Source organism: Dermacentor silvarum, chromosome 11 (assembly GCF_013339745.2).
Source record: "Dermacentor silvarum isolate Dsil-2018 chromosome 11, BIME_Dsil_1.4, whole genome shotgun sequence".
Taxonomy (NCBI): Eukaryota; Metazoa; Arthropoda; class Arachnida; order Ixodida; family Ixodidae; genus Dermacentor; species Dermacentor silvarum.
The window spans coordinates 26,139,089-26,211,177 of NC_051164.1; the positions used below are offsets into that span (position 1 = coordinate 26,139,089).

Below are 72,089 nucleotides of genomic sequence, written 5' to 3' on the forward strand. Positions count from 1 at the left end.
GTTGAACAACTTCGAAGCATTCGAATTGATGATATATTTAGCGTACGCTATCGCCCGCTCAATTTGTGTTTAGTTTGACGTGTCCTCAACAGCAAACCTGATTCGGACCAAAATGAGTCGGAGGTAGCAATCACCTGGATAAAATAGTGCGCTGTATATAAATGATGGACTGCACAAGGAGCCCTCCCAGAAAATTACGAAAAGCAGTTGGCCTCTCCAAAATGTATGTGAGTGTTCAGTGGTATTTTTTGAAACTTGGTACTGAAACAGTTCTATCAATCAATCAATCAATGAACCAATCGGTCAAATAATCAACTACTGAGTCAATAAATTATTCAACCAATAAATGAAATACGTAATCTACAACAAAGCGGTTGTGCTTTTAACTTCTTACGAAATAATTAAACTAAAACACTCATTGTCTCCTTTACTCGAAAAATGACCCCTATGCAGTATGCATACGCAGTTGATAAAATTTTATGAAAAGAGCAGGTTGTACGCACCACTTTAGGAACATTGTTTGACTCCCGACTAACTTTCCAAGACGATGTTTTAGCCATTGTTAATTCTTCGTACAGAAAGTTAGGCCTCATTTCAAGAGTGACCAAAAAATTACGAATGCTAATTGCGTTGCTATCTAATACTTTCTCCCGTCCGTTCTAAGTTGTAGTTTAGTTATGTTGTATGGAACTGTATTAATTTGACTAGCGCGGCAAAGACTGAATGTGTGCAGCGACGTTTCGTTCTAATCTGGTATGATCGATTTCTCGTAAGAGATGTTTACTATGACTATCAGCGTGTATCGACGTATATGTTTAAGATTACACGGCTAGAATTAAGCGAAGATATCGTGATTACGTATTTTTGTATAACTCAGTCCACAATGACTCTTCCTGTCCGTGGTTATTATCGGCTGTACCACTCTCGGTAGCACGCCGAAACTTGCCTAAGCCCCCTCAATGTTTTCTAGGTTAGATAAACTACTGCCTAGCAAGTCTATAACGCGTGTTTTAACCCAACAAAATGCGTTGCGAGATGATGTTGACATTTCTAACCCCTAGGTGTGCTCCTTGAATGATTTATGTTTTTGTTCTTATTCGAAATTTTTTCTTTGTTATTTTTTTACGCTGTACTGAACCGCTGTTTGTTCAGGTTTCTTGCTTCCTTTTATTTTCTCCTTCTTTTTAAATCCACAAGTGTACTTTTGCCAAGGCTTATAGCTGTTCGTGTGCACTTAAAAAATGAATAGAATTAGTTGAATTCAATCGGAAACGGTTCCTTTACACACAGTAATCTAAACTCATTTTCTGTTTACAACAGAGATGTTCTCGGTTGATTTCCCGTGGAAGAAATAAATCAGGACTCCCTCACTACGGCGTGCGTGCCTCCTAATCAGATCGTCGCTCTGGCCCGCACAAGCCCAGAATTTGGATAATTTGACACCGGCTATGAAGTAAAACAGAAATTGACACGAAGATCAAGCTAAGAGGCCTGTGGAGGAAAGTAAATTCTGATGATGAAAAACAAGGGACAGGTGGTATAAAGCACGTGCAAACGTTTACAGATTGCGTATGCAGCGATATCTACAAGGTTCGACTTACATGCAGCAAGGTATACGTGGGTCAGACGGGACTCAATTATAGCCTTAGAGAACACCTACGCATGTGCCAGCAAATCACCGTGTCTCTAAATCTGACCATGCATTGTAGAATGTGCACTTCGACGCCAAACTTTGACAAGAGAGCAGGCGTCACGAAAAAAAAAAAGAAGATTGACAAGAGAAATACGAGAGGCCTTAGACAGAAAAATAAAGGTGAGTCAACAGCGGTTGACATATAAGAAAGAGAAGGCCTTCTTGGGTGCATTATTATATAACGTGGTTTGTTTAGTAGGCACCACCTTCGATATCAGCCTGAACTTTTAGAATTCAATATCTCCAGGATCGGCCTATATTTTTCTTTAAGTAAAACCACATATTGGGTTCTTGATTTAGGTGCGCGCAGTTCGAACGAGTGCGCCTGGAATTCAGTTCGACCTTTTTGCGCTAGTTACACATTATTAATGCTCCGTAAATAGCTCTACGTTAACTTGGTGCTCGTTGCAATATTGATTTTGACGTTTTTTCGTTGTCCTACGGGCATTAAAAGGCTGTTTTTTTTGCTTGTTCGCCGTCATTCTACCTGCACAAAGCAGATATCTACAAGACGTTGATGCAGTGTGGGAAGCGTCACCAATTTCACGAGACAAAAGTGGCTATGATACCCAGATCCCGCGAGCCTCAGAGCAATCTGAAATCTTCAAAGATATAGTCATTGTATTCAAAAGGACAAGTCCGTGAGCTCGCCTTCAGCCATGCTCACTGACGTAGAAATTACACACTCACTTCCAGCACCAGCAGGTACTAACGGAAATAGAGGGAGCAGGAATATGAGGACGCGATCTGAGAGGGGTTTGTTGATTTGATTTGCCACTTGTCCACATAGTTGAAATGCTTCGTCCTATTTACTTAAATATGTAGTTTGATGTAATAACAAAGGAGTCAGTAGTTTTTGCTTCTTCGTGTTAGTTTGTGTTTTCTTCCTAGTCGGTGATACTCTTGCTCCAGTTAGTCTGCACAGTACATGGCCTGAGCACAATGAATGAACGTTCATGAAATGTAGCCCAATTAGTGGATGTCTTAAACATGACGGCTTGACTTGCTTAACAAAAGTCTCGCGGAATTTACATTGCAATGATCGACTGAATTCCAGTTATCCTGTGGCGCAAACGTGCCACCAGCGACATGTTCATCTTGACGGTATACTGGCAGAAATGTTTTTAAGGGAGAAGAGTAGAACATAAAATGATGTTTCTAGCATATTATGGCTGTTTAAAGCACCTCAAAGGGTCACCAATAGCGCTGTTGTGTTTTATGATGTCTCTTGGTACTCTGGCACACCTCAATACCTGCACTTTTCTGCTATGCTAAAGACAATTTATCTGACACCGTGTCGCCTGAGAAATTCTACAGGAAAATTCTATCAAGGCGAAGGGACGATAACTGAACTTATGAGTATGATTTGACGCTGATTTGACGGATAAGTGAATATAGAATAATAGGACAATGCTACGACTAATGGCACATATTGAAGTTTCGCCTTGATAGTCATCAGCAAGGAATGCTATACGCCCATAAGTGCTTTGTACTATTTTATTACTGCGGTGATACCTTTATAACTATGTATGCAATATAACGCGCAGAAGTGGTGCATACCGCGCTATGTATAATGCCAATTACAAGCAAATTTAACCAAATAAACTCTATAATTTCTAATAAAAATGCAAAACTCCGAAGCAAATTTATAGCGTTTCGATATCAGAAAGGTCCATCGGTATAGCTTCAAGAGTGACTACAGCTTAAGAACAAAATGAGCCGAACACACTGCAACACATTGACGATTGACTACGGATTAAGGAACTCTAAAATGGATAAAAATGTTTTTTTCGGAACGACCGAAAATGCCAAAGATATTACGAGGTCATATTTTACAGCTTCAGAATCGGATGCAGCAGACTCACTGATGAAGCTTTAGCTCGAGCCGAAGGCCAATGTGACCTTTTGAAACACATGTAAAACGATGAAATGCTTTTATGAGGCCACCACTGGGCTGATTTGAATGACATTTGTTGAGAAAGTGTGAGAAAGCATTTCAAAAAGTCATTTAGGACTTGCAAGAAATTTGAAGGAAAATAGAAGCACTAAGTTACAAATACGTAACTTTGCGTCAAAAATAGACATCGCAGTTTTTTAAATCACATCCGTCGCAGGGGTCTCCAAACGTTTTGCTCAGAGGATCTGATTGACGACCCGTGGTGGTGTTCAGGGCCGGATGATAAATGCTGAATTAAATATTAACGCTAATAAACTTGTAAAATTTAGCAACGGTACTGGGCGTAGATTAAAAATTATATTAGAATAATTCAGCGTGCTTTCATTAAATAGCTTTTATTTTATTAGTTGTGTTAACCTTGTGAAATAACACCCGGAATAGGAGTAAAATAACGATGTTATAATTTGAATTTCGCTTTTATCTCTAAGTCTATATCGATGCGAAATATTAAACATTCGTGGGGGCATACAAGCTTGTTCTCATTTCGTATCTACAGCACGTTCATACAGTATGGGCAGCATCATCTTTTGTTTACAAAGGGAATAATTGTTTTTCTGGTGTCATTACCCCAACTCTGCTATTTCTGCGAATCTGTGCTTAGTTTTGTGCATAGCCTTTACGTTTCAGTAGTCTAGAAATGCAGGCCAGTTGGCGTAGCATTGTCGAGAATAAAAAAGCACAATGCACAGAACAGCGATTTCGTTTTCCTCTGTGACCTGTGTCTTGTGCTATTTTATTCTCGACAGCATTGAGGTATTAAGAGTTGCCACAAAGGAGGAGTAAGTGGGAGTATAGGCTTGTATTGTTAAATTAAACTTCGAAATTATAGGTGAATACGCGTTTGAAAAGCCACTCCATTTTGTTTTTCTTTTTAGTTTCTGTGACAGCAACTATGGAGCCTTAATTGCAACATTCTGCGGTATGCTATTTATGGGCAATAATTATTGCCTTACTGGATACCTCATTCCCGGAGAAGACGAGTTACTTCAAGGAATACCACTGTAGAACCATTGTGAGATGGCACGCTTAGCGCATTTTTGTGCGTGATTGAACTGATTAACTTAGTGAGAAAATATACCGCTCGTGATCCGGTAATAAAATGCTAAATAGTTGGTTTTCAAGTGTGGTTAAAAAGCAATCTGAGGCAGATGGTTACAAGCCGAATATGGGGTAACTCCGTGTTCACATATCAACCACATTCGATAATTTTGACACAGAACACGTAGAGCACATGGAAGGCTCTCTAGAGAGTGTAGTAACCCGACCGCTTTTGCACAGAACAGTAGGTCATAATATGCTACATACGGCAGTGGCAAGGTACTGCAGCAGTGAAACGAGGCACGAAGCACACTACACATATGAGGACGGAAAAAAAATTAACACAGTTGCGAAGGCTTTAAATTTTCGACTAAGAACGATGGTAGCTGGTGACTACAACGTTCATTATATAAAAGTGTACTACCAGAATGGCACTAAACGAAACAGATACAAATTGCAAGCGAAAAAGAAATAGCGGCTCAATAACAAAATATCGAAGGTAGTAATAACGCCTATAAATAAATGTGGAGTGAAGTTCTGACGAAGAAAATTTAGGAGGGAAGAAAATGTTCAGATATTTACAATAGGATATTCACATATTTGGAAAATTAACATCTGTACAAATGACGTAACATGTGATCACAACAAAATGCCGCATAGGGCATTTCGAGAACGATTCGTTCTTTTTAACACTCATTGTTCTGACAAGCTTACAGTTCATTCTGGTGTTCCTCAGGGCTCGGTTCTTGGGCCTCTATTGTTTTTAATATATATTTTAATGATACTGTGTCTAACATTCCTGTGAAAATTAGGCTTTAGGCTTATGACTGTGTAATTTATACAAAAGTAAGAAGTGTCTCAAGTACGACTGAATAGCGCGTTGCAAAAAGTTTCTGCATGGTGTGAATCATGGCAAATGTCCATTAATTTTGAAAAAAAATGTATTGCTGAGGATTACTCACAATAAGAATGCCTTACCATTTGATTACAACATTAATGATGTGACACTTGCAGAAGTAACAGAATATAAATATTTAGGGCTCTGGGCCACTAATAATCTCAGCTGGAACAAACATATCGATTTCATAACGTGTAACGCTTTTCATCAATTGTTTTTTAAGACGGGCATTGCGGTTATTGACTCCATCTGTCCGCCTCCTTGTTTACAAATCTATTGTTTTGCCTGCCTTAGATTATGCTGCTGTCATTTGGGACCCGTTCACTAAGACTAACATAAACAAAGTAGAGAGGGTTGAAAAGAGAGGGCTCGATACATATATAATAATTACCGACGTACATCGGTAACACATCCTTTAATCAAAGCTCGTCTGCCGACAATAAATGAGCAAAATCGTCTGCAAGACTTAAATTCATGTACCAATTAATTAAAGCATACTACAGAAGTGAACTCATCCACTCAATTCATTTTTCGTCTGGGTATGCGACCCGACAACGACATCAGCTAGCTTTAACTCCTTTTCGCATCCGAAATAACTGTTTTAAATAGTCATTTCTTCCACGAACTATTACTGATTGGAATTACCTCACTAACAATGAAGTGTTGCAACCGTCACTGACGTTATTCGCACAACATATCACCTAGTGTGTGTTATTGCATTTCATCACTTTACTGTACTATTGTGTATTTTATTTTTGCTGTTTGATATCTTGATCAAATGTTGTTTTCGTGATGCTGGCTGCAGAGCTTCAACCTGCAACCGTATTTATTTTGTTTACATTTTGACAGTTTTGTTAAACGGCCTAGTCCTTTTCCAACCCTGCTATAGTTCCGATACCGGGATTGCAGTATCAATAAATAAATAAAATAAATAATGAACAGAACGTGCTATATTTGAATGCATGATAACTGCGTCCGTTGCGAATACGCAGGACGGGTGCTAAGTTTAGTCGTGCACCTCATGCTTTGTCTTTATATTATCGGTGAAATGTGGCGGAAAGCCTGATCAACAAATAATGAGAGAACTCAGATGTTCGTGAGGTAAATTAGCCTCGTATCTCAACTTCCCATTTTCCCATATGGCGTTCTTTGGCCATATCTGGCCCTTGCGCTAATAAAAACCACATAATATTATTAACTTCCCATTTTATTGCGATAGCAATTATATGGACACTCAAAAGCAGATTTCTGCCGTCGGCGTCGCCGTCGCCGTCGCCGTCGCCGTGAGGTTCCGTATGACGTCATTTGGAGAAGAAATCGTCGCCGCGCGCCGAACGCTGTATGTGCGAGTGAAAGGGCGCGAGGGGCGCGTCTTTCACGGGGAGTGAACGCACGGCGGAGAACAAACGCGCGTTCTGCGCCGTGCTCGCTTAAGGGCTGCAGAAGTAGGCGTCTCTTTTCTCCTTTACAATCACCATATATGTAGAGCAAACGCGCCTTCTTCAGACGCGTGAGAGGCCGTGGGGGAGGGGGAGGGAAGGGAGGCGACGTTTAGCTGCGGCACCAAGTGCCTATTTATATCAGAGGCTCCAGCAACAGTCACCAACGCCGCACGCATTTTGAGCTAACGCGGGCAAAACGCCGATGGCGTCGACAACAGTTCTGCGTGTTGATGCTACCATAGCCGCTCACCTTACTTCGTATGACATTGCTGTGTTGCTATCGCATTCATTGCTTCGCCCTTAGGGCGAAACTGTGACATTTTTTCATTCCAGAGAAAGTTTGATTAGCAAGGTAAGTAGTGCCAAAATGGACATGTACCCGCGGGCAAACTTCGTTAGGATTGGGAAATTGAGTAGACATCCTTCTTTCTACTTGTACTTCAAGATTCCGTATGACTGCAGTTCAGCTAGTTCTTATTGGAAGAAACCTCGCAGTGCATCCACATCACATAGTTGTGCCTCGAAGTCTGCTATGCCCTTGTTCATTCTAGCAGCTTAATATTGAGCTTGTTCGTGTGGTGCGTTAACCCGACACAAAAGGCCCATTACCAGAGCGACTGACAACAGGACACCTGTGGTATGTGGTGATGATCCTTTTGCGCAAGGAACTCGTTATTTGTTCCGCAGTTAAGGCAACAAGGCAACTTTGTTCTGCAGCTAAGCCATCGAACTGCCGTGTCGTACGTAATGTTTCTAAACTCAGATTTAGTCGCCATTAGACATTTACGGAAATGGCGGCGACTGACCCCATGCGACATCATAACATGAGAAACTAAAACAAAAGGTGCTCTGAAGCACAGAACTTGTGCACGTATTTCCCGCTGAGGGCCGCTCGTGAATCGCACAGGGAAAATACATTGGCCAATTTCAGTAGCTTTTATTATCTTCCTGAAAAGTGCTTTTTTAACCCTTTCAGCCCTGATGCTTTCAATTGACGACATTACCGAAAACTTCGCACACAGTTCACGAAACGAAGTAAATAGAAGAAAGTTCAGCTTTTGACGCGAAGCCTGCGTAGGCTTGAGCCCATTATCAGCAGTTTAGGTCGAATGGGGCACGAAAAGCCTAGTAGGGCCGCAAAACCAAACTAAAATAATCAGTAGTAGCCGTTACACTCTTCCTTTCAATTTACGGACGTCGTCAATACCAAATGACTTAGACACGTGGCTCGATAACTTTATTGTACGATGAAAACATGCTAAACAGCAGCTAAAGAAAGAAAAAAAAGCAATGCACTTTTCAGAGCTTATATGATAGGCCATTCTGCGGTCTACAAATGTGACGCCACCAGTGCTAAGCGGCTGTAAAATCGAGATTAAGAAGAGTCACTTCGTAATGTTTCACATGTTTCCCGAAGCGTTTTCTATAGAGGCATCGTGCGATAGAGTAGCCATTTAATTGTTATCGGAACAAACAAGACTGTGGTGTTTCTCCTTCCAGCAAAGCAGCAGGAACACAATGCAGCCGCTGCTGCTGCTGCTGGCGGTGGCGATGACGGCTTCCCTCCCGACAAGAGACGAGCACAACAGAATTTCGCGGCAGTGGTTTTGGAGGGAGCGCCTAGACAACGTGGCCATGAAGCTGCGAAAATTTTCCGAGGTACGTCGTGAAACTTTCACAGTGACTACCCTGACACTAACTACCACATGCAGTGGCTCACCCTGATGCGTCTTGCCAAAGAGTACTTTTGGTAATTAAGTCCTGAATATTGAAACTGGTATTGCTTTGCGTCTTTTCCTTCCTGGTTGTCGCTTTTATTTTTTTTTATTTTCTATTTGTGCTTCCTTTTTGGTCATCATTATTGCATTTTGGCCGTATTATTGCAGTTTTGAGCGTTTGTGATCTGGTGCATTACTGCGTATGTACGTTTACTGCACATCATTAGCTATCTTAAGGAAACTTTACTGTGCTTTAACTATTGACCCGGCAGTTTTCTTTGCAAATCATAGCGCATTTCTACATAGAAATCAAGAAAAGAAAAGAGGATGCATGCCTGCCTGGCCTTGAGGATATCGTATAGGCATCTTGAAAAGCTTTGGTAGGGATTGCATTACTCAGCAGTGACCGAGTAGTACACGATTTGAAGATGGATACGGATGAGAGAAATAGCGGTGCTACTTTTCTTACTGACATAACTTTAAAAGAGACCTTGGCGCCTTTAGGTGGCACCGGTTATTCGTCGTCGCATAGCCAACGAAACAGAATCACAAAACGCACTCAAAAGTGCTCAATACAAATTGCACGAAAACACACAAAGGTCTGCGCATGAGTTCAGGAAGCCAGAGATGATGGTGCTTCGCATATATATGTATACATAACCACGCGCAGTTTTCATATACTGATGTAAAAACCGAGACCTGCTTGTTTTCCTGCTCATCATAAAAAAGATCTTGCGCGTACCGCAGCTCTGTTGCTCAAATTTCACTGTGAGATCTCGTTTTATGGTGCGTATCGTTCATTAAAACACTTGATATTGTTAATTTATGGTTCTTAAGAAAAACATGACAAATTCCTTTCGCCTAAGTACGTCAGCATAAGTGGTGTTCAAACATGGTGGCGATGACGTCACTTGGCCAATTCCGTCGTTTGCCGTACGGAAAAGCATGACCTTCGAGATTGGTTTCCCGTACTCGCAGGGATTGCGACGTGCGCGTTACCAGAGGCACAGACGACGGCAAATTCACCTATTTGATTTTGACGTACCAGGCAATCAACAGTGCCAAATGTTACGTTGGACAATCCAAACCATAAAATGCGATGTCGCTGCAAAATTTGGGCAAGAACAGAGCAGCGGTCAGAGTGAAATAATTTTTTTAATGATGCTGAGGAAAGAAAGAGCTCTATTAGTAGCGTCCATCGCAGGACACTAATGGAGCGCTTGAACGCGAGTGTGAAATTCGGCCGGCTTTGTTGAGCGTTTGAACAGCCGGCAAATATAACGAAGAACCTGCAGGTCGCGAAGAAAGTAACAGCGCTGTCTAACAACGAAATGTTAGTCAGGCGTCTTCAGAAATGTTGATTTAATTCTTTATGTATACAGGAAATGTCGAAAATAACCCTCCCCCCCCCCCCCCTACGACTGTTTGTGAGCAAAGCAGAAGCGAGGATGGTTTTCGTTGCTCCTAAAAAGCTATGTGGCATTTGCAAAAGGACCAGCCTCGTCGAGGTGAGAAAGCTGGCGCGAAAACACGGAAAAAGACTTTACGGTAGTCCGCTGGTTGCCCATACCACTGCTGTGCAGAAAATTCCTGATTTCTGCGGGCACCCTGTATCGAACAATTCGGGTATTGTGTAAATAACTGCACGACCTAGTAGTCGTACTAAGAGTGTAAGCAAGCAGGAGGCAATTAAACACTGCAAAGAATCGAATGCGGTCCTGAAAGAATCTTTAATTACGACATCACAAGACAAATTGCCGAGACGAGTGCACTGGAACGACTTCAAAAGCAGTCCCCATCTCTAATAATACTGGCGCACACGTAAATTCTGGCTTTCTTATGTTTCGTCCTCATGGAAATGGTGCTGCCGCAGCGGGGAATCAACCCCGTGACCTCGAGCTCAGCAGCACAGCCAATGATCTGCCACGGCGGGTATTATATTACCGAAAATTACATATTTTCTTCAGGAAATTTTAACCAGACTGGCATGCATGAACATTTTAGCATATGCGGAATGATGTGTTATGGAAATACTACAACTGAGTGGAATGGCAGCCCTGATTTTCAGCGCCTTCTGATGGTAATAACGTGGTTGCGATTAAACCAATCGTACAACTCTTCCGACAGAGTATGCATTGTAACTCATATCGTTCTTACCACACAGTATTAAATAACAACTTTGTGCCTGACATAAACAATTACTTTACACCGGCTATTCTTCCAATTGTGGCATCCCTCCAAATAATAATTGCTACTTAAAGGTCGGGAATATGCAAGTGTTTGTGCACTAAATTTGCATGTGTGTCTTAGAAATTGTTCACACAGGATGTTGAGCAGACCCCAACTATATTACTGAATCCTGGGTAACCGTAAATGTTGGTTTAGCGGATGGGTTACGCAAAAGAATATTCACACTAGAGTTAAGTTTTTTATAGCTTTCTTCGCCTTAGGGGAACATTGGAAACACTGCGTGAACAAATGACTGTTGTCCATTTTTGCATGCTTTTTCTGAGCAATCCGACCAATGTGTATGCAGAGGCTAATATTTTCCGGAAGTCAGCACAAACGTTACCAGCGCAGTCGACAGGATCGTTCGTATCGACTGCCTCAGTCAAGTTTCTCTTTATCGCGGAGGATGAGATACGTGAACAAACAGAACAGAGGCACCGTCGTCTGCACTGTTCGCTATATTGAAAGTAAATCCTAACTGCGTTATTGTTCTTTGCATCTGCAGACAGATTAGATTGTATCAAAGGAAAGGGCGAAATAAATATGTTATAGCTGGCAATCTTTTTTTCGTCTAACCAGTTTCTCAAACCTGTCTGCAGAAGCGAAAAAAAAACTGAACTAAGTTACGAAAAAATATGCAGACCCAACGCACGCCCATATTGAAATCTATGTGAAGCGAAGATTTAGTCAAACGGTTAATTAAACGATGTACAACTAACGGGGAGGCGTATAACTTTGTTTACTTTCATCCTATGCAACGTATAATCTCACGGAATACCTATGTTCATCTACCACGAAGGTTACAGCATTATTCTCAGGCAATATTTATCTTTAGCACAGCATCATTCGCTAACTATGCCAAAATACAAACTCTGAAGGCAGGTGCCCAGTGTGAGACGCTACGCAGCGGTGTCGTTAGGATGAAGGCGATCTGTGATGGTTACCGAAGGAATAATGGTGATTAAATGTGTATGGACAGAGAAGTATGCGACGTATCAAGGAACATTTAGGGATTCTTTTATAGGTCACGCCCATTCAAGAGGAATGACCACGAACTGACACACTAGCATATATGGACTGGCTCAACGAAAGAAAGCAAAGTAAATCAAACGCATGACAGGTAATTTACCGTTCTAACAACAGATGGGTGTGCTTGAGAGATGTATGTGACCTGAAATTACGCATCAGGTTTTATGTAGGAATCGTAGTGGGTCATGCAGACTGCAGAGGATTGACCAAGAACAGGTAATGAACAGGAAGTGAAATGACAGCGCATCTTTACTGCTACTTCGACGGCGCCATATCTCGAAACCGGTGCCATCCTCAAAATTCGTTCCAAGTCGATATGCTTTGCAATCTTACTAGCTACAAGTCGTAGATTGAAATATGTGACGTAAAGTATTCAGTTAAATGATAATTAGTGTAATTATGTTAATTATTCAATTAGGCATTTTGATTTCTCGTAGAGGCAATGGCTGCCTCATCGAGTAATTTAGATCAAGGGTTAGAATAGTGCTATTTGCCACAGGCAATTTTTGAAAACGTGGTGCCGCGTAAAAAACAACAACAAAACAACAAACAAAAGACCGACCCAACAGCAGCTACGCCAAACCCGGGAATGTAGGGAAAGAAAGCTTCGCTTTAGGACTTTTACGAACCAACCGTGTAGACAGACGAGCACTACCGACGGCTCGTAACAAGTGCCCCATTCGCGTATTTGGCTGCAAAATGCTAATTCAGGCCTTTGACGATGCTCGCAGGAGGTGTCCTATCTTTCTTCGGGCAAACACATGCCGAGCTGCGGCATCTGCAGCTGGGCTGCGGGCAGTGTGCTGACCGACGTCCGGCGAGGCCTGACCGAGGAGGTGATCGCCGACAACCTGAGAAACGAGTGCAAGATGTTTGGACTCGCTGGTTCAAACCGCGTCTGTGACGGGCTCGTCGACAACTTTAAGGTACACGGCGCAGCTGTCTCCTGAAACGATCGGGCTCCACCCAAGTTTAATAGATTGAGTGACGGATGGTTGTACTAGTTCGTCTCGTACTCTAAATAGGCGACGTGAAAATCGCGTGTGCTTTCCGATTTTATTGTTGTCCGCGTTCATTCGCCGTGCCTGCTACTTGATGAAAGCAATACAATGTGCCCAGTCTTTTATCAAAGGGCTACGAGTATGAGGTCTGTTAAGAAATAAGTAATACCAGGACAACATTCACCTAAGTATGTGCTATCTAAAGTGCATTTACCCGGCCTAATGCTCGCCGAGTATGACTTTATGAATTCTGTTCTTCGATGGCCCACGGTAAAAAACTATCAAGGTGAGTACGAGGACGAAGGCGAGCAACACAATAGAAGTGGCGGCGATCAACTAGAATATTGTTCCGAAAAAGGGTTTAGTACATGCATCTCATTGCACGTGCTCCTGCCAGTCACTGAAGTGAAAATCGATAGCAGAGCGTAATGAGAGCAGCATTCCGGCAAGTTGGTAATCCCTTACTAAAGTATTATTGCGAAGCCATAAGACACGGAGGTGTGTGTGTTCTCTCCCGTCCGTGTCTTTTTGTTGCGCAATAATAATTTAGGAGAGCGTAGTTAGATCAGGTATGTGAGGAAACAAGACCAAGAAAAACAAAATAAATGTAAAAAAAAACACACACAGCAAGAAGTTTTTAACACGAGCTTGTTTTCCGACTTGCATGTTCTTTTTTTTCTTGCTTTTTTAACATTACGGTTCTTAATGCACAGTGAACTCGAGCATACACCGGTTGCCTTCGGCTAATAAACAGCTTTCAGTAGCTCTGACCATTGTTTAATTTGTGCTTCTGTTTAAGTTTCTCAAGCAAGTTTCTCTTAGTTCGGATAAGGGAGGTATAGCTGTGCAGATTTAATTGCGAGGGGCGGACATAGCACGCAAAAAATATTCACACTTAGCGGAAACTTCCAAATGAATATTTGGCAAAAAAAAAAAAAATCTGGAGCGCGGGAAGAACGCCACACGAACAAGGTGACACACAAGACAAGGGCCTCTCCGGCGCTGTGGGATTTTTTTACGATCATGTAAATTGACTAGCTCACCTATCCATCCTTTCAAATAATTTACACTCCAATTTCATATGGAGAAAGTGAGGGAAAGCCTTTGTGGCTTCTGCCAGCTTTCGAACAGCTTCGGTGTTTGCCTCGGCCCCACGACGTCATAAGTGTCCAATAGCTTGCGGTAACTCGGAGTACACTGGCACGAAATCGCCATCGTTTTGGTACAGACCTGTATCATGTATGAGTTATGCATGAGGCATGGTTATAATGGGGACAATAACACTTCATTCCATGCTTGCTTACTTATACCAGGAAACGTTCTAACCTTTTTAGAAGCAATTGCTTATAGTTTTTTTTTGTTCGTCTCGTACTCGTCGCTTCGTGCGCAACCGCCTAACGTCGTATCCCCCGAGGCATTATGGTGGGTTAAGTAAATTTTATTTTATGAAGTCGGGTTTTCATTCGTTCCAAAATGAGCAACATTATCGAAAAAAAACGCATCTACTTATCATTAGTGCCACAAGGCTGCATCTTAGAGAAATGTTTTTCAACCAGCCAAGGAGGCAGGCGTACATTGTGCAGCTGCTTATGCGCACGAACGTGAGAAGTTTAGTGGTGTGACGAATAAACCTTAGGGATGAATTAATTGCTCAGTTTAGCTATCTGACAACTTTACCAACACCTCAGGACCGAATATGTAGCTCGAACGTGCCTAAATGATGCTTACAGAGATTGCGAAGAAGCATTTATTGTGAAGTTTACACATTTTCAATAGAGAGCCTGCCGAATTAAGCACTGATATACTTATTTCTAGCTGCAGAAAAAAATGTCGGCACTTGTGATTGAGTGTGTTCCTACGTTTAAAGGGTGTTTGGAGATAGTCACCAAGCGTAATAAATTTAATACTGTACAATTGTGTGACGTTTTGAAAACTATTCAATACTAAAAACTATGCGTCAAACTAAATTTTAATTATTGCCATTTCTGTCCTGGGGCGCCTCACGGTTGGCTCGAGAAATAAATCGTGGCATCTATTTCTCCTACTTGGCGCTCTTCGCACTTAAAAAAAGAAAGAAAATAAAAACCGTGAACACCGGCTTGAACATTTTCTGGGAACGCTTTACAACATTTTTCAGAAACAGTGAATACAATCATTAGAAAATTAAAAGAAATTGCATAAGTGATATTATCTCTTTCGCTATCTAAGCGTGCCTCGGAAATTGCCCGAGTAGACGCGGGCGGCTGCGAGTTATGAATTTGTCTATATATTCGTTAGGATAGTTTGGCCATGTTGGTCACAAACATGTCGTCGGCTTCTACACGGCGCTAAAATGTCGCATGAGCGAAAACATGAGAAATATGGTGTAGGTGGTGTTGAAGCAGGCGGAGTTGCGAAATTTGCCATGCACAAGCAGCCTGAACAGTTCGCGCAATCTGAGAAGAAGCATAGTGGCTCAGCCTCAATACGCGGTATAAATTTCAAATGTGCTACTTATACTAGGACCTTTAATGGCGAAGCATATATGTGCCCAGAAAACATGTTTCTTGCCAACCTCTCTACATTTTCAAATCATTAAACTACTTCTTCATGTTTCTTTTCTATCTAAATGTGAAAAAAAAAACACGAGAATAGGCACATTCAACGAAAAAAAATTTTTTGCGGCAACTTTTTGTGCAACTGAAAACACCCGGAAAAGACTGGAAGTGGGCTTCACCCCCTCCCACCACCACCACCATGTCTTTGTTTCGAATTCGTACCTACAGCTCTCGTCATATGTGATCCATGACTGTACATTTCACCTGCTTTACATCACATTTGTGACACCCCTGCATATTGAGATCTTGCATACGTCTGTCTGCGCTGACCATGGTTTCAAAAGAAAGTTAGGTACGTGCCCAACTTCTTTTTCGGCCTGATTTTCCTGCCTAAAGCAACAAGTGGCATTTGCTGCCTGTCATTCAGTGTTAGCCGAATACATTTAGCCAAAAACTTCGTACTCCATTCGTAAAATCACCAGGCAAGTTCTTTCTTTAAGGTTGGTTGCCTGTTGGCAACACTCGTCAATAAAGTGATCGCTTGCGCGACACGTGTCAGTAATGCACATCTTAATTACCTGCAATCTAAACTCGGGATGACAGGGCACGTTTTTTTCGCAGAATCAGCTTCCGTAAGCGTCTGTCCCTTCCTGTACACGCAATAGAAGGCTTTAGTACTGATTGACGTTGACTAGCGTCGACGTGTGTACGTGCAGTACGTACCTGTGTTTACTTCCTGCTACTGCCTTCGTCCGGCAGTGGACATAAATATAGGCTCATGATGATGATGACTGCCCCATTACCCAGTGCGGTGTCGCAAACCAAACTTTCAACTCTTACTTAAGTCTCTGTGTTCTACCTTTCTCTTGTTTTTGTCTCCCTATTTGAAAGTTTGGTTCGAAATGCGCAAAACAACGTGGGTTCATGTAATAGATGGAACCCGTTTATAACGAACAGGCTTAAGCGGTAAATATAGTTCGGTATATGAAGTGATTTGATACGGCGAAACTCGCCTTTTGCAAACATAAGCGATCTCTTGTTAGGAGTTCTTTATATGCACTTTTGTTATCTGCAGTGAAAAAAAAAAAGCAATAAACGAATCAGTTGTTCTTTCTTTTTTTTTCTTAGCAGAAAACTACGCCTACTTGGTGGTAATTTTTGCTTCGGCCTTAAACTGTTTCCGAGCGTCACAAGCATAGGCGAGTCGACAGGATCTCAATTCTGATACATTTCCTATAGGCTTCTGCGCAATCTCGCATGCATGTTTGAAAAAAAAAAATTGTACAATTACTGCGTTGCATGGAGGCATACAAGCAGCTTTAGGGTATCAGTCGATTAGTATCAGTCAGAAAGATTCCTGTATTAGATATAGAGAATAGTTACCTTTATCCGGGTTCATTACATTCGGCCTCTACTGTAAACATTATAGTTGGGAGTGCGAGACCGTTCGACTTTTTCTACACGTGCGCCCGTCATTAACGCGTTCGTCGGAATTACTAAGCTTTACTATCGCATGAATACAATTTTAGTTGAGCTGGCTCTGTGCTGCGGATTCTTTTGCATTGCAAAATTTCGGCGACTCGCGATCTTTCTGGGCGCAGGACGAGTTCTTCTACGTCATGAAGCGGACCACGCAGAGCGCCAACCAGGTGTGCAGCTTGGTGCTGGGTGAAGATTGCGGGGACAAGGCGCCGTTGAACTGGACCGTTGTGCTGCCCAATACCAAGAAACCCGATCCTGTGCCTCCGAGACCAAAGGTATGGTGGCCGGTCATCACGGAACTCCTCTTTACCTAGTTTCAGTGCGTGTGTGAGTGAGGGAGACTTTGATGATGGAAGAGGTCAGCCTGAAGAGCATGCTCCTAACTTGATACTCTAATTGAGGGAAGGGACATGCGGGAAAGGTAACAACATAAAAGTAAATGATGGTAAGTGGCGAGATGACACCAAAACAGATGTACGATGCCACACACACGGTCGCAATACTACTAGATAATGGAGAGCAGCCGTGTAATCATAGTTTCCGACAATCGTACCTAGAGGTAAATATGGCACTACCGTCCATGCCGTAGCTTTCCTAACGGGCGCTGTGCTACTGTGGGAATGTTGGTAAGTGGGAACGCGAGGCTTGTTTTGAACGTTGCTTTCCGAACAAATTTGGTTTCTCAGGTTGAAATCATCATATAAAGTATTCGTGATACGTTTTTGGTCATCGTCATTTGGTCATGAATAAATTCAACCAATAAGTGAGGAAAACAAACACGGACGATTGAAACTGACGAATAGTCAGTGCGGACTTCGTACTTTTTATTTCAAGTTTAGCAGCCGGCGGTTCTGTTTACGTTTGATACAATTGGACAACTGAGAACGAGATCTCCTGTTTTATCAAAATATTATTGCTTTACCTAATTGTATGGAAAAAGTTCGCATTTTACACGCTGTCTTACTACTCCCTTACTAAAGTGTCTTGGATCTACGAGAATAATGCCAATTTCAATTCCCCCTCCCCCTTCAAGCACTCTCATGCATACAACATGACAGCGCCAAGTTTAGGTAAATGTAAGAAACTCTATTCATGCAATGCCAAAGTGTTTAGTATATATAGCGTGCGATGAAGTTTACGTACGTTGTCAATTCCACATCTGGATTATTTGGTGCGCCACCGTAGGTCTGTCTGCAGTGTTCTGAATCGACTTGAGCACATTATGAAAAGCAATAGCAACCGTATGCCAGCACACGCACTGTATATCAATAGGTGGCATTCCAGAGAGCATGTGTTCTCGCGTCCTGATGAATGAGTCTATATGCATGATGAGTTCTAAGCGTCACGTCCAAATATTACGCGATGCCACCTCCACGCTCCGCGCACATGGAAAAAAATTGTAATGGCAAATAATAAGAGCTAACACTAATGCTTCATTTTTAAAGTTCATCGCGCAGAAATGTGCGCCTGCCAAAGCCACGGGTTTGGCATGACTGGCAGTGCCCCGGCGTTGAGGCGTTCCAAAGCACGCATGTCATATGCACGTAATTGTGCATAACACTACAATAACAATGCAGAACTATTTACAAGGCGTTGATAAAGGCACACTAGTTTAATACAATAGATGACTAGTTTGACGTACTTTCTTAAAGAAGCTGATCGAAGTTTTTTTAACGTGTTCTAATGCCTATTGATGATCAGAACCGTACAACTGCGGACAAAATACAGAGGGGAACAACAGTCTAACAGTCCTCGTTTTTGCGCTCTGTTTTATTTCAAGATGGAAAAAAGAACTTCTCTCTGTCGTCGTTCCTTTTCGTCCTTTGTCCGCAGTGGTTGCAGTAGTTGCGCTGTGCCCATGCTCATGGATTACCAACTAGCTCGGCCTCACACTTTAATTGCTTCTTTAGCCTAAAGCCTGTTTCATGTGAGAGCCATTTTGGCTCGAAAGAGGATCAGCGGCCGTCGCGAGATCTCCCGAATCGGTATTTCGGACGGTGCGTGCTGCTGCGATCATCGCAACATTTAGAAAAAAAAATTGCTAGCGTCGACAGCGTCTGACCAATGGTAACGTGTCCGCGAGCAGTGACGCCAGGAGCACTTGACAGCGGCGGTGTCGATGCGTGGAGGATCTCGCGTGCTTAGGCTGGCAACGCTTTTCTAGCAGACGACAAACCGTGTCGAAAGAACTGGTGCCCTAACTTCAAAGAACTGATGGAAGCTCCCACTGGCATGGCTCGAACTGCGTGGTACAGAGTGCCTTATATTAACGCGAGAGCTTTAAGGGCCCCGTGTCGCAGAAAATTTGGTGTCGGCGTCGTCACCGGTGACGGCGGGGTTATCCGTGAGCGAAAATTTGTGTACACATTTAGGTATACAGTATGCATATGCCACGCCTTGCTATGCGACATGTGGTATATGCGGGTTATATTGCCACATCATTCCATCACTAAAGTTGCTCATAACTTTTCTTGCCTTCTTGACAAAGTTATTCCTCGGAACTTTGAGAATGACAGCTCACAAACTGATGTCATGAAACAAAGCACCGACAACGCATGCCTTCTATGTTAAATCTTCTCAGACTGAAATAATAAAAGTGTGAAACAATAGCAGAAACCTGGAAAATTATGCATTTTTTTGCGCGTCTGCGCACAACCTCCGGGACTGGCCCATGCCAGAGGCCGCGTTTCAACCAGAAAGGTCGCCTTCTTGCATAGCGTTTACCGCAAGCGTTTCCCGGTAAACATTACGATTACATAAGCTCCAGTTGCCGGGAAGCGTAAGAAGGAGTCAGGGATTTTTTAATGCTATCGCGTTCCACGCTTAAAGGCGAAGCTTAACAGCTTATAACAGATGCAACCAGAGTATGCGTTAACGGTGCAAATACCTTTGATTTACTATTCACAACTAATCTAGAATTCGTATCCGACACTGTTCATTTACCAGGAATCAGTGATCACGTTCTTATTAATTTCCACTTAAAGACACCACATCCTAAAACTGAGAAGGTAAGCAAAATTATACTAGACTACAACAGAGCTAACTTTCAGGCTATCAATAGTGATCTAGCCACGTTTCTCGACTTCTTCTTAGAAGGTTTCGATGACCGGTCTGTTGAAGCTAACTGGGATCTTTTTAAAAACAAAGTGCGCCAACTTACAGATAAATACATCCCAAAGCGGAGCATCGCCACTAACCCGCGTGCCCCTTGGTACAATCCTAACCTTAAGCGTTTATCGAACAGGAAGAAACGCTTTTATCGCTTAGCTTAACTCTCAAACATTAACTCCAGGTGGGCAGCCTATCAGTTAGCCTCTGAGTCTTATGTACAAGCGCTCAAATCCGCTAAGATTACCTTCATGACAACAACTCTGCCATCTCTGCTGAAGGATAATGTTGGAAAGTTTTGGTGTCTGATAAATCCAGCACACGACTCATTCATAGCGCTTGAAAACCTTAACGGTGATAACGTTCCTAGCAACCTATGTGCTACAAAATTAAACGACGTGTTTGTTCAAAACTTTTGCCCTGTTTCAAACGTGCAGCTACCAAATCTGTATCACGTTGATTTTTCATTTATGTATCCCGTTTTTGTTGATGTATCAGGTGTTGCTAAACTAATTGATTCACTCAAAAAAAGTGCATCTCCTGGTTATGATTGTATATGTACTAAATTTTTGAAAAGTACTTCAGCCTATAGTTCTATTATACTAACCAAGATTTTCCAGCAATCTCTTGACACATCTAGCCTTCCTACAGATTGGAAGATTGGGAAGGTGGTTCCACTTCACAAGTCCGGCAGTAAAACTTCACCACTTAATTACCGCCCCATTTCACTTACTAGCACATGCTGCAAACTACTTGAGCATTTAATATTTAAGTCATTAGTTAGTTTTCTCGAAGATAATGCATTTTTCTCGTCTTCACAACATGGTTTTCGTAAAACATACTCATGTGAAACTCAGCTCTTGTCTTTCACTCATAAATTGCACCATATTCTTCATGAATCATCCTTCGCTGACTGCATATTCATGGACTTCTCGAAGGCATTCGACAAAGTGTGTCATCCGCTACTACTTCACAAGCTAAGTTTTCTTAACCTTGATCCTAACCTTTTTAAGTGGATTGAATCCTTTCTTCTTAACCGATTACAATTTGTTAGTGCTAATGGTCACAACTCATCGTTTACTGACGTACACTCTGGCGTTCCTCAGGGGTCCGTCCTTGGACCCCTTCTGTTCTTAATTTACATTAATGATCTGCCTTCCGTTGTTTCCTCTGACATCTTTCTTTTCGCTGATGATTGTGTAATCTTGCGCAATATAATACTGATAGGGATATTAACATTCTTCAATCAGACATCGTGGCTATATCCAATTGGTGTAAAACATGGCGAATGGAACTAAATATAAAAAAAATGCAAGGTTATGCGTGTCGCCCGAAACACTAACACTCCTCCTATTTATCTTTTGAACAGTGTTCCATTAGAATCCGTATCATCTTACAAATACCTAGGTGTTCATATATCATGTAATTTAAATTGGACAGTGCACACAGAATACATTATTAACAACGCTAACCGTATGCTAGGATACTTACGTCGCAACTTTTCCACTGTTACTTCTTCAGTTAAACTAATACTTTACAAAACTTTAATACGACCAAAGCTTGAATATGCTGCTTCTGTATGGGATCCTATGCATGTAAAATTAATCACTGCCCTGGAACTTGTTCAGAATAACTCGACTCGTTTCATTCTCTCCAACTACAATCGCACTGCTAGCATAACAGCCATGAAAGCCAGCCTCTCGCTTCCGTCTCTAGCAGCCCGTCGTAGGTTTAGCCGCTTGAATTTATTCCATAACATATACTACCATACCTTTCTTCACGACATACTTATTCTATCACCGCAATATATGTCCCATCGCATAGATCATCGCTACAAGGTAGGTATTCCATTTTGTAAAACGAAAACATTTTCTGAGTCCTTCCTTCCGCACACAGCAATCGAGTGGAACCACCTTCCTGCTGACATTGTATCAATAATTGATAACCAACGTTTTCGCGAAGCAATAACAACCATTACTTAAGTACATGCCTGTTCGAAATTGTTATTATTACTCACTATACCTTGCTGTTGTATTTGTTTGTATTTTCCCCACTCCCCTCTGTAATGCCTTTGGCCTTGAGGGTAAATAAATAAATAAATAAATAAATAAATAAATAAATAAATAAATAAATAAATAAATAAATAAATAAATAAATAAATAAATAAATAAATAAATAAATAAATAAATAAATAAATAAATAAATAAATAAATAAATAAATAAATAAAGTTATTTTTGCCTTTTATGGGTGGTGGCGCCTATAGGTAATAAAAGGGCACTCCGTGTTTCTCGTGGACTACGCACGCAGCTGTTATTTCTTATTTTTTGTTTTGCTTTGTTACTCGGTCAAAAGTCTCCCCAGCTCAACTAGAACGGAGAGGTCTCTGCCCTTCTGCTTGAAGTCTTGAAAGAAAAAGGGGACAAAAGATTATAGTTAAATGCCGACCATGCCTGGTGCCCAGGCCGTTGGCATCTGTGTGTCCAAGGCAGCGCACGAACGCCTGTCAGCTTTCGGGAACCAGAGCCGGTGACAGACCAGATCACGCCAAATTTCACTAATGCGATCCTCTTCGGCCACAGTTCCAGATACCTGCTGTTGGAAGAGGCTTTAAAACAGGAAGTGAAACAGAAGTGAACACGAATCATCATAGCATACTTTTCATTTAACAAGTAAACGACTAACGTCACTCTTACCGAACGACGAAATCTGCAATTCGTACACGCTAAAACATGGATAAGTCAAGCTGTAGCAATGGCAAACAAGGCTTCCAGAATGGTTAACGTGGGTATAAAATATATGTGTGCTCGCTTCCTTTCTGCTCCTGAATAGCCGGGCGCCCCAAGGTTGCGCTTCCTGCACATCACTGACACGCACGTAGACCTGCGCTACTCGGAAGGCAGCCGTGCCGATTGCCCCGAGCCTCTCTGCTGCCGTGAGGAGAACGGCAAGGCTCACTGGCTCGCTAACATCCCCGCTGGACACTGGGGCGCCTTGCGCAAGTGCGACCTGCCTGCCAAAACGTTCGAAAACATGCTGCAGACGGTTCGCGATTACCACAAGGTGAGTTCTCATCGAAGTCTACACCCGATTCCCCGTTCTTTTGTGATTATGTTGTTTGACCTTGACTTTGACTTTTTTTGCAGACAGACATGTATACGCGTACAATGTAGCATACCAACGAGACGAGACAAAGGCAAAGAGTGTTTCCTGACGAGGCCTACACCCAGGGTAATGAAATGAGACAGTAGTGGGGTCGGTGAACACAAACAGGAGCGATTTAGAAAATTACAAGTTGTCTTATTGATAAGGAGAATACGCCAATATGCAAGTGAGCACATGAATTACACAAAAGAAATCTGTAACTTTTCTTGCATCCTAGAACAAGGGCTGTGTAACCAGTATATAGCAAATACATCAAGGAAAAAAAAACGCCTTGAACAATGTAGGTTGTACGGACATAAAAAGGAATGTGCTTTATGGGAGGAATGTTCTTTATTATCCCAGAAACGCAACTACGCATGCTTGGTGTGGCCTTGTGCATTGACCAACTTCAATTTTCCAAATGCAATGTTTTCGTTCAAAGAAATACTGTCAAAATACGTTATCAGCATCTTCACCATAAGCTTATTTTATGCCCAAAGGGGGGGGGGGGGGGGCAGCTAGCGGTGAAGCGGGCTAGAGTTCTCGAACTTAACCGTTGGCGTTGTTCAAATGAAAATGAAAGGAGACACAGCTTATGCTACTGACTGACTTCATCACAACTCCAAAGTCAGTGTCACTGGTGGCAACATTAAGACAGCCGCTGCAAGATGAATCTGTTAAAGAGTTCTGTGTGAAACACTTTGGAAGGGAAAAAGAAATTTCTGTCACTAAGCATCCTTCAGCCCTTAAATTTAGCAGAGCTCGTTTGATTGAAGCGTTATTTTATGCTTTCCAAACACCGAGCTGTCGATTAATATGGTGCCGGGCTATCACTCTGACCTCTATGTTAGGTCGTTGGTCGAGTGACTGCACCGGCCTCGCTACGACTCTGCGCTGCGATTTTCAGATGAAGATAAACGTTTTCCCTGCTACGACGCTTGCTTTTCAAAAGGTCGAGTTGGTTTAACCTAAGGCTCCTTACAGTTACGTGCAAGGGTACGCTTTGTGTGAGGTTCAAACTATGCTGATGGCTCGCGCTCGTCGTTAGCTGTGTAGTAACTGACTGAATTCGAGACTGAGCGATCACAGCAACGCTCGGCAGGTTGAATTAGAGGCTCATTGCACTGGCCAACAGGCCCTGAAGAAAGCAGGTTCTATTGTCGAAACGTCGGTTACGAGCTAAATGCTCCAGACTGACGTTTTGCTTGTTTGTCCACTAATCATCAAATCAAGCTTCCATGTGCGCGACATCTTTGTCCTGTCCTAGTTATTGCACGGATACTTCGCAAAATTACAGGATGACGAAAACGTTAGAGGAGACAAGCGTACTATGCTATTGACTACTGATTAATACCCCATGGTACAAGACACATGCTCGCGCCGTACTGATGTGGATGCCGCGTCACAGGTGGATTACGTCATATGGACAGGCGACATGGTCCCCCACGACGTGTGGAACACGTCACGGGAAGGTAACATCGCTGTGACAAAATACACGGCGGACGCGATCGCGAAGTTCCTTCCTGGAGTGCCAGTCTTCCCGGCGGTCGGAAACCACGAGGGACATCCTGCCAACTGGTGAGCATCTTGGTCAAAACAATATGGTCTATAATTAACGACTATAACATTTTACTGTTTAACCCTCCTTGCGACGTGACAGAAATGCCGTAAATGATGGCTAAATAATTACTTTTTCCACCTGGGACTCCTTAACCTGACCGGCAATTTTTGACCCCCATACCAGAATATGCCGGCTTCAGTGGTAAATGAACCCACGATTTCGTACTCTTCTACTGTACGCCATGACCACCGACTCTCGACAGCTTGTTTTTAGTTTGGGTGAAGGGAAGAGAGGCTACAATTGTTCTGTCATTGTAGGAATCCCTGTTCGGCTACTTTGGAACCGAAACAAAATAGAAAGGCAAATATGCAATATGTCTTGCGGCAAGTTTGGGTTGCTTAAACAGTCATGGACTTGTAATTGCCATGGAATCCACAAGTCTTGAACTATGTGAACAATATATGCAGATCGGAGCCCTTGAACACCTGTAGATTTATTTATTTAGTGATACGGAATTAGAAATTTCGGTGACGAATATTGTACTGCCTACTTCTACAAAGACAACAAGTTGTTCAATGATAAAATGATGACAGAACAATGCGATATAAAAAAGACTGCTGGAATAAATCACATCTTTCCTGGCGCGCCTAGGCAGTCAATATAGAAAAAGGAGATACAAAATGGCAGGTCTTGCTGCTGCTTCAATCGGACACAGGTTAATCAATAAAAAGCATGCTATGTGTAATGCATATATGCAAGATCACTTTCAGCAAACAAGGTTATTGAGGCTTTTCGAGCGGATCATTGCAATGACGCCTTACTCCGTGGCCCGTGCAACTTTTCTATGCTAAAATTACGATGAAGGCGATTGAGTGCCGACTTCAATGCATATATTTTCTGCTCAAACTTGGAACACCTTATGAGAGAGTGTTCTACTACAATCACGGAAAATTGAAAACTGAACAAGCGGATACAAATTGAAATAGCAAGCACCAGACTATTGCTACCCCAGAGAAGTCCCAAAGGCCTCTTCCCTGAGCTATGCCACTGCGTTTGGTAATGTACATACCTGACGCACAACATGGAGACCCACCTGTCCGATTTATGGCGTTCATGACGAAGGTGATAAAAACTGAAGAATCATTGCGGCGGGCCGAATAGTTAACATCTGAATCAAGTCGAATACGAATATTCGACGAAAACCACGTTCGAACACTGAATAGATTAATTTATTCCCAAAACGACGTAAAATGTAAGGGTTACGTCAGGATAATTTGATAAAGAGTAGGCCCATTTGCATTGTGTGATACATGTAATGCCATTGGCAAGCCGACGTCCCGCGCCCGAGGAGCTTGTAAAGAAGGAAACATCAGAAAGGTGATCGTATTCAATGCACCATGACAGTGACATTAATAAAACCACGGAACAGGTCGTCTCTAGACACACAAAGAGCGTTGTGTTTCTTAAGGAATCTACGTTTTTACCTATAGTAGTGCACATCGTCGAAAAGAATACAAACATAACGACCCTGGATAAATAATTACCTTGCGTCTATCAAAACTACAAATTCTTAGGCAATCTAAAGGCGAGAAATCTGTACTGAATGTCTGGAAATGTTTGAGCAGGAGTTGTTTGCTCGATGCATTTGGCCAAGAAATAGTTCCCTGTCACAATTGCTGCTCTCTAACAGCAGAATCATTGAGTACAGTCACAGCTTGCATTGATCTTTTCTGATGTACAGTTCGATAATTATTATCTCCTCCATTAGGACTTAAATGAATATTCGAAACTTTTAAACTTTGAATTCGCGAATCAAATACGTACGATTACTGGGTTTGAATGCCAAACATTGATATTCACATATGTATACACTTTTATTATTTGCTATCAGTTTCACATATGGTCCGCATTTTTGGCGGCCGGCAGAAGATTTTTGTAGTACAATGCAGGGTAACTGAAAGCAGAATAGGAAGATCTGAGTGGGATTAGTAAAACCAGCAGTATTTCACAATGACATATTGTACGGAAACGTGTGTGAACGTGGGTTTGTCTTTATGAGGAACTTTTTTAATGCTGTTTAATGTCCAGTGAGAAAAAAGTACAAGACAGCACTGGCAATGAACACAATCTTAGTGAAGGCGACCGACTAATGAGAAGCTTGCAAACGAGAAGCTTTGTTTATTGGGCCGCTTTCATTTGCGGAAAAATCACTGTATATGGGCGTATTTGCACTCCTTTTTTACTAGAGTGCAGTCGTTGCTGCCTCATTCAACACTGCTATCACCGCGACGCCTATGGTTTGCCGTTCTCAGGATTGTAGCATGGTCCGCAGCTTCCTTTCGAGTTTCTGTCGTATCTCCCGAGTTGCCATGTGTCGAGTGATGTCGGCAGGATGCCATTCATGACGTCTAAACTGTCGTAGTGGCCCAGTTACCATGGCGTTATGCTGCCAAGCACGATGTCGCGGACTCGATCCCTAACCCTGCTGGCCGCATTTCTATAGGAGTGGAATGTAAAAAAAATGGTCAGTTAGCAAGACCTGGTTACATGTCAAAGAACTCCAGGCGGTCCAAGTCAAACCGGAATCCCCTCCCCCTTTGCAGCGTTTTAGTGCATGAACGACATTTAGGTTTGCATTGAGGTGCCAACATTCCACTGTCAGTAAGCACAATAGGGAGGCCATCGTAAACATCTTTGTATGCGAAACCCGCAGCTTTCCGCCCCCTGAGGAGAAAGGAAATATGTCAGCCTCCTGGATCTTCGACGCCCTAGCTGATCAGTGGTCTCGCTGGTTGCCTCCATCTGCCACCGACACCATACGAAGGTGAGCTGTCCTCAAAGGGATTCTCGACGCTTGCCTCTAGAGGGAAGGGATTACCCACTCTGTTTCACGAGTGCAGGTATTAGAATGAGTGTATTGATTTTATCAGCGTACCCTTTAAAATGGACTGGTGGCTCGACGTCACCAAGATTATTTTTGTCATCTTTTTACTACGTCTGTTCTGGGGCCTTAAGAACAGTGGTTCGTGCTTTATTGCCCCAGAAAATTCGTGGACTTTTCAACAACGCTTGCCCTACATATACGCCATGCACGAATCCTTACGGTGTCCTTTCTACTCTCCACCATACATTAAGTCACTTTTTTTTCACTATCTTCAGAACATAATACATCGGATAGGATAACTACATCCTCATTCACCTCCGGATAGGTACTGCGACATGCGAACGAAACATGCTCCATGGTTCTTGGGTTATTTGCAGACGCTACGCGTGAAATGTCGCTAGTCACAAATTGTCTTCTGTGTTCTCATATAGCATGATTTCGCATCAACATAAAGAAGCCACAAGAATTGACCAAGCAGTGTCCCACGCGGCTGTAAGCTGAAAAGAATCTCAGGTGCTCTGAAAGAGTACCCTTTTTTTTTTGCAAATAACTACGCACGTCGAATAAGGCGGGGAAATCTCACGAGAAAAAGAAAAGATTTTACAGGCTTAGCGGAAAATATATGTGAGCTATACAGCCTGCGTGGGCGCTCAAGAGGCTGCTCCAAATTGCCATGAGTTGTTTTGCATGAGTGAAAATTGCCCAAATTCGAAGGAATTGCGAATACAGGTATGGTTTGTCAAGAAACAACCGTACAAATTGAACTCGTTATAACAGCGCTCCTCAAAACGCCCAAGAAGCTCTTCTGAATTTGTTGTTCTTGATAGGATACGCGCATGCGATTTTCGCGCATTTTCGTCAAAACAGGGGCATCATTTTCCAAAATGGCCCGTGGTAGCTTACCGCAAAGTATAGCCATAACAACATCAAGACCAAAAGTGGTTATAAGCCTGGTCATAACGCTTCACTCAGCCAGGATGTGGAATGTGGTTTTGACGAATGGAGATTGAACTGTCTGATGAAGTCTTTGCTCACTTCACTGAGTAATCGCCCTTTGCTGAGTGATCACCCAGCTGCATGCGTCATTGCGAGAATTTCAAGTTTTAAAAGGCTACAGTGGCTCCTGTGATGATGAAGCAAATAAACTCCATTCTAATCCCTATTTATAAAAAATAACACTAGAAGGAAAGGCGCCTATTAGGGCTAGCTCGTTAAACATTGCTATTGCCAGACGCGCTCCGTTTTTTTCCCCCGATATCCGCGCCCTCAAACATTGGGAGAGCGCCTCTATCTTTATCAAGCATTGTGAGCATTTCTGTGGGTATCTGAAGTCCCGCTAATTTATTGCGTTTAATTGTGAGTAACGCCCCTCGCTCACTGTTCTAAAACTGTGTACTTTGTAATAGGCCCGTGGGGTAGCAAGAACAAGGAAGCCAGTCTGTTTTTCGCGCATTTTCGTCAAAACAGAGACATAATTTGCCAAAATGGCCCATGGTAGCTTACCGTAATGTATAGCCATTCGCAAGCGGGTTCACCAAACTCGTTGAAGAGCCGTGTACTTTAGTTTATCATGGCTTTCAGGTGCAGTTGTGCTTGTGGTATGGACAACATGTGTGCGCAAATGCACTGCGTATCCTTCAGACCTCGCGCAGCCGCCTACAACAGTTTAAGCTCAAACCTTTCGATTGAAATGACCTGTCTTTTCTAACAGAAGCATTTAGCTACCGCATCATGAACTCTCAGAGGGTTTACAGAGTGTCGCAGGCATAAAATACAACGTTGAACCGAATAGTTCAAGTTTGGGCACTGAATTTTATTCTCATTTCAGGGCAGGCTACTATTCAGCAAGACCATACCCTGGACTGAAGATAATTTCTGTGAATACGAACTACTGCAGCACATTGAACTGGTAAGTAATTTATACAGCGTCAATGCTTTACACGTTTGCATTTCAATGCAAATTGAGAACATCGTACTGATTACTGTGGTGATAAATTACACTTCAATTCCTTTAAAAAATCATCCTATGTCCTAACTGGGCGCTGAAGCTAAAGGGGTGGGGTTTGTATGTCTGGGAGCAAAGTGAGGGTTAAACCTGTATTGTCAGATCCGTCTTAATGAGACACCATAGAAGTTAACATATTTCGTGTTTGGAGTTGCAGCATTCCAGCCTGCTAGGAGTAAGCGTTTAGGGAACCACTTATGTTTCGAAGAATGAAAAGCCACGAAACAGCAACACGAGAGAGAACAGCCGATATGAGTTAAAACAAACGTTTATGATGGATAATTGTTGCTATACAGATTATGCAGATTACAGCCATGACTTCGGAGATTATTAGGGGTTATTCCAAACTTTCCCATAAAGAATCAAACATTACACTATTGGATTCGGTCTTCATATCGAATAGTCACTATCAGTAAAGACCAATATTTTTCGAATATTTGTTGAACACCTGAAACTGCCAAATGTGCGATAAGTTTAATCCCGGAGGCAACAGCAGGCATAAAAAGTGAGAAGCTGTGTAGTGAAGCGCAGTTTATGTCATGCAAGAAGCCAGACTTTTCTGGTTAGACAGTTGTGATTCACACTCGTCAATGAGTCTTATTTATGCAAATAAACTGGGTGGTTGCTCCTATTTATTCATTTCAGCTTTTAATAATCAACGCTTCATAAAGTAAAGTCTAACGACAGATAATTGCTAGCATTGTGAATTTACTAGGATGCGAAGGTCGATGGTGAGAACAGACATTCATTATTCGAAAACTTATGGATTGTAGCCTTGTAGGATATACAGAGGGACTCAAATTTACAAGGAGAATTCTCTTATTGAGTACCGTATCAGGACCTCGTATTTCAAGATACGTAAGAAAAGAAATATGAGCAGGAGGAATTGCGAAAAATGGGAAAAATATGTCTGCCGCTTTGTGGTAGGTCAATGCGTCATGTGAGGATTAGAAAAAATTAAAAAAAAGAATTGCTAAAGGATTGGTTAATTATCGTGAAAAGAAAAAGAAGAGGGCCATGCTAATCCTAACCCCTCCCCCCTTAATAGCTACTATTATTGTAATAAACACTTTAGGTGTGGATTAAAGATTTTACGCATTTAGGTATGCCTAAATTCATGTTGCAACTTTTTTCATATATGCCGACATATGTCACCAGAATTTGCTTAATATGGTTACCTGTGTTCGTTCGCAGAGTTACCTAGCGTAAACACACGTGGTTAATCGTTTATTTTTTTGGCCCCAAGAGATACTAAGATTGCTTTGGTTGCTTACTGATGTGGAAAAATTAAGCTAAAACTGCCATTCAGGTTGCAGGTTTTAGAATCGCGGTATTGAGGATTTAACTACGCAGTAAGTGCTGAACAATGAAATTATGCTCGAGGTCTGCTCAGTTCCCGCAGTTATCGCGTCGATAGGGGTTTCTCTTTTGCTTGAGGCGATCATTTGAAACTCACCCCTAAGCTGTTGCTATGCCGTCCCTTTATTACAAATTTTGCAATTACTTGACTTTCCAATTTTAACCAATACCATTTAAGGCTCTCATCTGTATCTACAGGTTTGTCAAGTTGCAGATTTCACAAGCGTATACCTTCGACGGGACAAAGCAGTAGACGCTTGACAAGAGCTTGTTTTGTGTTTACTTTCTTGTCCCGCCTAAAATGCGCGCTTGTTAAACCTGCAAGAATTAGCCATCTAGTCCTGCAACACGTTCTATTGATCTGCTAAGTTCCGGCTAAGGTTCTCCGGGGCACGTCTTCTGTTTGCGGAGATTGTTAAATCACCTGGACATATGGGACATGTTTCGGTGTGAAAGAAACAGAGAGACATGAGAGATTCCCGAGGCTCCTATCTCATTGACTGCGGTCGTAGCAGGCCCTCGTAAAAAAAAAAAAAGAAAACATTGCTTGTTTCTGAAATAATGTCGCTATCAGTTAAATTTCGTGGAGGTAACTAACGACAGACGAAGGTCTAACTGCGAAACACCAGCACATGAGGACATGTTGCAAGATGTAGAATATCTAATCTAGAGAGAGATCGCAAATCCTGGACAGAGAGCAGAAATAAATTTCCTCATCTCAAAATCAAAAGAGGTGGCTGACAGATGGAGTAGCACACGAGGAATAAGGATTATAAACAGGGATAAGGTGCCTCAGAAAGGCTGGCCAACGTTTCCATAGGAGGACCTATCTTCGTCAAAGCCTTTCACGAAGATAGGTCCTCCTATCGAAACGTTGGCCAGCCTTTCTGAGGCACCTTATCCCTGTTTATAATCCTTATTCCCCTCACCTCAAAAAGTCATGCGAATAATGTCGCCTTTGGCTGCTATAGCAGTGATTGTTGTACCTTCTGAAAAGGACGCACCGTCACAACCATTCCCAGAGTACGTGTAATGCTCAAAACTCCGAACAAAACGCAAAGCGTTAGTGATGCACGATATCTCATTCGTTAGCGTGTCTGGTTCAGAACTGACGATGGGGTTCACAGTTATGATCATGGGTTAGGTCTGCGGTCTGTGATCTTAGTGGTCAGATGGGCGAAGTTGCATTTTTTACTGTCATATGTTGAGACTGACGTTGAGGATGGGAAGCTCAGAATCGCTGACTGTTGTGCTACTTGGCCCATCCTGTTGTATCGTTCAGGACAACAAGAGAGGAAAGAAACGAGGTGGATGGGACAAAGAATCTGTGTGGTCCACATCGTTTCTTTCCGCCCTTATTTCGCTCAATGATACATGATGGGAAAGTCGCCTGATGATATGAGCGACAGTGACGCTACAGAAAGAATGGATGGGCGGATGCATCCAACCTAGGTTGGTGTAGTAAAATTATTCTATTGCAGTGCTATTCCCTTTTTTCTGCCGGTGGTCCGCGCCCCGCCTAGTTTATCATCTGGATCCGCCTGCAGTGAAGGGTGGATGATACGGAAGGAATCAAATCAAGCGAAAGGAATTTCTGGCATTATAGCGGCTTTAGTTTCGACCTTTTAAATACTGTTGCAGTAGCACAGATCGGTGCTGAAATTGGCCATTTCCTGGTCGCATATAGGCACTTGGCCAAGTTCCTTTGCAGAGACGCCTGTTGACCTTGCATAGAATTGAACTGGAGATAGGTTGTAGGCAAGCTCGAACTTGCGAGAAAAAGGAAAGAAAAGTAGACGTGAAGTGGACGTGATTTCAGTAGCGCGGCATATTGTCCCTGTTTGTTGAGATATTCGCCTGCACCACCTTTACTATCTTAGCTGGCAAAGGTAGTCATGTGTACATAGAAAGTGTGAGCAAAACCTAAATATATTCATTTTGGCGGCCCTGTATTTATGAATTAAAATTTGTGTTGTTTGCAGCCACAACGTCAGGGGGTGAACGCCCTTATAAGTTTTCAACGGCAACGTAAGTTCTAGCGTAAATGATTCTTACGCTGTTTTAGGGGCGAAGCACCTTATGGCCGAGCCTTGTCCCTCCCTTGTCGTCCGTTGGCCGTAGCTCTGGTTTGCATGGAGTCCACTAGGGGCGCTGCGGTGTACAAGGGTTATATAAGCACTGTTATACTGTACACAACGACAGTAGATATATATATATACATATATATATATATATATATATATATATATATATATATATATATATATATATATTCACGGTTACCCGATTGATCCCCCGGTGCTTCGCCCATTCATTACCATTCACTTCGTGGATATGGGGTGATTTTTTAATAACAATGCTACACATCTGCGATCGTAGAACGACTCCACTATAATTTCAGCGAGTGCTTCTTGTAGTGGGCAGATGGCCACACTACACCTTCGCTATATTTTGCGACTAGGCTTCGAGTAATGCGACCGCATAAAATATCTTGTAAATTGTAGAGAACGGATTGTTTCCAGAAAGTAAAAGCCAAGGCGATTGACTATTAGTACAGGCATTTTTAATTCACGGATTATTCGTTGCGTACTGTTCTCGGGGAAAAGCTTTGCAGCATCTTTAGAGTCTCATAAAGTTATACTCAACTTTCTTTCAAAAAATAAAGGGGCTCGTTCCACAAGAACTTTTAACAAAACGCAAAACACGCATTTTGTGTCTTCAAACTGTTTCAGTCTCCGGAAAATGTTCAAAACGGCCGGGGACAGTTCGAAAGCAGAAAATAGGTTAGGTAGCCTCTTTTTTTTATGGAAGCACACGATTTAGGAAGACGTGTAAAAGTATAGCCTCTCTTTGGGTTTATTGATAAAGGACAGGGCATGGAGAACCACACACGTGAACACGACGCCGGAAAATCAGTCGCGCAGTTTCTCAATCAAACTGTCAGCGCAAGCTGATTCTCTACAAGATGGACATATTAGAAGCCAGAGAAGGCACCTGTTAGACCACTCTTCATCTAGAGTCGCTACCACTGTGACAAAAGCGCGTGTTGCCGTACGCATTGCATCCGACGACGTCATAGTGTCAAGAGGGTAAATAATTCATCAGCTGCACTCAAAGGAAACAGGTGGAAGGGCAATAATTGAGGGACCTGGCTTTAGTTCCTAGCTACTGATTCGAAAATTGCTGTAACTGCTCGTCATATTGGAACGAGCTGCAGTGCAGTGAATCGCTAGAATTTAGTGAGGACTCTATGTTCCTTGCGTACAAATGAAGAGAAAAGGTTAATAAGTAATACTATAGAGGTCATCTGTTGGTGGATATGAGCCAAAATATGAAAATGACAGAGCTATGGTGGCTCCGCACAGCAACTTGAAAGCCTCGAAGCGGCCAGCTTGGTAAGCGAGAAAATAAATTTTGCCAGAACAATGAGAGAGAGTTGGTATTAATCATACTGTAACGCAAAGCTTCTTTGCATCCAGGCAGTTGTGCATTCCAAATTTCGCTTTCAAGTAATAATGCGCGTGCGTGCCACTTGTAATATTTTGGTCTTCTTTTTTTGGTGGACGCAGGTGGCTTTTGATAAACGCCACAGACCCGGCACAACAGTTGGCATGGCTCGTGAATGAGCTGCACGAATCGGAAACCAAGGGCGAAAAGGTGAGCACGTATTTGAGTAGCATCGTCGGATAAATAACATTCTTAGCGTAAATGTTAGTGGCGGCATTAGAAAGCCAAACGAAACAACCTTGGAAATGTTATGTTGACGTTTTTTTAGACAATAAATATTTGAAGCATGGAGTACTGCGCTCGACGATTGAAATGCGAACAGCGAAACACGTGGCTCTTCGCAGCCTCGCAAGAGTCAAAGGGCACGAAGATGCATGACCAACAGCGATGCGTCATGAGTAGTGTTCGTGACACGTCAGAGCTGGTCACACTTCCTCACGCCCTTTCATTTGACAACACTGCACAAAAACCACTCGTTGAGATGTTCGCATTTCAGTGCATTGCCATGTGATCGGCCTGTTGAGACGTATAAAAGAACCAGGTTACGTCAAGAACACATAGGGGAGGTGTTCGAAAGGCACAATAGGTGATTGCACTCGCGAGTGTGTTCTATTCCTGTTTTAGCATAAGAGTTTCGGAAGTGGTGAAATCCTAACAGTATCGCAGATTTCACCCGAGGCACCTCAAGAAAATGTACGTCAACATATTTTTGTGACCAGCTTGTTTTGGTCGGGCGTAATCTCAGGATTCATAGGCTGAAGCTAACACATCGGTTGTTGTTCCATCGCTTCTTCGTTGAAAAGTGCAACAAAGCTAATCGTAAGAACAACGACAGGTACTTTTGTCGAAACGGCAGCTCCAGTTTCAGACACTTCTTGTTCGACCACTGTTAATATTAACCCAGGTATTTTGTTTCGACCATTGGTAATGTTGTCCTGAATTTTTTGCATATGTGTTTACATATACATAGTGCATACCGTATACGTAGCCAACCGGACACTTAACCTGGTTAACCTCTCTGCCTTTCGCCTCTTATTTTGCTTCCTTCCTATATACATATACTGCCGTAATATTGCCAGTCAATCCAGACATTAAAGAGGTGGGCACAGAAGTTGCTTACACAGGTAATAAAATCAAGCATGACACTACACACATTAACATAAACACAAAACATGAAACTGCATGAGTGTGCAAACAACAGAACATCAGCATGTTACATATATGCCTACGTCACAACAAAACAATATTGCGTGTAAAAAGCGCGTATTGGAGACCAACATACATCGGAATAAATTAAAATAGCACACAAGCAGGTCTTAGAACTAATCAGAATCAGAATTTATTTTGAAAAGTTCGGTCATGAGATATATGATGCTTTCGCAAATCGCGCTGGAGGTAATTGCGAAAGTGAGCTGCCAAGACAATTCTAGAGTTCGACTGTTGATGGGAAATATTAAAATTTAAAAATGTTCAAGCGTGGTTGGAATGGAACAAGGTTAAGGTGATGAGTGCTTCGAGTCGCACGGCTGGGGCACTTCTCAAATGGAGCCGGTGCCGCAATAACCGATGACCAGTGTATGATCTTATGCAAAGTGACAAGACGTTAGCGCGTGCGTCTGTGTGCAAGTATGTGAAGTGATAAGTCATGGGATTGTGATGATGGTCGAAAGTGATGGTAATATTTATTATGCTATATACATCTTATAGTTTTCTTTTCGAGAGAGTCTAGTTAGGCAGCGTCACAAGAAGAGTAGGGAGACGGATGCATACTCCAAAGTAGAGCTGATTGATGTTTTGTAGGCGGTTTGCAACCAGCAACGTCCGTTAACGTTCGTTTTAAATACAGTAGTTTTCTAAGTCACTTCAAGTAGATGCAGACAACGTGTTTCTGCCATTTCATGTTGTGAGCAGTTATGAGTTGACATTGGCCTCGATGGTATACGAACACAGGTAAAACGGCAGTTCAGACTACCAAAAAAAAAAAAGAAAGTTCGTGAAATGGTGAGCACTGCCATTGTCTGCTTTATCTCTTTCGGTTGTCAAGCGTTGTTTCAAGTACTCGAACAAATGGTTCTCCAGCATTGTCACCAACGCGGCTTTCCTTCAGACGAAGCCTTTGAAGCGGACTTGGCGTAAGCTCTGTAAAGCTTGCAGAAAGGTCACGCATGCGATACCTTAACTTTCATAATCCAAAAATTGTCGAGGTCGCACATATTGCCCACTGTTTTTGAGAGTGGTCTGGTTAAAGTTGCTTTAATGTTATGCGCATGCCAAGAAAGACAAAGCCAACTTTTACGCGCCGGTTTTTAATCCGACAGGACGTGCATGTGCACACATTTGCAAGCAAGATCTTATGATGCCTTCTTAACAATGCCCATCAGCTGGCGGCATAAAGCAAAAATGTTGGGCTGGTCTTCAGAAGGTTATGTTACGCAAAGGTCATTCATTATGCAATAAAGTGATACAGTCGACAAGAAGCTGACTGTCATTATAATACGCATTTCCATAGGTTAGCGTTGGTAGATAGGCAGGAATATTACGGCGGCTATAAAATTAACGCCTCCGGATCGAATATGTGGTCGTATTTATTTTATTTCGTTCAAATAATCATCCCTTGCTTTTTTATATATAACGGATGTTTATAGGAAACGAAGTCTATAACAATTCAATGAAGAAAACTGTAGAGCTGTGCACAGAAAATGTCTTCAATAACCGAAGTTCCGTAATTTCCATTTTAAGAGGCCCTGAAAAGAAACGCCACATTGATTTAGTTTCTTTTCTTTAAAAACTACAATGTAGTTAACTTCGCAGTAAGAGGCTGTTTATACTAGAAAGAAAAAAAAAAGGGCCAAACTTCATTTTCGCTCATAACAGCAGTGCCGGTAGGTGAAAATATCCTCATAAATGTCAAACTATTTTCACGTATTTGAACAGGCTGCAGGTCAGTAGAAGTTATCCGCTCTTGCCAAGTTCCATCTTTGGCTATTTTAGAACACAATGTATTTCATATTTACCGATAAAAAGTATTATTTAAGCCAAAGCGGATTTCATTAAAACCGACGACATCATGGCTAGCTGGTGGAACAACTTCAAGGCGGCCTCGTCACCCGTCTGTCGTTTTTGCGTCTCTTATGGCTTACCAAGCCTCTTTTCACGGAAACATGGACTTTCTTTAGTAGTGTAGCAAGATAAAGAAGCTAAATGATTTTTTATTATTTAGTTTCCTTTTAATCCCTTTATGAAACAAGGCGCAAATGCGAAAGCGAAAGAAGAATCGAGGACTACATACTTCTCGTATCCGAAAAGGAACAATTCGGAAGTTTAGAATATTGACAACTAACGAAATAATGCCCAACAACAGGCGGCTAAAGTCTTGTTAGTGTTCCTGTAATAAGGTATCACAAGTTATCAGAAGTGAAACAATGACTAAAGGATGCAAAACAATGCAGAAAGAAAATGAGTAGAATACAGGCTTTGGTTGCAGTTTCGCGGTCGAAGTCTACACGGAAATCTGTGAGTTCAGCATTTATAGACAGTCATCTAATATTATTGGCTATCTAGTTAAGTAGCAGTTCCTATTTTTATGCTAGAACTAATGGTGTTGCCCTTGCAACGGGCCCTTCTACATGTTTATGGCATAAAATCCTACAGCTTTTTTTTTTCTTCCATAGCTTCCGAGCTTCTTTGGCAACCATTCATTTAGAGTTCTGGGAAAGCTAGTCTTACAGCAGACATTCATTCTCGGGAACGTTGTTTAAAACCATGTTCTAGAGATACTGGCGAAAAGTAGCACGAGAGCACAAGTGTCCAGAACGAAACACGATAACAGCACATAAACAGCGGTCGTATCGTGTTGCTTTCGCATCCCGTGTTTTTTTTTTTCGCGCAATTTTTCGTCTGTATGGAATACCAACACACAGAGCGTTCAGTATCTCTAGAGATGTTGTAAGGTTATTCGTGTTTTTTAATGACAATGACCGATCTTGCGTTTACAACTGATCATTGTCCCTGATTGCTGTATTTTTCACGCTAGTGAGTGCAGATGTTGGACATTATTATATCGAAATAATCATTCCCGCTACAGAAACAATGGCTGTTTTTTTATCCGACGAGGTAAAAAATCAGTTGTGATTTAGCGGTAAATGCGGCAGAAATGCTGTAGCATTCCGTCACACCTCATTCAGGTCCCGGGTGCGCGATTTAAACCGCGCACATGTAACATGCTGATGTTCTGTTGTTTGCACGCTCATGCAGTTTCATGTTTTGTATTTGTGTTAATGTGTGTTCTGTCATGCTTGATTTTATTACCTGTGTAAGCAACGTCTGTGCCAATCCCTGTCATGCCTGGATTGACTGGCAATATTACGGCAGTGTATGTAAACAAATATGCAAAAAATTCAGGACAACATTACCAATGGTCGAAACAAAATATCTGGGTTAATATTAACAGTGGTCGAACAAGAAGTGTCTGAAACTGGAGCAGCCGTTTCGACAAAAGGACTTGTCTTTGTTCTTGCAATTAGCTTTGTTGCATTTTCCAACGAAGAAGCGATGGAACAACAACCGATGTGTTAGCTTCAGCCTATGAATCCTGAGATTACGCCCGACCAAAACAAGGTGGTAACAAAAGTATATTGACGTATACTTTCTTGAGGTGCCTCGGGTGAAATCTGCGATACTGTTAAGATTTCACCGCTTCCGAAACTCTTATGCTAAAACAGCAATAAAACACATTTGCAAGTGCAATCAGCCTTGTGTGCCTTTCGAACACCCCACTGCGTGTTCTGGCCGTGCTCTGGTTCTTTTACACGTCTCAACAGGCCGATCACATGGCAATGCACTGAAATGCGCGCATCTGAGCGAGCGGTTTTTGTGCAGTGTTGTCAAAGCAAAGAGCGTAAGGAAGTGTGACCAGCACTTATGTGTCACGAACACTGCCCGTGACGCATCGCAGTTGGTCATGCATCTTCGCGCCCTTTGACTCTTGCGAGGCTGCGAAAGAGCCGCGCATTTCGCTGTTCGCATTCCAATCGTCGAGCGCAGTACTCCATGCTTCAAATATTTATTGTTTAAAAAAAGGTCAACATAACATCTCCAAGGTAGTTTTGATTTACTTTCTAATTCAGGCACCTAAATTTAGGCTAAGCATGTTATTTATCCGATGACGCAACTCCATAGGCGTATCTACCGGGGGGGGGGGGGGCACTTGTCCCCCCTCCCTTACTGTCAAAAGTGGGGGGGGGGGGGCACAGTATGTCATCCCCCCCCCCCCCCCACACTTTTCAAGGCGAGCACTTTCGGCTGCATGATGGAATGTCGAACAAAACTACAGCTGAAGCTAAAGTTTCTTAATAGAGTGGCCACGTATAAGTAACGTTTTCTTTACTACGTATCCTCTGCTTGGGTAGCGAGCATTGTCTTTCGTGTCTTCTCGGGAACGCGCTTTAGCGGACGACGCGCGGGATTTGTCCTACACACTCGCGTTGCGAAGATGACTTGGAGCTAGGCAGGTCCGCCCTAACAAATGTCAGCTGGCGCTATTTGCATCATGCCCAGTTTTTTGGGACCACTATATCCGCATTTGAAAACTCAATCAGCTTGCTATATTTATCCTGCAGGCGAAGGAGTAGGTCGGAAAAAAATATTACAATCAGCCGCGCCCAACAACTGCTGTGCTTACAGCATGAAATCGTTGGATTATCAAATGCTGGAATTACTTAATCTCTGTCCAGAGATAGTATACATAGATAGTATACATAGCTTTGCAGTCTGAGTATCTTATCACCATAAAAAATGTAATGAAACCTCTTACAGGTTTAACTGTCGAATTTTGTTGTGTAATCACGACTTTGTGTAATGACGAGTTTGTAACGATGCAGTTAACTTATGTAGTTAAATTAGTGAATTATTCATGATTGCTTTTTTCGAAAGCGGTTTCCGCTGCGCGAATAATTTGTGTGTAGTGACGTGATATGAGTATATTTTGCAGGCTTTTTCTGAATGTATGCTCGAAGGAAAAAAAAAGGAAAAAGAACTATGCGTCTGCGTTTGAATGCTCGATATTCGATTCGGTATTCGATAGTAACTATTCGTATTCGATTCATATTCGAAAAATGTTATATTCACCCACCCGTAATATGAAGATTTTGGTGTGCTTTGGTGATATCTGTGCGCAGACAATACAAGATAAGTTTTATGCAGGAATTTATTTTTTATAACCCAGCGCAGATATACGCTTACTTGCACTACATTGTCGGTCACCAAATAGGCGTTAATAAGGCCTTTTGCTGCTACGCAGTTGCGTTCGGTGCACATATAGCGTTCATATGTACATCCTCGATTATACCGACCCAGCCACAGACAACTACAGCAGCCGCACGCCCCCCAAACCAGGCAGCGCAAAAAAAGCTTCGCTAAATGCTTGTGTGCATGGTTAGGCTTTTGGAGCACGTCAGAGAACCCCAGGTGCTTGAGTTTAATTAAGAGTACTTCAATGTGGTGTTTGTTACACCGTCCGTCCTTAAAATTTTAAAATCATTCAGTGAGCAATTAAACATCTATTCATGACCATTAGGAATAGAAATGGATTTCGCGGAAGCTTTTGAAGAAAGTTTCAGAAATACTGGTAGGTGCGTCACGGTTTTAACTAAGTTGATATGCCTTATAGGCTTGAACATCTTAAAAAATGCTGTTGCAACGCGTCATAAAATAATAAATGAAAACGTTAATTAAAACATTGGTACATATAGACGTAATAAGTGATTAGCACAATTTTGTTGTTTAGTTTCGTTTTGCTGATTTACTTATAACCTACTTTCATTTCAGAGGTAGTGCATTATTACGCCGTTAAATAGATGCGACAGGTATTAAACATTAATTTGCTAGCACTTTTGACTATGTGTCTTTATTTTGATGACAATTGCAGTCAGGTTTCCGCAAGGGGCTAAATACATCTCGGCGGTTTGCATTCGGATGACATTCGGGAGAACAATGCAGTGATGAACGTCACAGAGATGACATTTATACGTCGCATTACTTTTCTGTAAGAACACGTTGCAAAAAAATCTAGTGTCTTGCTGACACTTTGTTTGAAAGCAATGTGAAACATTTCTTATTTGGCCATGGAATTATTTACTGAAATGGTGGTGGGTGAAGGTCGTTCACCCTTCCCGCCATGCCGGTCAAATGAAACGTTTGTGACGAATTTTAGTAACTTAGGGTCCAAGTGACAAACGATGATCGAAGAGAACAAAAAGAAAACTGGACATGAGGAATTCAGTTTACCAAAGAAAATGATATACTCTGCGGAAATTACAACTCCTAGGCTTGAGCTTGCCACAGCGTGTAATAAATGCTTGTTGTAAGCATAAAAACAAGTGATAATGCTATGTCGTCACGTGATGACGCTGGGAAACATATAGCACCTCTTTTATCAGACTGCGAAAAGTAAAATACAAGTCATAGGAGGCTTTTGGCGAACCTGCATGCTCTGTAAAGGAGACCAATGTAATAAGGAAACATTTTTGGTCCCTGGCGGCAATGGAATTAGACAGTGCTTCACAATAATTGGTACAGCTTGTAGAAGAATCAGGAATAACTAAATGTTACTAAGTCTGATTATCTTACCTTCCATTACTGTAAAACACTGAGTTTGTGTTCGTATTTATTTTATCCTGAAATGGCCCGTGTTTTTGTTTCGGTGTTTCATTTTGTCTCTGTTTCTGTGGACGGAGTGTTTGTGCTTCTGAATATCGCGCTTAGAATGTGACACTCACGAGAGACGTCACCTTTACCTCCACAAGAACATCTTTCTCATTACGGGTTTATCACCGTCAAACTGTACTGGTGGGTCATGAGTGTCCCCATAGTGCAAGACTCCTGCTAGATATTGACCACCCGAGGTTCTTCAGCATGAACTGTGCACTGTACACGACTGTAAAGAATTCTGCACCCATTAAGATGAGGCCGCCACGGCCTGGACTCGGACCCGCTACTTCGGGCCGAGCCCCACCACGCCATAGCCACTAAGCTACCACGGCGTGTGCCTTGCCTGTGAGCTTCCGCCAATTCTTTACACTATCTCTGTGCTCGTCCAAAGCAGTAAGGGATGATTCGCTTGAACCATCGAAGCAATATTAATGGAAGGAACTTCACCTTGCAAGCAACGCTGCAGGGACATCACATCAGGCAAATGCGCGTTCTAAGCTCTCAGCAGCCGCGCACGGTAGCTACATGATGCACAGGTATTCTGCAGTGAAATTGAAGAAAAAAAAAAACAGTCCTTAGATATTTTCTTGATGTCTTGTTAGAACGTCGTGCGGTTGGTTTTCTGATGACAAGCGTCGACTGGGATTGCTAGATTCCTTTAAATACATTGGGAAGTTTCACGTGTACATGTAAAGGATAATAGGAAGCCATAGTCGAAGTTTTTATAACAGTTCACCGCTGAACTTCTTACGCAGGTACACATCATCGCGCATATTCCGCCGGGCGTGTCTGACTGCCTGCACGTGTGGAGCGAGAACTACCACCGCATCCTAGAAAGGTAACTGTGAAGCGCATGAAGGTTTTTGGTGGCAGAAAGCTGCAAAATATAGTAAAATGGTGATTTTTGTAAGTTGTTCACGCACATTATTCGAAAAACTGTGGTATTTGCATACTTCTGAGAATATCCACGCTGGGACACGTAATTTATACAGAATTATTGGTGCCATAAATTTATTTTTAGAAGCTCAATAACTTCACTGCAAGGCGATAGTGGCCTATTAATTTCTAATTAGAACTGCTTGAGTCAAAACGAACTTCTGCTGCATCAGAAAATTTGAGCTTTATTTTTAAACGGAAATAGCATTCTTGGGGCTACTCGGTACATAAAAATGGTCCTGTTAATGAAAAGTATGTGTCTACAGATAAACAGGGTTGGCAGTGCGGTGAGCATCCTGTTTGTCGGTAGATGGGAACGGGAGTCTAGTTCACATTCGCTGTGTAGCGACCTGTCAAAACGTGCGCGCCTGTTCCATGTTATCTTATATTGTGGAATGAACAAATTTATTTTCTTGTGCAGCGGCATTTTCCTTTAACGTGCGCGCCTGTTCCATGTTATCTTATATTGTGGAATGAACAAATTTATTTTCTTGTGCAACGGCATTTTCTTTTAAACATAACCGATGGACTCAAGAACAAAACAGCCATTCACTCATATACCATCTACCTGCTTTTTCGTATATGCATGCAAGTAAAGTAGTTTAAAAGCATTTAGGCCACACGCGGCGTGATATATATATATATATATTGAGCACTGTCAGGCGTGAAAAAAAACACTTGGGGCAGATAATCCTTTGTATAGTTAAAAAAAGATCGGCTTTAGGACTTGATATCCTTGAGAACTGAGGAAACTGGCAATGATTCCACACCGTGTGATGGAAACACCGCGCGTAGTTTAGTCAAGATAAGAGTTTCTTTCCGCATGGCGCAACTTCAGGACAGTGTTTTACTCCCTCTGCCGTAGAACAGAGACTGTCCTTTGAGTGCCGTTTCAGCAAAGAGATATTTTGCACCCAAATGAAATAATGCTAACTTCAGTCCATTTGGCTTCACAGCTGGCATTCTTAAACAAATACCTTGTCCTAAGCCTTCGGGCTATTTTAACTAATTGTAAAATAAGGCAGATTTTTGCCGCACGTAGGCTGCCTCATTTTCCTTTCCTTCCTTTCGCACAACTTCCCCTGCTACCTGCTAAGTTATGTGCCCTTCAAGACTACTAATTATGTTTTTATAAGCTGATTTAGAATTCTTCTATCGCCTGTGTACGTTTTCTATGCCTACTCTTGTCTACAGTTTGATGTGTACAAACATGACCAATTTATAATTATTGTGACCCACAACGGTCATAAACATTTCCGTGACTAGAGTTGCCATGGGCCCACAATGACGTGTAAGTTGGTATTAATGACTTTCGTCGAGGATCTAAGTACAAACTTCAGGGTTATCAACTTTATTGCTTACATCAAGGTGGTGTTCTAAGAATAATAGCTCTTTTTACTATTTTCTTGAAAAGTTGTGAAAGCATTTAGCCATCTGTCATAATAAAAATACATGCCCCAAGTAAAACAATCATTTCTAATTCAATCGAGCAGTAACTTTATTAAATTGTTTGTATTAATCCTTCAATGGTACAGCCTTTTCCAAAAGTACCCAAGTAACAGCGCTCACGATCACATCAATTTTCTGCCCTCTAGCGGGGATTGTGTTCTGTTATAAGATCTCCAACATTATGAAGATGGAAAGGGGAGTAGTTTCTCATTATCCACAGCTTCCGTGGGTCAAAATTACTTCAGGAGCCCCGCCATCTACGAGAAAGTCAACGTGTTCATGCATGATGTGGAAGGGAATGTTTTGATAGAGAACTGTGCATATATACTGATCGCGGGATTGAATCCCGGCCACGGCGGCCGCATTTCAATGGGGGCAAAATGCGAAAACACCCGTGTACTTAGATTTAGGTGCACGTTAAAGAACCCCACGTGGTCCAAATTTCCGGAGTCCCCCACTACGGCGTGCCTCATAATCAGATCGTGGTTTTGGCACATAAAACCCCATAATTAAATTTTTTATATAGACTGGTTGTGAGAGAGTCATCCAGTTCCTTTGCCAAAGATTCGTCACCGTCAAAGTATTCTCTTCACCAGTCATTTTGGTAGCGGGTCTCGAGCGTTGATACTGAAAAATTAAAAGCATTTTCATGCTTAGATAAGGGAACGTTTTGACTTTGTCAGCTCATACGAAGTTGACATTGTGTGGCCTAACGCTTTTAAAAATGTACCAAAGACTTTTAAGTGAGCTCTAATTTGTGTATTGAGCAAGTGTAAGCTATTTGTAAAGCTTGACAACATGCAGAGTACGAAAGTTCTAAACGTCGCCGATCCCTTAACATTACAGTGCTCCGCACGTACGGCCTACTCACGAGAGTGATTGATTTCGCGTCATTACAATGAAGTGCGCATCACCTCGTTGTGCCGTTTATGCGCACAGGTATGAATCCACAGTGCGTGGTCAATTCTTCGGGCACACGCATGCTGACGAGCTTGAGGTGGCCTATGACTCCAAGGACGCCAAGCGGGCACTCGGCGTGGCTTATCTCGGACCAAGCCTCACGACGTACGGCTCGGGTCACCCTGCCTTCCGTGTATTCACTGTGGACGGAGGCTATCCCGGAGCTTCCTGGGTGAGTTCATTCAATACTTGGCTGCTAGCCAGTACCAAATGATGCCGCCAGAGATTTAGTCGCTTGAACATTCTGCCGCATTAAGGAGCAATGTTTTATGTATTTCAGCAGATGCACACACGAATCGGAAATCCATTTTCTAGCTTTTTCACGATAATTTTATATGTAACTGTTGAGAACACTGAAAATTATGGAGCTGACGGTGCTGACGTTTCAGATGAAGGTGACGATAAACAGCTATTCCCACAAAAAAGAGTGGCCGCACTGAGATAATGAATAACGTGGTATTATTGTACATGACACGTCCTTATAGTTAATGTTTCATCACTGGGAGATGCGCGTTGTTTAATACTGCTCTCTGGGCCAACCAGGCACCTTACTTTATCCTAAGGTGCATTCATGTTTAGGAAAATAACAGCGCAAGATAGACAAGGACACAGGCAAAGACGAACACGACACTGGCTTTGAACTCACAACTGAATTTTATTTTGAGGAAAAATCACATTTATAAACTCTGGCCGACAGGGCAGCTACAAAGTGATTATACATGCTCGGCAGTAGCCGTTCGGGTGGGGTGTCGAATCACACGAGGCAAAAATCATGGCGTCGTCAAAACTAATACTGGTTGCTGATTCTGGCATAAAGATGAAACTACTAGGTAGCTTATGGGAGCCTTTCATATTGATAGGTAAGTGGAAAGATGTGTTAGTAAGCCGTCTGTCGCTCTTAGTGATAAAGAGTTACGATTTTTGCGAGTGTTTCACGGTAGCTTAAGTTTCACAAAGAATGCCTTCTATTGGTTTTTATTTCTTTTGATGACGCCAAGGTTTTTGCCTCGTGTGGTTCGACACGACACCCGAACGGCTACTGCCGCACACGTACAATCGCTTTAAAGTTGCCCTGTGGGCCAGGGTTTATAAATGTGATCTTTCGTTGACGTAAAATTCAGTTGGGAGTTTAGCGCCAGTGTCGTGTTCTTCTTTTACTGTGTCCTTGTCTACCTTGCGCTGTTATTTTCCTAAACATGAATTCTCACAAACTCGTCCAAGTTTCTCTTCTAGTACTAAGGGTGCATGGCTCATCGTACCGGCCCGGCCAGGAGCACTGGCTAATGTGCTCGTACAATTGTATTCTTCTCCTGGAAACAACTGTCAATAAAGTTTCCTGAGCGTACTGATCCCCTATTTTACTGACCGACGTCATGTCGCAACATTGCAATTCGTCCCTTACGCAATACACTTAAAAGGGGTCTTTAAGGAAGTAAGCTGATGCGATGATGTCAAAGATAATTAGTGGTTTTGAACAGTACAACGCAGAGAAAAAAAATGTGACAAATTACCAAAAAAGGCCCGCTTTGTCCACACACGTTTGCCTACGGCTGGAATTTTTGTTATGTTAAGCGTCCCGCTCACAAATACTCACGCTCCTCAAACGAGTTGTAGGACAGTTGCCGCACCCCAGCACTACTTGAGCAAGTGCGAAAAAGAAGAGAGTGTAGGTCTAAGGTAACAATCACAACTACAGGGAATGTGCACATTGACACAATTTCTTCAAGAGATTGACAATCTCGTGACGAAGCCAAAAATTTTATACTAATATTATGTTGGTCGTTCTCTTTGTTTTGAACACTTATTCAAGTATATCCGTCTGTACCCGCCGTGCTGGCTTAGCGGCTGTGGTCATGGGATAAAATCCCGGCCGCGGCGGCCGCATTTCGATGGGGGCGAAATGCACGAACGCTCGTAACCCGTGCATTGGGCGCACGTTAAAGATCACCTGGTGGTCAAAATTAATCCGGAGGCCCCTTCTACAGCGTGCCTCACAATAAAATCATGGTTTTGGCACGTAGAAGCCCAGAATTCAAGTATATCCGTCTGTACTTGCACTAATTGTGTGAACTATAGAAAGCTCGCGATTATAAAAATGAGGTTGTAGTGACAGTGTGTGTGCGTGTGTGCAGATAGTGCGTCACTGCTATTCTTGCGCTGCTGCTTCTACGAGCACGTGTATTTAGTTGCGTTGTTTCTTTCTCTATGTTTACGTGCCTTGTTGGATGTGCACGTTTTTCTGACGGCATGGGTGCGCTTGCAGTCGCTCCTGGACCACCACACGTACCTACTGAACTTGACCGTGGCCAACGCGCAACCCGACATGCCGCCACGGTGGGAGCTCGAGTACAGTGCCCGTGCTGCGTACAACCTGACGAGCCTTGAACCGCAGCAGTGGGACGACGCGCTCGCGAAGATGGAGCACGATGACGAACTTTTCAACAAGTTCTACAGGTAGGCCACCTGAAAGATGACTACGATTTATGTGTTTGTTTATGAATTGGAAATATTGGTAACTAGCACAACATGTCGCCAGCTTCTCCGCAACGTTAAATTGTTAAATAAATATAGGATGATGTTGAGTGAAGTGGATCATTTGGACAATTTAGAAGTTCGTAGTCAAGGAAGACCTTCTTGTAGCGAATTTAGCAGCGCCTCTGGCACATTACTTGGCGTTGACGTGCGCTACGTAGTTGTTGTGTACAGCGAATATGAAGGTGGCCCTATAACACTGATTTAATTTTCACGTTCGAAGGTTCGACTACTTGGAGGCATTTCATCGCGTATATATCCCAACTGTAAAAAAAAATATCGAGTGTTCCTGAAAACAGTGCAGACTAAATATGTTTTCTTTCCTTGATTCATATTTAGCGACTTAGACAGAAAAGCTAAGGGTAAGTACAGTATTTGAGTGCGTCTATACGCCTTAGATATGCCACGAACGTCGACAACATGTAAGATCAGTCGCAAAAGAGGCAAACACATATTAAGCGAAGAGACGATGTAGCGCAGGCGAGGGTACAAGCTGAATAAAATGTTTAATTTTTATTTTAGCAATCGCATATTGAACGAAAAACTAACTTCGAAATTTTGCCGATCTTCATAAAGAAAAGATGAGTTTGCCACCGGTTGCGGCATTATGCTTTGCATCATGGGCTTAAATAATGAAAAAAAAATTAGACCTTCAATTATAAATAAGAGCTACTGCCGGCTATAACGTTTTTTCGGTTGTACAGGAAACGCTGCTAATTTTTTTTTGTACTGCTATCCTCGTAACCTCCTCGTAACCTCTTTACTACGCCGGAGACATTATTTCAAGATAGAAATTTTACCCCAGAGACGTAGAACAGGTGACTGGGAAAGACCGAAGCTATTCTAGCGATGTTATCGCGGCGACCAGCACGTTACGTGAGACAAAAAAAAAAGAATGCACAGACACACAGGGCGACGAGGACGGTCGCGTAACTTTCTACTACCTTGAATGATAATCAAGCCCGTATTTATATCCGTGCATCTTCTACCGACGGGACGCGTGACGAAAAAAGAAGTTAAACGCAATTTGGGAAGGAGGACAAGAAGAAATGAAGTTAACTAAACAATGAACTTGGGATTAAATGGCCTGATCCATTATTCTTCTTTCTCGGGTTTTATGAGCCAAAACCAGTACTGATTATGAGGCACGCCGGAGTGGAGGGCTCCGAATTAATTTTGACCACCTGGGGTTATTTAACGTGCACCACAGCGCGAGCACAAGGACGTTTTTGCATTTTGCCTCCATCGAAATGCGGCCGCCGCGGCCGCGATTCGATCTCGTGCTCAGCAGCGCTACGCCTTAGCCGACTGAGCCACCGCGGCGGGTATGGCCCGATCCATGAACGCAGCCTATCGCACACGTGAAATATAACCTAGTTTTCTTTCGGATTGCGACAACGAGGGGGCGCTAACACAAACATGGCCTAGCCTCGGGATTTCTTTAGGCTGGCCCGTTTCCGCTGTTGTCCACTGCTCCTTCCAATGATACCCATGGCTTCAAATTGTGGTCGATATCCGCACTGTTCACTGAGGAAGACTAAACACCTCGAAAAATGGTTGCGCGCGCTGTTGCCATGTTTCCACCTGCTACGGTTTAGGTATACCCGCTTGTTTTTACAGCGAAAGCTGTATACTCGCGTGGCTAGGCGAAACGAAAAACCGTTCGCCACGTGTTTTGATAAACGTCTCTATTGGCTGCGCCGTCAGTTACGTCGTTCTCTATGTCGCACCCAAACGCGCGCGCCATTGGCAGCGCCGTTAGTGACGTCGTTAGCGAACGAGTTCCCGCCATTGACACCTTGACGCTGCTCTTCCCGCAACGCCTCCTCCTCGGCTCGCCGTTGTCGCATGCGTTCGATATCTCGAGTTAGCTCGGCGTCGTGGTTAGCAACGTCCGCCCGCCGTCGGCGCTTGCGTTCCACTAGAAACACAAACATGTAACCAATAATTGAGAAACGCTTCAATACACCGTCGGGATTAACCCATTGCTAAACACCGGGGCTGCACGTTTCAGCTTCGCTGCTTAACGATCTGTACGGATTGCTTGGGCGAATATTTTCCACGTACTTCGCGCAGGAACGTGGGATCCTAGGGTCGCACTTACGGTGCACGAAAAAAAAAACTTGCTTTTGTGCTTGACTTTGCATGGATCGACTTTCACGGACCTTACATAGGCCTGAAAACTTGACGGGAAGATAAAACATGACCCAAACAGTAGCCTTTCACCCACTGTTTTGAGCCTGCGTGTCAGGTCGCGGGTATAGAAAATAACGGCCTTTTTTTTCTTTTTTTGATCACAGTGCTTATCTATTTTATTTTCGTTTCACGTAACGCGATAACCATCATAATAATGCAGAACCAACTCGCCGAAAGCTACACCTTACTGATGTATATCTTCACATTTGCAGATTCTACTACAAGGGGGAGCCACAGAAGAAGCACTGCAAGGGTTCGTGCCGGAGCAGGCTTTTGTGCGAGCAAAGGACCGGGACTTCTACGGACCTGAAGCGGTGCTAGACAGTTCCGCAGTAAACGCCACAGGTGGTCAGTGGCGAATACTCTCTTGACACCAGCGAAATATGTTCAAGTGACATTGAAGGAAGATGGCCGGTACCAGGCATAACATTCGACGCAGAATTTACTCTCGGAAGTCAAAGCTGAGTCACATGCCCTTCTGTGACATAACTCTCGATCATCAAGTCATTAAACATCTTGTGTCACGGATAATTGTTGTACTCTGCGTTACTGAAAAATAAAATATTTTGATGCTTTCTCTTTCACTTGATTGATTCACTTAATTGCTGATTGCTCCTGTACTGGACACCCCCCAGAAGTGCATGCTGAATAATTTTGTGACGGATGAGGCGCTTTTAATTACAGATGATTAAATGAAAAGTCCACAAAAATAGTCACTGGTTTCTGCGCTCAACTCCCCAGATGATCACGATGACGATGGTTCTCTGTTATGGCTCATGCCAACTAAGGGGGATCCATCGTCTTCTTCGTCTTCGTCTCACCACACGGTTGACATTATATTCCCAGTTTCGTGCACAAAGCCCATCAGCTAAGTCAAAGTGGTGCGAAGAAGTGAAATCTTTTGAGTCCACTATACCAGCGTCTTTCGGACATGATGCGTGCGACCACATATTTTAAATCACCGACTCGGTCAGTAAACGTGACGGGACCAAAATGCTGGGCCCAAAGCTTTTGACATAAGCAGGATCTGCGCTGAGAAGTCTATAGCCAGACGAAGTCACCCTTTTCGAAAGAAAGTGGCTCGTGGCGGCGGTCATACCACTATTTGGAGCAATCTCGGGATGCCAGTGTGCGCAGACGAGCGATTTGACGGGCTTCCTGAGCACGGTACAAAGTTTCGGATAATGACTGATCAGTATGATCGGTATCATCAGTATGAAGTCCCCAGTATGATCAGCAGATGGTAGGATGGTATCGACGTCGTTGCACGGCTATTGAACGTAGAGCTGGTAGAAAGAGATATAGTCCGCGGTTTCGTACTTCGTGGTATTGTAGACATACGTGATAAACGATGAGAAGCCGTCCCAGTTGTGATTTGATGACACATACATAGCCACCACGTTGGGGCGCGGTTTGTTAGTTCGACCAGGCCATTCGTTTCCGGATGGTACGGTGTCGGTGGCGGAACTGCGAAGTGCAAACGCAAAGAAATACTTAAACAGTATCGGCGATGAAATGGTGACCACAGTGATTCATGATTACGCGAGGTGGGCCACGGAGAAGAACTACGAAGAGTAACAAAAAAGCCGTAATGCAAGCAGCTATGAAGTAGGGTATCACTGCAGTTTCCGTGTATTTAGTAAGGTGGCCGACAAAGACGACGATCAAGCGATTGTTGTTCGAAGATTGCGGAAACGGTCCGAGCAGATTGATACCAACTTGCTCGAAAGGCGTATAGGCGGCGTTACAGGGTGAACAAGGCAGTGCGGAGCGCTTATGGGTCAATTGTGGCACAGGCACTGGTCGCAGCTGGACACATATTGTTTAGTGGTATGACACCTTTTGGGCCAGTAAAAGCCTTCTTGTATTCGATGCAACGTGCCAATGAATTCCAGATAGCCTAATGCCGCACCATCCCGCATGGACCGGAGAACGTCACATAGCAGACTTTCAGGAGCAATAAGTAAATAGTGCGTGCCTTTTGCTAAGTAATTCATCTTATATAATAGTCAATTGTGGAGACAAAAATGATCACTGGCCTTGGGACTGCGGGTATGAGGTGGTCCAAACATAAGCCTGTTCTTGCTGGAACATGGTGATTCCAGGAAACGTTGTGGGAACCAATAGCAAAGCAGGCGTCGAAGGTGTCCGCGTCACCCTTCGTCGTGGCCAGAGGAAGACGGGAACGACAATCTGCGCCCGTATGACGTCGTGCATTCTTGTAGGAAACAATAAAGTTACATTCTGGGAGCCGTAAGAGTCCAACGTAGAAGGCGGCCAGATGGGTCGCGGAGAGCAACTTCAAGCCACCATAAAGAATGATAGTCGATGACATTCGTGAACGGACGTCCATAGATGTAGCAGCTAAACTTTTGAACGGCGAATACCACTGCCAAGCGTTCTTGTTCTGTCACAGTGTGTTCGAGTTCAGCCTTGCTTAGAGAGCGACTCGCACAGGCAACGACATGCTCTTTGGTTTTATGGTGCAGGTGTATAACCGCTCCGAGGCCTAATGCGCTTGCGTCAGTGAGCACTTCAGTAGGAGCAAGTGGATCAAAGTGACGGAGAATAGTAGTAACGTCAGCAAAAAATTGGGTTGAGAAATTTCCGCGTCACATTCAGATTTCCATTCGAATTCTTTTCCATTCCATTCTTTTCGCAAAAGACTTGTCAACAAACACAACATTCACGAAGCTACCCAACATCTACAACGCGAAATGTAGAAACTAAAAGCATAGTCCGTGAAAGGTGCGGAGTTTTCTTAGAGACTGTGGTGACCGAAAGGCGCTGATTGCTTCAATATTCCGGTGGTCTGGTCTGACGCCATCTTTGTCAACCAAGTGTCCAAGAACCATCGCCAGTCGTTCGCCAAGCAGGTAGGTAGTGGTAGTCTGCCCTTCCGTGTGCTCACAACATTTAGTCTTAGAAGGCGCCGCGAATCTAAGCCGGGAGCCACCCAACGACTTAAACACGCAAACAAACGACGCGTAAATTCTGCCGCGCACTAGGCAATTGAAGAGCGGCATAGTGTCGTTTACAAATTATTCGTTCAAGTTTTGAGTGCACTCCCTGGGAACTGACTGTTTTGTGGGGTCTACAAAATTGTAACTTTCAATGATGTAGCTTTCTACGTGAGCCATGGCGATGGCAGATAATGTGGAATACAAAGCTTTCAAACCGCCGCGATCAACAATACAAAGGGAAACACCATAGCGAACCTTAGCCTGCCAATGAAATTCATTTGCAACACGAAAGCTCTAGCAAGCATTTCGGAAAAGGAGCGGCTACGCGACTGCACCACGGCAAGTGGCTAGCTAGAGTGAGCCGTGTGTCAGTGAATGGTGAATATATCAAACGCACTCACCAATAGTTTCCTTGGCGTGGTCGCCCCAAGAAACGATGCCGCAGGAACCTCGATGCCGCGTCGCAGTCGAATATGCCTTTTCGGCGACGTCAGGGTGCCGTCATCGGCATCGGTCGCGGGCTGTCCAGAGCACGATGTCGAAGAGCAATGCATCGATGCCCGCGACAACGCCCACTTCGTGTCTGGTAGTCTCTCCCTGTGGTCCCGCCGCAGGCTTGCTCAACGCCGATCAGCGCATGCGCGAAGCTAAGCTCACGCGCCTACACCGAAGGGTTTCCGCGTGACCACTGCTATTCTTGCGCTGCTCCTTCTACGAGCACGTGCATTTAATTGCGTTGTTTCTTTCTCTATGTTTACGTGCCTTGTTGGATGTGTACGTTTTTCTGACGGCATGGGTGCGCTTGCAGTCGCTCCTGGACCACCACACGTACCTACTGAACTTGACCGTGGCCAACGCGCAACCCGACATGCCGCCACGGTGGGAGCTCGAGTACAGTGCCCGTGCTGCGTACAACCTGACGAGCCTTGAACCGCAGCAGTGGGATGCCGCGCTCGCGAAGATGGAGCACGATGACGAACTTTTCAACAAGTTCTACAGGTAGGCCACCTGAAAGACGGTTACGATTTAGGTGTTTGTTTATGAATTGGAAATATTGGTAACTAGCACAACATGTCGCCAGCTTCTCCGCAACGTTAAATTGTTAGATAAATATTGGATGATGTTGAGTGAAGTGGATCATTTGGACAATTTAGAAGTTCGTAGTCAAGGAAGACCTTCTTGTAGCGAATTTACCAGCGCCTCTGGCACATTACTTGGCGTTGACGTGCGCTACGTAGTTAGGGACGGCGAATATGAAGGTGGCCCTATAACACTGATTTAATTTTCACGTTCGAAGGTTCGACTACTTGGAGGCATTCCATCGCGTATATATCCCAACTGTAAAAAAAATATCGAGTGTTCTTGAAAGCAGTGCAGAATAAATATGTTTTCTTTCCTTGATTCATATTTAGCGACTTAGACAGAAAAGCTAAGGGTAAGTACAGTATTTGAGTGCGTCTATACGCCTTAGATATGCCACGAACGTCGACAACATGTAAGGGCAGTCGCAAAAGAGGCAAACACATATTAAGCGAAGAGACGATGTAGCGCAGGCGAGGGTACAAGGTGAATAAAATGTTTAGTTTTTATTTTAGCCATTGCATATTGAACGAAAAACTAACTTCGAAATTTTGCCGATCTTCATAAAGAAAAGACGAGTTTGCCACCGGTTATGCTTTGCATCATGTGCTTAAATAATGAAAAAGAAATGAGACCTTCAATTATAAATAAGAGCTACTGGCGGCTATAACGTTTTTTCGGTTGTACAGGAAACGCGGCTAATATTTTTTGTACTGCTATCCTCGTAACCTCCTCGTAACCTCTTCACTACGCTGGAGAGATTATTTCAAGATAGAAATTTTACCCCAGAGACGTAGAACAGGTGACTGGGAAAGACCGAAGCTATTCTAGCGATGTTATCGCGGCGACCAGCACGCTACGCGAGACAAAAAAAAAAAAAAAAAAAGAAAGAATGCACAGACACACAGGGCGACGAGGACGGTCGCGTTACTTTCTACTACCTTGAATGATAATCAAGCCCGTGTTTATATCCGTGCATCTTCTACCGACGGAACGCGTGACGGAAAAAGAGTTAAACGCAATTTGGGAAGGAGGACAAGAAGAAGTGAAGTTATTCTTCTTTCTCGGGTTTTATGAGCCAAAACCAGTACTGATTAGGAGGCACGCCGTAGTGGAGGGCTCCGAATTAATTTTGACCACCTGGGGTTCTTTAACGTGCACCACAGCGCGCGCACAAGGACGTTTTTGCATTTTGCCTCCATCGAAATGCGGCCGCGATTCGATCCCGTCATCTCGTGCTGAGCAGCGCTACGCCTTAGCCGACTGAGCCACCGCGGCGGGTATGGCCCGATCCATGAACGCAGCCTATCGCACACGTGAAATATAACCTAGTTTTCTTTCGGATTGCGACAACGAGGGGGCGCTAACACAAACATGGCCTAGCCTCGGGATTTCTTTAGGCTGGCCCGTTTCCGCTGTTGTCCACTGCTCCTTCCAATGATACCCATGGCTTCAAATTGTGATCGATATCCGCACTGTTAACTGTGGAAGACTAAACACCTCGAAAAATGGTTGCGCGCGCTGTTGCCATGTTTCCACCGGCTACGGTTTGGGTATACCCGCTTGTTTTTACAGCGAAAGCAGTATACTCGTATGGCTAGGCGAAACGAAAAACCGTTCGCCGCGTGTTTCGATAAACGTCTCTATTGGCTGCGCCGTCAGTTACGTCGTTCTCTATGTCGCACCCAAACGCGCGCGCCATTGGCAGCGCCGTTAGTGACGTCGTTAGCGAACGCGTTCCCGCCATTGCCACGTTGACGCTGCTCTTCCCGCAACGCCTCCTCCTCGGCTCGCCGTTGTCGCATGCGTTCGATAGCTCGAGTTAGCTCGGCGTCGTGGTTAGCAGCATCCGCCCGCCATTGGCGCTTGCGTTCCACTTTGAGAACTCCACGTGGACGTTTCGTCGCAGCCGAAACCAAAGTGCCGCTCGAGAAACTCCCGCCGAAAGCAGGGGTTGGCCCCGGTGAACGAGTTCCCGCCATTGCCACCTTGACGCTGCTCTGTTCGCAACGCCTGCTCCTCGGCTCGCCGTTGTCGCATGCGTTCGATATCTCGGGTTAGCTCGGCGTCGTGGTTAGCAGCATCCGCCCGCCGTTGGCGCTTGCGTTCCACGAGAAACAGAAACATGTAACCAATAATTGAGAAACGCTTCAATACAGCGTCGGGATTGCTAAACACCGGGGCCGCACCTTTCAGATTCGCTGGTTAACCATCTGTACGGATTGCTTGGGCGGTGATTTTTTTTCCACGTACTTCGCGCAGGAAAGTGGTATCACCTAGGGTCGCACTTACGGTGCAAGAAACAAACTAGCTTTTGTACTTAACCTTTGCATGATCAACTTTCACGGACTCATACGCTACCTTACACAGGCCTGAAAACTTGACGGGAAGACAAAACACGACCCAAAAATTGGCCTTTCACCCACTGTTTTGAGCCTGTGTGTCAGGCCGCGGGTATAGAAAATAACGGCCTCTTTTTTTTTATCACCCTCCTTATCTATTTTATTTTCGTCTCACGTAACACGATAACCATCATAATAATGCAGTACCAACTCGCCGAAAGCTACACCTTACTGATGTGTATCTTCACATTTGCAGATTCTACTACAAGGGGGAGCCACAGAAGAAGCACTGCAAGGGTTCGTGCCGGAGGAGGCTTTTATGCGAGCAAAGGACCGCGACTTCCACGGACCTAAAGCGGTGCTAGACAGTTCCACAGTAATACTCTCTTGACACCAGCGAAACATGTTCAAGTGACATTGAAGGAAGGTGGCCAGTACCAGGCATAACATTCGACGCAGAATTTACTCTCAGAAGTCATAAAGCTGGGTCACTTGCCATTCTATGACATCACTCTCGATCACCAAGTCATTAAACATCTTGTGTCATGGATAATTGTTGTCCTCTGCGTTATTAAAAAAAAACATTTTGATGCTTTCTCTACTGATGAAAAGACTTGAGGCCTATTTTGCTGTCTTCACTTAATTGCGGATTGCTCCTGTACTGGACACCCCTCAGAAGCGCATGTTGAATAATTTTGTTACGGACGAGGCGCTTTTAATTACAGATGATTAAATGACAAGTCCACAAAAATAATCACTGGTTTCTGCGCTCAACTACCCAGATGATCATGATGACGATGGGTCTCTTTTATGGCTCATACCAACTAAGGGAGATCCATCGTTTTCTTCGTCTTCGTGTCGCCACATCGTTGACATTATAATCCCAGTTTAGTGCACGAAGCCCATCAGCTAAGTCCAAGTGGTGCGAAGAAGTGAAATCTTTTGAGACGCGAGCTGAGTCCACTAGACCAGCGTCTTTCTGACGTGATGCGTGTGACCACATATTTTAAATCCCCGACTCGGTCAATAAACGCGACGGGACCAGAATGCTGGGCCTAAAGCTTTTGACATATGCAGGATTTGCGCTGAGGAGTCCATGGCCAGACGAAGTCACCCTTTTCGAAAGAAAGTGGCTCGTGGCGGTGGTCATACCACTATTTGTAGCAATCTCGGGATGCTAGTGTGTGCAGACGAGTGATTTGACGGGCTTCCTCAGCACGGTATAAAGTTTCGGATAATGAGTGATCAGTATGATCGGTATCATCAGTATGAAGTCCCCAGTATGACCAGTAGATGGTCATACTGGGGACTCATACTCTATCCGTCCAGATTTAAGTTTGCGCTTTCCTATATTCCATTCAGAGGAATCTGCCAATACCCCGATCGCGGATGAAGTGAGAAGTAAGAGGCCGAATGCAGGGTATGACACCTTCAATGCTATTGGCAGAGGATATACATCCTTTTAAATGCGAAGCATTTCTTGCCGGCGGCTCTGTCTGCTGTCCCGTGTCGCTCACCCCCACAGCGCATGCGCGTCCTCTCCCCCTCTCCTACACTCTCCCCTTTTCTCTCCTCTAGGAATCCTGTACGGAGCGGCGCCCGCATCCCGCACCGCCACAGTGCATGCCCGTACCCTCCCCCTCTCTCTCCTCTCCTACGCTCCCCCCTTTCTCCCCTCTAGGAATCCTCTACAGAGCGGCGCCCGCGTGCCACACCCCCACAGCGCATGCGCGTCGCCTCCCCCTCTCTCTCCTCTCCTACGCTCCCCCCTTTCTCTGCTCTAGGAATGCGGAGCGGCAGGCTCGACAGGTGGTGTGACAGCTGCATACTCCTCCGGGGGCGCCACGGTAGTTCCGCGGTATGAAAATGACGGTACGCGCGCGCCTCATTCTCTCTCCTGTGCACCGCCGCGATGAGCGCTCGGGCCGCTGCCGCGAAACCATCTCCCGCACAAGCTGCATACTTCGCTGGGGGCGCCATGGTAGTTTCACTGTATGAAAATGACGGAGCGCGCGCGCCTCATTCTCTCTCCTGTGCAGCGCTGCGATGAGCGCTCGGGCCGCTTCCGCGAAACCACCTCCCGCTCAAGCTAACCATGTCCCCGCTGCTTCGCATCCACACATGGTTGCCTTTAGCGGGAGATGGAGTAATTTTATTTGGTCACGACATTTGATCATCTGTAATCAACGCAATACATCCAAGCGCCGTCTTTCTTCCTCTCGAAGATCACGGGTGCAAGTCACGGGCAGAACAACTTTTCAAAAACATCCTTCTGCCACATATCCTGAACCTTCTCGGCAATAACTGTTCGTTCATAGGACGACACTCGGTAAGGCTTTTGAGCAGAGCTGTGGCAGGCTCGGGAAGTCGGTGAAGATAGTAACCTTGTCCCTTTCACAGAAGTCAAACAAAGCGAAGCTTGTCGTTCTGCTACATTCGGCAATGTTTGTCGCTCATGTGACTGCAGCGTGTTACTAACCATATGCAGAATCTACGACTCGAAGGAGCGACTACGTTGGCAAGTGGTGTAACTCGCGTCTTTATTGATGTCTGCGATAGAATTTTCGGTGGCATCATCGAACACTACAAGCTCTATACCGCGAGGAAGTATATACAGCACTGGTGAACAATTATTTGCCCACAATATAGCACGGCTCGGGGAAGGAAGGAAGGAAGGAAAACATTTATTTGGTCCTGCAAGTTGTGAGTTGCCTCACAAAGTGGGCTGCTCCCACGTTGGGACCGGCAGGCACAGCCTTTTGGCCGCGTCGTGGGCTTGCTGGACGGTCCATAGTTGCTCGTTCAGGTCCGGACTGCGAATCGCTGCCTTTAGGCTGTTCCGATCCTTGGAGAAATGTTCGTTGGTTGGTTTGCACGACCAGAGCATGTGTTCTATGTCAAGTGGTACGTTGAAGTCTGCACACTGTGTGTTAGGATATTTGTTTGCCATGTAGAAATGTAGTCTTCTTGGTGTGGGATAAGGGTTTGTTTGTAGTGGTCATAAATTAAGTAAGTGCCTGTTGCCTTTTTAATGTGGGTTGTGAGTGCTAAATTGTCTTCGGCTGAGATAGAAATGTTGTGTGAGCTCGTTGTATGTAGAGGGGGCATCCCTGTTCTCTTCGAGATGGTTTGTACCCTCGAGGGTGGCGTTGCGGGGGGTCAGTGCTCGCGCGCTCTTATGAGCCATCTCATTGAGATTGGGGGGGGGGGGGCTTCTCCATATTGCCTAGGTTTGCTGGGAACCAGCATAATGAAGAAGAAGAAGAATTTTATTTATTCATTCACGAAAATAAAAGCACAGTAACAGGATATACAGAAGGAGGTCCCAAAGCTCAAGGCTGTAAGGAGACCTCCTGTTCTAATTATTAAGAACAAAACGAATTAGGTTAGGGCAAATGCAGCAAAGTTGTAAAGTTGTCTACAAATAATTACACATGACATGAAGGAGTGGTAATAGATCTCGATCTTTTTGATGGTGTGTAATGCGTGTTGTGATATTTTTTCTGTCCGAAAAGCTCGGACGGCACTTCGTGAATCGCTATAAATATATGGTCTACTTCTATCAGTTACTGCTAGAGTGATCGCTACTTGCTCCGCGACCTCTGGTTTGTCAGTGTTGACCGTGGCTGAGTTTATGGTTTTGAATTTGTTGTCTACCAGCGCAACAGTGACAGTTTTTCTGTCTATATGTCGGGGATTATTCGACAGAATACCACGACAATTGTCACGCAAGTGTACTCTAAGACCGTTGCACATATGTCATCAATTAACGCGTGCACTTTCTTCTTCAGCGTCGTGATTGATGAAGGTAACTGAGTGGAATACTCGGCCACGCCGGTTCGTTTCCTGATGGTGGCGGGAAGGACAAATTAAGCGCCAGCGCATTGAAGGCGTGCGTTGCAACCGGGAGGATGGAGGCCCCAACCTACGACATGAAGCGGGACAGCCACTGCGTGAATGCTTCTGTCGTGAGGCGTTCCTTGGGAATTGTCCAGTAGGCCAGCCATCGCCATAGTAGCAGTTGCGAGTGTGAGGAAACGGTGGTGGGTCGTTCAGTTGTGACGTCTTTCTTCGCCGACAACAGAACCGAGTTATGTGTCCGGTAGCACCACAACTGTACCGCGCAGCAGGGGATCGGCGATGCACATTGTAAGAATTGTCACGACGTTGTGGTAGAAATACATTTTCGCCCAGTTCCTGGTTGGTAGCGGCTGGTGGATGCGGATAACTGAGGCGGCGGTCGCCCCTCGGCTCTGGAGGTGACTGCGCTACTGCCTCTCACGGTCGTTGCCCAAAGAGGTAGTCCTCGACACACCGTCGCGGGGGGAGAGGGGATTGTCGTGGCATCATAAAGTTCAGGGTGAGCTTCTCAGGCATGATTCCGCGTATTGTCAACCCGAGATCATTGGATGTGTAGTCGTCAACACTCGCAAAGGCGGCTAGATTCGGTAGCCGACCGAATTCAGGAGTAATACGCCACATCTTGAGTGTCTCCAAAGTATGACAGTGCCGTACCACCTCGGCAACTGCCACGGGTGTTCTCATTGGTTTCGATTGCCTTCATTTTTTCCTTAGCTTAGCTGGGTTCGCTGCTCTGACGTTTCACTGACGTACGTGCATTGCTATTTTCTTCGGAGTCCGCGTCCTTGTCACCTTAGTGGTTGTTTACAACGCTTTGTCTTCAGTAAATTTGTTAGACGGTGAGGCAGCATTTCTACCGGGTTTATTGCCCTATCCGTACTTGTCCTAAAGCCGCGCTTTCTTTCAGCAAAAAATAAACGTTTCTTTTTTTGCTCCCTCGAGCTCGGAAAATCAATGCAGGTATGCGACAGGAAAAATTTAGCATTTACTCGATCATGCCCTCTTCGTCTCCTCTCTATTCTGCGATTATTTGAGGGCTCGAAAGGTTTTTCGAAGTCCGGAAGCATCTAGACCGGATCTGAAGATATGATGTTGACAAGTGCTTGATATGTTTGTTCGCAATGTTCACTCCAAACAAACGGTGCACCTTTCTGTGTGAGAGATGTCAAGCACTTCGTCATGGTGGCGTAGTGTGGTATGAAGGCTCGAAAGTGTCCAGACAGACCTAGAAAAACTCGCAATGAATGCAAATCGTACGGCCAAGGCAACGTCTTTATCCTCTCGACAGACTCTGCTTTGATGCTTTTCGTGTGGCCGTCAAACACTCTGCCCAGAAATACCACAGACCGCTTGAAGAACTCGCTTTTTCTGACATTGATCTTCAACTTGGCTTTACTCAGTGCTTCCAAAACCTGTGATAAATGCTTTGCGTGCTGGTCCTCTGTTTTAGAGTACACAATTATGTCGTTCACGTAGACGTTACAAAATTGTTCGGTACAAGCAGATAGAACATTGTTCATCATTTTTTGAAACCAGGCGCCCGAGTTCTTCCAGCCAAATGGGAGCCTGTTGTATTCGTACACATCGAACTGTGTAACAAAAGCTGTAAACTTCTTGTAATCTTTTGTAGAGGAACTTGCCAATAACCTTTGCAGAGATCGATTCGCGAAAACCACTCACATCCTCCAGTTTCATTAATTATGTCATCGATCCGTGGCATAGGAAATGGAAACAAGTCTGTCTGTCGGTTTATCAATCGGTAGTCCGTGCACAACCTGAAAGTACCGTCCTCCTTAGGCACAATCGTTATAGGTGATGCAAACGGCGATGTCGAGGGCCTGATGATGTTAGCATCTAGCATTTGTTGCAGTTCGTTTTTGAGCCATACTTCCTTCTCGTGAGATAGCGGATAGGGCTTCTTGCGGACTACATTTGTGTCTCGCAGCTTGAATGGAACTTCCAGGAAAGGAGTCGCAGGAGGGTATGCTCCAACGCAGATGAGCTCAGGATACGTTGTCAGTATCTTGTCTGCGTTTCTCACCGTCCTAACCTGCGTTTCTTGTGCCAAGCAGTTTTCTTCTAAAGTTGAGTCGATAGTTAATTCATCTTTCCAAGATATGTTTAACTTAAGGCGCCTCATGTCCAACCTTGACAGTATGAAAGAAAAATTCACGTCATTCATTACAAGTGCCTTAGCCTCTATTGTCCGATTCTGGCATTTAACAATCACTGTTGTCCAGTAATGGAGAATTCTTCTGCTGCCGTCGTAACTTTGCACCTCCACTGCTTTATCTTTTCGGATTTCCCTTTTGTCTGCCAGGACCTCATTTATGGGACTCACAGACGCTCCTGTGTCCACTAGCACATGCGTGCCTCTGCCATTAATTTTCATTTCGGCATGAAGAAGGTTAGTCTTCAATAAATATACAACAGCTCTGTCGTTGTATGACACAGATGCACTGTCCTTACACTGTATTTGGCTTTCCATCCTTTCACTCCCAAGTGATATCTCTTTCGCTTCTGCGCTCATCTACTCTCTGGTTACTATGCTGTTGGCGTGCACTTGACCAACATTTTCGGCTTTCTTCCGCGTAGTTAGAAGTCGGTCGGCATGCGCAAGGGAGTGTAAAACAACGTTATTCAGGGCGAGCAAGAGATCCTCGGCGGTCTTAGGAGATCTGGCCAGCAGCTGTTTCTGACAGTCTTTGTTCATGCCTAGCATAATCAGTGGCACAATTGATGTCTCAGGAAGGTTTGCGTCAGCGAGCAGGAGTAGCCTTCGCTTTTCATAAAAGTATTCTTGAAGGCTTCCGACTTTGTGTCTAAACAAAATGGCATTGTACCACCGCTCCAACCGGTTAATTTGAAACGATGCCAAGAAGCTCTGTTTCCATTGACTCCACGTGTCACTAAGGTGGTCTAAGATTCTCATGTCGAACCACTTTTTCGCAATTCCCGACAAACATGGCCTGAGGTTTCTTATCTTATCATCGTCCGAATCCCATCGATTTTGTTGGCAGCCATGTTCATAAAAGCCAATCCACGTAGTGGCAGCCGTTGATATACCATCAAAATGGTCCGGCTTAATGGCATCACCTTTTGGAACGGCTCTGTGTAATGCCGCCCGGCGCAATATGTTCAAGAGCTGTGACTGTTGCTCAACCTGCTTTGACTGCATCTGCAGTAAGTCAATCATATTAGATATGGTATTCTGTCCAGAAGGTGACTCATTGGACGGTGTCTGACAATAGTTCTCGTCATGGTGCATCAAACTGCGAAATTCAGCCGTACCTCTCTCTGTCAAGGGACACTCGCGTGAGCTTGCCTTGCTGGTGACGTCGATGAGCGGCTCGATCAATGTAGAAGACCTGCCCGAGTCAGCGTCGCTCTTGTCACTGGGACGGTAGCTACCCGGCGTGTCCATCTTCCCGTTCGGCGAGTCTTCTCAACGCGCACTAGTTTTAATCCTGTCGGCAGCGCCAAAATGTAAAGAACTCAACTGAGACGGATAAAGCCGTTCCTCCATTTTATTGAACTTCTTCTTCTTCTCCTTCTCCTCCGGTACTCGCGCCACTTCTACTTCGTCTTGACGGCACTCTACATCAGTCAAACGAAAACTTGTCATAGGAGACTGCAAAATGTATGCTCTGAAAGATAAGCATGGTAATACCATCAGAATTTTCGATGACATAGTAAAAGCAGCGGAAGAATTCTATACTGACCTGTACAGTGCCCAAAACAGCCAAACTACTTTCATTCGAAATAGGTGATGAACAGGATAGAGAGGCTCCTTCTATTACTAGCGATGAAGTTAGAAGGGCCTTGCAAGACATGACCAGGTTAAAAGCTGCTGGAGAAGCTGGATTAACAGTCGATTTAATAAAAGATGGAGAAGATATCCTGCTTGAAAAGCTTGCGGCCCTTTATACGCAGTGCCTCACGACTTCAAATGTACCAGAAAGCTGGAAAAACGCCAACATTAAACTCATTCATAAGAAGGGAGACGTTAAAGAATTGAAGAATTATAGGCCCCTTAGTTTGCTTTCGGTATTGTATAAAATATTCACCAATATAATTTCCAATAGAATCAGGGCAACACATCACTTCAGCCAACAAAGAGAACAGGCTGGCTTAAGGAAGGGATATTCTACGATGGGTCACATCTATGTCATAAATGAGGTAATAAGAGAAACCTGCGGTGCACAGTCAACCTCTCTATATGGCTTTCATAGATTATGAAAAAATCATTTGATTCAGTAGAGATACCAGCAGTCATCGAGGCATTGCGTAATCAAGGAGTTCAGGAGGCATACGTGAATATCTTCGAAAATATCTACAAGGATTGCACAGCAACATTGGTTCTCCTTAATAAAAGTAGAAAGATACCTATTAAGAAAGGGGTCCGGTAAGGAGACAATATCTGCAATGCTATTCACTCCATGCTTAGAAGAAGTATTCAACCTCTTAGGCTGGGAAGGCTTAGGAGAGAAGATCAATGGCAAATACCTCAGCAACCTCCGATTTGTAGATGACATTGTCCTATTCAGCAATAACGGGGACGAATTACAGTAAATGATTAAGGACCTTAACCGAGAAAGTGTAAGAGTGGGGTTGAAGATTAACATGCCGAAGACAAAAATAATGTTCAATAGATTCGCAAGAGAACAAGAATTCAGGATCGCCAGTCAGGCTCTACATATAGAATCTGTAAAGGAGTACGTTTATCTAAGTCAATTACTCACAGGGGACCCTGACCAGGAGAAATAAATTTACAGGAGAATAAAATTGGGTTGGAGTGCATACGACAGGCATCGCCAAATCATGAATGGGAGCTTACCACTGTCATTGAAAAGAAAAGTGTACAATCGTTGCATCCTACCGGAGCTAACATATGGGGCAGAAACTTGGAGGTTAACACAGACGCTCGAGAACCAGTTAAGGACCGCACAAAGAGCACTTGAACGGAAAACGTTTGGCCTAACGTTAAGAGACGGGAAGAGAGCGGTGTGGATCACAGAAGAAACGGGGATAGCTGATATTCTAGTTGACATTAAGAGGAAGAAATGGAGCTGGGCAGGCCATGTAATGCGTAGGATAGATAACCGGTGGACCATCAGAGTAACACAATGGGTGCCAAGAGAAGGGAAACGCAGTCGAGGAGAGCAGAAAACTAGGTGGGGTGATGAAGTTAGGAAATTTGCAGGCCCAAGTTGGAATTAGCTAGCGCGAGACAGGGGTAATTGGAGACTTCCGGGAGAGGCCTTCGTCCTGCAGTGGACATGAATAGGCTGCTGCTGATGATGAAATAAGTAATACAATCTTGCGTTAATAGACCAATTAATCTTGCGTCAAGCGCTTTCATATCGCGCGTGTGAATGTTATCATATTTTTGCATATTTATTCAGAGCGCAGATACTATTCGGGTACCCAGTAATACATGTCTTTGTCCTAAACGTCATCCTAATGACATTTCAGCACCCACCGACGCCGCAACGCGGGCAAGCTACGGCCGGCGCTCTGGTGTCTGCTGCTAAAGAAAGAAAAATTAACTTGCGCTCCGCTTGCTCGAAGTGCAAGCACGGCAGGAGCAGAGTTGGTTCTAGAAGCCTGCTGTGCTGCTACTCTTGGTCGTTCGCTCCGAAGTGGCCCCTCGGTTTTCTACACGCCTCGGTGTTCAACGACATCAAACGGCTTTGTGACTTAGCAAACTGTTCATGCTGAACAACACATAGTTTCCTCGAGTGATTTTAGTTGGAAACTATGATGTGCGTTGGATGTACCTGGGTGAACTCGCATCAGGTCAGTGTAAAAAATGCGGCCATAACAAGAGCTAGGTAGCTAGAACAGCAGTGCACTAGCCGCTGAGTTGGAGGCTTTAATTTTCAGGATTAGACCTCAGGCTTAGACCTTTCAGGATTCGACCTTTGAGGCTCAGGACGTCTAACAAATGGCTGGGATTAAGGGTCTCGCGAGCTTCCGATTTGAATTTATATCGTGTCGTTCAAATGACATAAAAGGTTATTTTGAATTTATGAGTTGTATGAATAGTCACCAACCCATTTGTCCTAAGGCACGGCCGCTGCAGCGAACGACGTCCTGCAAAAAAATATAATTATCCAGGTCCTACGCACTGTGGGAAGATGTGTACGAGAAGCTTTCATATCTAGCCAGCAAGGCAAAAATGGCCCATTACGACACGAGACGCACTACCGATTTCAGCGACAAACGCGTCCCTCAGTCACCATAGTCGACCTTTCAGTGGAAGTTTCATTCAGCATTAAGATGTGTTGAATCACACGAGACAACGTACTCAAGCTTGTAGAAATTCGCCATAGCACCACAGTATACGATGGCAGACACGCACCGAATTTTGGCCACAAAACTGACCCGTAGCTTGTATCTTCACCGTCAGCCAGAATATCCACACGCGCTTCATATCTTCTAGCTGACAATGAAGATTATTGCTGTGCAAGGAGGCTAAAGCGTCAAGCGCGCTTTCACTTCGTGGCCTAACGCTTGGAGGTCTAATGCGTCAGTGACTAGGGATGCAAAATTTTCAACAGTTTTGAGCGAGCGGACTTTTCTTTAGTTATTCTTCTTCAGGATGTTTTGGAATTTCTGACGAAAATTGAAACTCCAGTGAGAAAACCTTTTATTTATTATTCCTACACTAAAAAAACTACCGAAATTCTGAGAATTGGCTACTAATGCGTAAGTATTGTTTGGCTCGGCTGTGACTTTGCTATCGCGTGCTATTGCTTACTGCTTTTCCTTGTTCCTGCGCGTCTACCCTTGGCCTTTCCGATTGCAAATAATGCTTAGGCTTTAGTAGAAAATTATGAGATTTTCTGCAGCATTTTTGTTGCTTATCGTGTCCATCCTGCTTACACCATATCATAACATTCCAATGATAATTCCATTCGGTACTATCACGTGATTTCAATCTTGTCCTCATGCTGCATCTTGTACAACGTTTGTGATCAGAGAGCCTGTATTTCTTCTTTGGAAACTGGCAACCCTCTTCTCCTTCGGTTTGACTGTCTCGCTGCTCCTGCGTCGCCATAGCTGCCGCTTCTTCATCTCCGTCATCATCTTTCTTTTTCCTCTGTTCTTGTTGGAGCACACATAGTTGTCTGCTTTAGAATCTTCAGTCTGTCAAGGCCTCTCACGTAGACGTAATCGATCACGTCTACGTGAGTCTGTAACTTGGGATGTCTTTGGTGGTTGCATAGTAAAGCTTGAAGACGTGTTCCATATATTCCGAGAACCAGGTGTTGGTTGGCTTAGAAATGTCTATGCTGAATTCTCCATCCATGATCATTGGCATATTTTGTTCTTTAACGGGGTCACAATGTAAACTTGCTGCTATATAACTGTAGGCAACTTAATGCCACTTTCACTTGACCCTGCGGTGATGTAACTGAGCCCAAAGCAGCTTTCAGTGCCATGAATGTAATGTGACTGACAGACATCTCAAATGCGAGAACGAGAAGCAGTATCTTCTTGAAATTCGAGTGGCACTGGGCTCATCGTAAGGAGGGTGGCAGATTCATTCTTGTGAATTGCAACTCTGCTGGTTATTTTCCAAGGTACATTGTTATGGGGAATTCATTGAAACACTTCATTGCACTGTACAGCAAGAGACCGGAATGGCCTGCCCACCGAAGTTGCCACTATCATAGATCGTCAAAAACATCCCATCGTCACTTTTATTATCTTTGTTTGCTATTAACCGTCCACTATCTCTTGAGAGATCTTTGAGGAAATAAATATACAAAAACCCTTGGATCGTAACTGGTTAATCAAGCTACGTTTCCGAAAGAGTCAAGACATCTGTTTGATTCAGAAATGCGCAATGTTCAATGACTGTAGAGTGAGCATTGAGCAATTGGATGTTAAAGGAAACCAGTGACATCACACCTTTTGATTTGGTCTCAGCTAAACACTGTATAGCCTCACTGTACACGATCTCAAGTCTCACTTTGTGCAAGCGTTGCATTTCAGAAACGGGAATTCAATCGGTGGCTCCCATTGTGTGAAGAAATATGAAGATATCCTTGGCATTTGTGAGATACAGGCTTTTCAAGCTGGTTCCTCTTGAAAGAGCGATGTAAACGAGTTTGATTGGCTGACTCTTGTCATACACGCCTTCCTAGTAAGTTGCTCCTTGTGACTTGTGAATGGTAATGGCATTAGCCGGAACCACAGGGAAGTGAATCCGTTTCAAAGACAAGCCACGTTTGGAGTAGACTGTAACGGTGATAGCTCTACGTGCTATTGGATCCCAGGAAGGGCCCATACGAGGCAAGATGAGATCACAATTTTTTGCTGTGGTTATAAATCCGGTTGTAGTTCCTAGTAAACTTAACCGCAACCGCTGAATCTCATCAAGGTCCTTATTAATTTCTCCGTAGTGCAAGGTTCCAACACAAATGTGCAGCAGACCATCCGTCTTATCAATGTAAGCTGTGAGCGTGTAAGGAGCACTAACCTTGAGAGCAACCTTGCTTGGAAGGCCTTACTAATCGCAAATCTTCATCTTGTTGCTAACGTTATCATTAACGTCCCTTGAGTCTTCATGTGTCTGCTCCGATCCCTTTATCTGCAGCATGCGAAATTCCAACCGACTCTGCAATCTTCACAGACTGAACCGCTGAATACTTCCACTGCAGTAGTGCTATGAAAGATCCTGGTTCCGTTTGGGCACTTTTGAACAGCTTCTTCGCGTGTCACGAAACGTGATTCTATCTTCTTTACTTCTCCTGAAGTAATAGCTTCGCCATCTCCAAGTTTACTAAGGAAGGTTGAGAATTTCTTGTATTTTCCTCTTACAATTTCGACCAAAGGATGGTAAGCGAGTGTCTTTCAGGGATGCATGCATTGAATATCATACGGCAATTGTCTTCTGCTGAGTCTGCACACTGCTGCAGGCAGGACTAGTGGAAGCTGACATATCTCCTCCAAAGGACACGTGGACTCTCTTCAAATATGCCGGAGGTGACTGTCCACCATCGATAGTCACTCCGATTCCATCATACTTATCTCATCCACAACGAAGCACGTTACGTTTCAAAAGGCATAGCCTTAAATATTGAGGTCACTTGAGCTAGAACCAGAATCTTAGGTGCGCATGACACGAATCTTGAGAGCAGAGTGAACGGTTACACCACCAACCACTGTAGCTGCCTTTCCTGTGGTAGCTGTCACGACATAAGAATTGTGAGGTTGACCAGGCGTTGTGTATAGCCGGTTGTAAGTCTCTTTCAGCAAGTTAATGGTCAATGTTTAGCCCCAACCTGCTGAACCCGTAAAGAAAATATGGATGGGTGCCGGATTGGCAAGCATTGATCTATGAAGTGCTTCTAAGGTAGCCCGTTGTTCTTTGTTGTAAGCCGCATGGCGGCACAGTAGTCGGCTGCTGCCTTGATTTTATCTATTGTTTTAAATGTACAACACTTGCAAAGTCCCGCTCCACTATAGGTTGTTTGGATCAAGTCCACATCCTCTTCCTGGGGTATCTGGATTGGAACCTTCCTTTCTTCTCGTAAGGTGAGGATGTTCCTCCCACAAAAGATGTTACTGCAAATTTCTTTGACGGCCGTCACGCTCAGACTTCCCTAAAATTGAGGTTTCTGTTGAAATACTCCAGTGGTTTTCTCTGCAAAGACGGTCTTGTAATTGCTCAGAATGTCGGCTTCTTTCCTGAAATGCTAGCTTCTTTCCTGGTTAGCGGTTAGAAATCGCCCTTCATGAACTGGGTCCACAATGTAAGCATCCGAGAGATTTACATATTCGGTTTCTTCTACTTCTCCAGTTCGGTCATTCGCTCCACAATTTCCTCCCGAATCAACGTAATACCCTAACGTTTTCACAAAAGTATAGTACACAAAAATTCAAGCCACATATACAGTCCTCTTTCACTGCTCCTTGCTTATAAACAGATGTTATCGCTGTCATTTTTTTTAGGTTTACATGGAAAGCTGTGTCATCGGACAAGTTTTGGGGAGGACTTGTTACCATCTTATCCACCTAGACTGGAACAATGGCTATCCGCCAAACGATTTCGAACTAACCACCATGCATCAAACGTCGAATGGACATGAATGGGATTCTTGGCGATATTAAACGCTCGCTAATCTCATTAAGTGGTGAAAGATGAGGAGACTTAGGCGGATACTGAAAGCCATTGCTTCGAGATTCGCCTGGAATCTTAGATATGAAGGAAACTCTTACACGAAGCGTAAAACACAAAATTTTCCATGTGCTCCTCGAGAAACGATTCTCGAAGGATATCATGATCACGCGACAAAAAGTTCTTCACATCCGATAGAAACCACAGTCTGTCACACACCGAGCAAAACGAACGAAATTGATCATCGATGAAGTTTCCCTTGAAGTTGTTGTCACGAGACACTTTCCTGTCACGAGAAGCTGAGGCCTCCCCTCCCAGTATTGGTCTGTCTTCTGTTCTTGAATGGCTCGAACTTGCGACTCAATAAAAGGGACGCCCAGCAAGGCCGTTGCCAATCCTCTGTATAGCACCTGCTCTGTTCTGTCTTTTGCTCCCCCGTTTGTTCTTGGTATCAGGTATTTCCTGCTGTTCTTGCTCCTTGTGACGCTGATAATCTCGTACTCGTTGGGCGTTCTTACGCCGCTAGCTTGTTTCACCAACGTTACATTTCCTTGGTGACATTCAAAGAACGTCTCGCCGCATCCGGCCCCTTCGCAGTGATCGTCCTAATTGAGCCGGAATGCAGGGCACAAGCGCGCCTCGACGCAGCAGAGCGGGTGAATGAGAGGGAGAGAGTGATCGTGAATAGAAAGAGGTCGAAAGGAGACACCAGCTACCGCAGTAGCGCGTGAGGCGTTGCGTGAGAGGAGAGTGCATCGCCACGATTCCCTGTCACTCTCGCTGTCATTCCCACAAGCCTGTGTTATCCGCACGTTCATTGTTCGCGCTAGCCCTGGCCTGCGTTCTGCGCCTCGGTAAGGCCCAATGAAAATCTTTCAAGCGTCGCAACGCGCTCGCTTGCCCTCGGGCAGTTCACAACTCGAAGATTGGTCAGCGTCATTGAATTGAGCATTGGGCCACCCTAAAATCTCAATATGGCCCACCCACAAATTTAAGTTGGCCCACCCACAAATTTTTAGTTTGCCAAACCACACATTTCAGTTGTGCCAGCCCCAAACTTCAAATTCGTCTACCCACAAATGTAAGTTGACCCACCTACAAATCGCCCACCCCCAAATTTCAAGAGGGCCCACCGCCAAATTTCAGTTTGCCCACGCGCAAATTTAATGTATGCCCACCCCAATTTAAGTTGGCTCACCCACAATTTGAGTTGCCCCACCGCCGAATATCAATTGGCCCACCCCCAAATTTTAGTTTGCCCACCCCTACTCTTAGCTTCCCGTGCATTTTCTATGGAGCCCTATGTATCTGTATGAGTATTTTTGTTTAAATTGTTCTTTA

General features: G+C 43.9%; 1 protein-coding gene across 1 annotated transcript; it reads left to right on the forward strand.

Annotated features, from left to right (window-relative positions):
* Positions 1-8,546: 8,546 nt before the first annotated feature.
* Positions 8,547-57,120, forward strand: LOC119432472 (sphingomyelin phosphodiesterase). Its single transcript, XM_049658249.1, has 15 exons — positions 8,547-8,687; positions 12,736-12,930; positions 17,144-17,299; positions 22,963-23,193; positions 24,683-24,852; positions 27,549-27,659; positions 29,548-29,628; positions 34,653-34,740; positions 43,053-43,135; positions 45,622-45,814; positions 47,906-48,096; positions 50,583-50,623; positions 53,212-53,246; positions 54,142-54,332; positions 57,012-57,120. The coding sequence occupies exons 1-15, from the start codon at positions 8,547-8,549 to the stop codon at positions 57,118-57,120; spliced, it is 2,016 nt and encodes a 671-aa protein (XP_049514206.1).
* The last annotated feature ends 14,969 nt before the right edge of the window (positions 57,121-72,089 follow it).

What these genes read in the sequence shown, in the direction of transcription:
- LOC119432472 (XM_049658249.1), top strand. Translation starts at nt 8,547, where the DNA reads ATGCAGCCGCTGCTGCTGCTGCTGGCGGTGGCGATGACGGCTTCCCTC. An exon ending in CTGTGCCTCCGAGACCAAAG is followed by an intron (nt 17,300 to 22,962) that starts GTATGGTGGCCG and finishes GCTCCTGAATAG; the next exon opens with CCGGGCGCCCCAAGGTTGCG. An exon ending in ACAGAAGAAGCACTGCAAGG is followed by an intron (nt 50,624 to 53,211) that starts GTTCGTGCCGGA and finishes TTGTCAACCAAG; the next exon opens with TGTCCAAGAACCATCGCCAG.